The sequence below is a fragment of the Saccoglossus kowalevskii genome, chromosome 15 (genome assembly GCF_978046115.1).
Source record: "Saccoglossus kowalevskii chromosome 15, keSacKowa6.1, whole genome shotgun sequence".
In the NCBI taxonomy this organism is placed as follows: domain Eukaryota; kingdom Metazoa; phylum Hemichordata; class Enteropneusta; family Harrimaniidae; genus Saccoglossus; species Saccoglossus kowalevskii.
Genome location: NC_140655.1, coordinates 26,477,003 through 26,549,091, shown reverse-complemented (window position 1 = coordinate 26,549,091; position 72,089 = coordinate 26,477,003).

The following is a 72,089-nucleotide window of genomic DNA, read 5'->3' as shown; positions in this document are numbered from 1 at the left end:
AGCGACATCTTTACTACTATTTACCATAAACTGTGATAGGTTTGTTTTCAACAAGTATGGTACTTAGACATTGTTTACTATAGAATGGCTCCTATTCAGCGTATACGTCACAATTACAATATTTTATTCTCTACCAGTCACAGGCAGTAAAGTGGTTGTCATATCGAACTCATAATCGGCATACCCGAGTCCAAATGCTACCCGCTGGGTTGACCAAAACTGATCGAACCCCGAACCCGAGCGAGTGTGGCACAAACTCAATAGAAAGGCTAAATACACAGACCGAAGTTCACCACTGCCTGATCATTCAACTTTTGGGGAACATTGGTTTAGGTTTGCAGGTGCTTTAGTTTGACTGGTCCTGATTGACGTCAGGATAGTACATTAACTTGCCATGGCATCAATATTGGAAGAAGGTCACACAATCCTTGCCACGTATTCCCAAACATGGAATATAGTTTTGTGGCAAAATGCACTATATAATAGTATTCGCACTTGCATTTTAAACATACAAAAAACAGGGGCGTGTCAACACTCTATACGAAAAGCACATGCAAGTTCATTTAAACACATTATAATCTGGCTTTCGCACTACCAAAAAGACGATGGGATTATTTCGTGATATCGCCACCCTCCTATTAATTAATGCTCCATTAATCAGTCGTGCGCATATGCTGTATGGGGGAACTTAGAAAACACTAATCTAAATATAATCAAAATACATCTCTCCTCCAATTATACACGACTGTCATTTAGATATTTACAATTTCGCGTTAAAGGTAAAATAACAAGAGGAGTAATAATAGAAACTTGGTTATCAATCACTGTATAATGGGTATTAAGTTTGTTAGCATTCATGCGTTACAGGTTAACTACAAAATAATGATACGTAATGCTAGTCTCTGTTGGTTATCGACATTGGCGTCATGTATTGGTCATTATTGGGTGTTTGTTTTTCGAGGATTATTCTTATTAGCCAGCTTGCAACTGCTTTCTGTTCGAGTCTCGTCACAGCCATACGCTCTATTGCGAACCTAATATGCGAAATTATGTTATATTAATATAATGGGGCTATTATCTCATTGTCAATGTACCGATTATAATTAATTGAAATTTAAATAGACATCTTCCGTGCTACCTAATGTAGAAATAATTGCACAGACTGGAGTATACAGTTAGTGTAATTATGACGTTCGATTGTTACTAGAAGTAGCATGGTGATGGGGGAATCAAGCGACGCTTAATTTAAACGGGTGATTGACACGGTCGCTGTATAAAAACACGCCTCGTTAGCTGTCGTTATGTAATCGAGGAAACAGAAAATTGCATTATTGGGGTAATGGGTTGGAATATCATTTTCATTCATATGATTCCCATACCACGACTGGAGTGGTTCGCAAGACTACTGTCTTACTACGACATACTTAATAAATTATTTCTGACGACCCAATTTGTGAACAGCTGTAAAGATGTAAAGTTCGGTTAATTAAAACAATATCTTACTCCAATGTGCATTGGAAAATACATTTTTATTTCAAGGTCAGTCGTATATTTTTCTGTCTGATAAATCGATAACACTAGTTTGAGAAATCGTTCACGTAATAAATAATATGTTTGGAGGAAGCTCTACAAATTACCATGTTTTAACGTTAACTATACATGTTTAGACCCCTGAATATGAATATTATATGAACTGAAGATCAATTTAACATAAATTTAACATGAATATCTTGAGTGTCGATTGTTAAAATCTTTTTAAATCAAAGATATTCAGACAATTGGTTAATTTGACGTAAAAGGAAATGGTACTCGTTTTTGAATATCACAAATGACGGCTTTTAGTCGACTGTCGTCTGCGCAATTAGATCGAATGAGCGCCATCGTCGCTCGTATATGTGTCATGTAGTTAATGGGTCATTTGTTCACAGGTTGTATATTAATATTGTTTTGTATTTATTAATGTTTTCAGACTAAACAAAATATATAAAATCTATATGGACATGATTTCAAATAAACCATGGCATTTTTCTGTAAATTTTGAACAAAACGTGTCGTTTTTAGTTCATCGCGCACTCTAGAACGGGTTGCAGCCTGTTACTGGAAACATGTCTTCTGTAGTTGTCAACGCGCTAGCAGATACTGCCTAGGGAGCCTTCGTTCGAATGTTGTTTTTTTCATGTCAAGACCCTTCTTAGTCTCTATGTTAACTTTTTATTATCTGTCACTGGCAGACAAATGAAATAATATCCCTTATTTTTAGTAGTGGCTGTATGTATATATCGGTATATGTGGTGCATAGCCACGCGTAGTAATTGAACAACTAGGACATCCACTAGAACGCGATTACCGTCTGTCTGGCATAGACTATACTAATACCATCTAATGAACACGACTTAGTTTATTGCTAATAAGGCTGGATTAAGATGTCACTTGTGGAGCAGCATGTGTGATATTGTTTGAAAACACATGACACCCGTCTCTGGTGGTGTATTTTTGAGTTCCTCTGCTACGTTTACTGAGTCAAGCATTCATTGCATGTTTTTTCAAATTGTATTTTATTTGCTTTTCGTCGTTTCGGAGTGAATATTTCTTATCAGACACCCATAAACATGGCGACTATGAGCCGTTTACCATTGATTTGTATGGTATAAATGTTTCGTCACCCCCCCCCCCCCACCCCCACCCAAATGTCGTTCAGGTACACGTGGTTATTAAATGGGTATTTATGGTTGCCGCTAATTATCGGGAAATTCCGAGGAACTCCTATGGAGTTAATAAGTATCGAATTTTGCATGTTTTCATACTGGGAAAGACGTTCCAAAAGTCGATGTGTCGTGTCTAAATCTATAATAATGTAACATTTTTGGAAAAAACAAAAACATGATAATTAAAAATAAATTGCCCAATACAGTTTCACAAACGTCTTTTTCACTAATGGATTGCTTGTTGCTATATAAGTCATATGTGGAAAAAAATGGGGATACGGAACTATTTTTGTTTTTATAAATGTGTATTAAAGTGGAATTCGGATGTAACAAATATGACTATATAGGGAAAAGAACTATACGGAGAAATGGTAAAATACGACCCGTTCAATTTGAGAAAAAATCTTTTAATTTTAAATTTTTTAGAACACAAGGAAATGTAAAAATGTGTCTGGAACTACATTATGAAAAAAATAAAAATAAATATGGGGCGGACAACTATGTGAAGACGGGTCAATTAGAGTAATTTGCCCTATGCTGACACATGGGCATTATGACTAGCTCTCACGAGAAAACGCCTGCGCGTCTACTTCGAACCCACCACGTTCGGGAAACCGTATTGTGCAACATTAATCGGTCGAATGCCCGCAAACGACTTCAAGAAAACAAATAGAGCCGAAATCACAGGGGGAAACGGGGTTGTTTGTTTGCGCTTTCTGCCTGATCTAGAATCTTGGCAATATGCACACTGTTCAGTACATATAATCCTGCAAAGTAATTTAGGTTATAACAGAAATCGATTTTGTTAATGTGTTTGTGGTCCAATACAAACAGCTGTGTTCTACAAATGCATCGTCCGACCTCCAGATTCGAGATTGATTTCGTTTGTGCGTGTCTGCCAAGGGCGTGAGGCTCAATTCGTGTTAACAGTTGCCTATTACGATAATGTTTAATATCTTGGTCTCATTGCCCTTTGTGGAGAATGATAGATTGATTGTTTTACTGATACCAGTCAGTAAACAGCTAGTCTCTGCTTATACCTGTATATATATGATGGACATGATACGACGTGTGTATCCAGTTCCATACACTACATGAATGGATTGTACTTCCTGTAGTTACTGTAGTTTTTATTGCGTATTTCTAACGTGTTCGTTCATAAGTTTGTTTTGTTATTTTCTTTTATCAATTTTAGGCGATATGATGATGCGATATACAGACGTTCCAATCTCAATATGTTTGTCGTTTGTTTCCCGTGCATAGAACATGTCATTCCAACTGGAATGCAACACTTACGCGAATGCTTCACGCTGATGAGGTCAGATGAGGTTTTCTGCTCGCTGTTGTGCTCACACAAGTATTGTCAACTACGATTATGTTGTCATGTGGTACGATTACTAATTAAAGTAGAGTATACAATCGTTGTTCAGCGTATTTATAATAATTTGTATGTATTGGAACTTTCGATAACAACTATAAAAGAGCGTCTTCTATCAAGTACAACCAATCATAAACGAATGTCCACAGTCAATAAGATGTATAGGAGAATTGGATTTCCATAGAAATGATGGATTAATACAACCAAGAATGTTGTCTTTTAATGTATACCTGTTGTGCATCGACTATGTTAACAAACGATTGTATTATGCATATACTGCAGGTTGATATTAATTTCTGCTTGCTAGTTCTTTCGTCTTCAATGCCAACATGTTCTTATGATTGCACTAAATATCGAGGTTTACAATCAAACGTTCATTCACGAGTTGTAATTTGAAATGGTATCATGCGGATATGTACTCGTGTATTTTAAAGATAGTTTACATTTTGTAATTAAACACTTGCTACCAACGAGACGATCATGTAAACTCTGATATTGCGCTACACATGACTAAAATTTGGAAGTGAACTAAACACTACTGAATTAGTAAGTTAACACTACTAGATAATAGATAAAAATAACTGCTAAATCGGTAAAAGAAACTGAACATTGCTAAATCCTACATATAATTAAATGCTGCTGAATCAAACACTTATAAATTAGACAGATAACTAAACACTGATAAATTAGACAGATAACTAAACACTGATAAATTAGACAGATAACTAAACACTAATAAAATAGACAGATAACTAAACACTGATAAATTAGACAGATAACTAAACACTGATAAATTAGACAAATAATTATACACTGATAAATTAGACAGATAACTAAACACTTATAAATTAGACAGATAACTAAACACTAATAAATTAGACAGATAACTAAACACTAATAAATTAGACAGATAACTAAACACTGATAAATTAGACGGATAACTAAACAGGCTGATAAATTAGACAGATAACTAAACACTGATAAATTAGACAGATAACTAAACACTGGTAAATTAGACATATAACTAAACACTGATAAATTAGACGGATAACTAAACACTGATAAATTAGACAGATAACTAAACACTGATAAATTAGACAGATAACTAAACACTGATAAATTAGACAGATAACTAAACATTAGTAAATTAGACAGATAACTAAACACTGATAAATTAGACAGGTAACTAAACACTGATAAATTAGACAGAAAACTAAACACTGGTAAATTAGACATATAACTAAACACTGATAATTTAGACGGATAACCAAACACTGATAAATTAGACAGATAACTAAACACTGATAAATTAGACAGATAACTAAACACTAATAAATTCGACAGATAACTAAACACTGATAAATTAGACATATAACTAAACACTGATAAATTAGACGGATAACTAAACACTGATAAATTAGACGGATAACTAAACACTGATAAATTCGACAGATAACTAAACACTTATAAATTAGACAGATAACTAAACACTTATAAATTAGACAGATAACTAAACACTAATAAATTAGACAGATAACTAAACACTGGTAAATTAGACATATAACTAAACACTGATAAATTAGACGGATAACTAAACACTGATAAATTAGACAGATAACTAAACACTAATAAATTCGACAGATAACTAAACACTGATAAATTAGACATATAACTAAACACTGATAAATTAGACGGATAACTAAACACTGATAAATTAGACAGATAACTAAACACTGATAAATTAAACAGATAACTAAACACTGATAAATTAGACGGATAACTAAACACTGATAAATTAGACAGATAACTAAACACTGATAAATTAGACAGATAACTAAACACTGGTAAATTAGACATATAACTAAACACTGATAAATTAGACGGATAACTAAACACTGATAAATTAGACAGATAACTAAACACTGATAAATTAGACGGATAACTAAACACTGATAAATTAGACAGATAACTAAACACTGATAAATTAGACAGATAACTAAACACTGATAAATTAGACAGAAAACACTGCAAGTGTCTCTTTTACGAATGTCTCTTTTATAAGTATACAATTCCCAGTACTTTTTTTATTTGTTATCAGGCCTGTCATTTTCCAAATGATAGATGTTATCGGTCGTGCGTTTAAAATAAGTACTCTGTATGTTTGTTCCCAGACATTAAATCAATATTACTATCCTTACGCCCGGGAACAAATTACACACACAGTGGAAGATCATCCGTATTTGGAAAATTGGAAATGTTTGCAAGTTTTCATTATCGTAATTAAGTGTATAAATGACATTGCATTCGTCTCGTCGGCGCCTTGGTTAATCAGTCGAAGAGCGCAAAAAATCATAACTCAACGCCTTGCAGAGTAGCCTCGTTTAAAACCGTCTTAGAGTTTGGCGTCGATCAGCTCCCACCGGGATTACATTAATTGAGCTGTCTTTTCAATTTAGTGTCCATTTTGTTAAATTGAATATTACATCACCGCCACCACCACCAAAAGAATTATTTGCTCGACTGTGATGATGCTCGGCTGCTGTACTTTAGATATATTTGCCACGTCTGTGTGGATATATGTTAGCGCGACACACATGTTGAAAGAACGACTGTGAATTAAACGCAAGCCTGGGGCGATAGAAAAAGGAATAGAGGAATTAACGCCTCGCCCACTTCCCTTAATGGCCAGCTATCAGAGTTCCAAACATTGTTACTTTAATCGTCAGTTTTCAGAACGACGACATATTTAAGTGATTTTTTACGTCTACTTGCCTATGGAACACGTGAGTTTATTCGTTTATACATTGCTCAAAGTACTTGTTCTGGATGAGATACATTTTGTAACGTCATCGTCAATGTCAGCACTCTGTCGCTTTCATAATTGCATCAGTGTTAGTGTGACTGTATATACCCACAGTGTCCCTTAACTTGTCTGTTCAACTTTAACGTTTAATCATGCTATATGAACGAAAATATATATGTTTAATATTGCATATCGATGATCAAATTGGACTATGATTTATCGTAAATCCAAAATGCTTGTTTCACATAAAATAGTGTACTTTCCAAGACAAATATGTTAGAAAGTATTTAATACACATGCGCAGTACGTACCGAAAACATTAGTTCATATGCATATTCGAGAATTTCAGTGTTTTATCGAGCGAGTACCAAGTTTTGTGCTATAAAAAAACTACGTTAATATTAAATCATAAATGTTTTCATCACCATAAAGTATCAAACATCAATATTAAAAATGACATGTGCTCATCCATATTGCATATTTTACATTTAATTAGTTCAATGAACGCCTCCATCTGACCGTGTCCCCGTTGGTGTAATCTTATGATCTGATTAGAACAGTCGGTACTCTGCAATTCTGCAATTCTCAATAAGTAATAGCTAAGTTAATACTCCATAGACCGGATCTTCGAATTTGTCCGGTGTATTATCATCTTGTATCCAACGTTTGCAGAACTTATTACTCAATATTTGGCTGTCAATCCTCGATGCGTTTTGCCCATTGGCAATGAAATATATCCGGTTTTATCAATAATGCAGATCAGGTTACGGGGTAAAATCTGTGAAGCATATATGATTGTACATAGGTTACGAGTTTTAACTTTGAGTTTGCATAAATTAGTGATGCATCCATTAATTAAACATCATTTATAATAAATAAAACGTGCGGACCCTTTGATCTTGCAGTGAAAAATTCATCCCATATTCATCGGCTCGTCAAATATTTTTAACCGCACGGCCTGACTTACTTTCACTCAGGTGTTCTATTATTATATATTAAAACCGCACGTACAGACAGAGTTATTTTGTTTCAGGCCAATGTAAGACTTATACTGAATGTCATAAAAAGGCAATATGTTGTGTATTCATCTTCATGTGTTTCACAGCACATATGGATCGCGAAATCATGTTAATCAGCAAAATACCGAGATCAATAGTGTTAATTACAAATGACGTTAATAAACATTACGCTCTGTGATTAATTATTCATAAATACATTCGACATGGACAAACAATGCGTAGACACAAACTGGAGTTGTCTATTTGTGTCTTTATTGTGGATTTGTAAAAAAAATCCAGGACTTGTAATTGTTTCAGGCAATACGTTTTCCTAACATTCACAATACATAACCAGAAAGCTTCATCCAAGTAACGCAGTTAGAGATGAAAATGTTGTTACCGTCTTCTCATTTGATCTGCACCATGTTTTGTGATTACGTCATTCTATTTTTCGTAACATCTTCATAGTCGTAACATACGCTATACAACACGATATAATGGGGAATGTCGTAAAACAACCTCTAAATATTGTCATTGTGAAAAAGCTAAAGGTAATGATAATGACATTTGTTCATATAATAATGAAACAGTGGTACACTGTTCATATGCTCTTAGTACGAGCTGTAAATAAAGAACACGACACGATGATTACCATCTAAAAGCAATGTTTCACTACCAGTATGACTTTATAACAAAATAATACAATGTCATAGTATGTTGGCAAATCGATCTATGTTGATGAAGTATTAAAGTATAATGCGGCAATGAAAATGCGACAGTTGTCATACCAACCAAGTTGCCCGGCTGGCGATTATGGTTGTTTTGTCGCCTACCTCGAATCAAAATAGACATTGTTGAGACGTATTAATAATAGGTGAATTTAATAGTGAATCACGTTATTGGTTATTTTTAAATTTTTAAAACTTGTTCTCTTTATCGTTTTTTATAAGTGCAAACGGTTTATATATATTTATATAGGTCTCAGTGTTAGGTAATTTAAGTGTGTCTCCTTCTAATATATATATATATATAGGTTGCCCTACATAAATGGCATATGGTGTATATTTCGATTACATTCCATAAAACCAAGGTCACATCATTACCAAACACGACATTACTAAAGACTGGTTCGCACACGCACTTGAAATTAGCAACAGAAGGGAAATGAGCGACAGCAGTGACATAAATGTCTGAAAATGTCGCCTGGACCGAAAATGTTTTTAACAAATCACTGGTAGTACGAAAAGACTATGACAGTTACACAGTGAACAAACAACAACTAATTCAATTAGCTCTTTCCAAAAAATAGACTAGTCAAAAGATTACTAACAGAAATATTTTCAGTCGATATATGTTGAAGATATTGCGTGGAAAATCTCCTAAACACATTTCGAAAAAAACAACTTTAAATTCGTTGTATCCACTTACAACACTAACGTGGGTACATTACAGAAAAATACAACATAGAAAATACACTTTTCTGTCTCCTCGTTGCGGTAATCAACTATTTCTCATGATGTATACATGGGAATCGTTATGAAGGACACAACACACCTAGTTACATGTCACATGCAACGTAATATTACCGTAATTGGTATACTACAGGTGTGATGGTTCAAATACCAAAATGGAAAAAGTAACAGAAAGACTTCCCTGGCGGCGATGATAAAATACGAACACGGAAACAATAAATGAGGTTTCAACTGGTACTGGTATTATTATACTCTGCAAACATCAAGTACAATAACGCGGTAAACTCCACTACTCCAATGACTAGATACTTAAACTCCAATACAATTCAACGAGATCTCCGATCTGACCTCAGTGCTGAACAACTCCCCTATATATACTACCACTGTCTATAAATAGACCATTACATCAGCATACATAATGAGTCTGAAACTTACTACAAATTTCTAGAATGTTCCATTACCTTCTATTGCCTCCTACAGTGCTCTATTACCTATTCAACCAGTTTCTAAAAAAAATCTAGAATATTCCACCCAGCCACAGTACGGTTCTAGAACGCTCTCAGTGACACGGAAGTGGTAAATAAATCGTATGCGACATTGCATTTATAAGAAGCACTCGACATAAACATTATACTGCGGTTGCTTATCCAATGATGCCAGAGGCAACCAACCTACCTACCTACCTACATAATTAATTTCATATACATTACGAGGTATATTGCCCTATTTTGTATTGTATTTGTGTATATAGCCCTGGGTTATATGCCCTATGTGTATATTACTCCGGGGTATAAGCCCGAGACTACATGGTTGTAAGTTTCGTCGGGAAATTAAAACACGGTATTGATTTCATGCTGCTACAACACATAACATATATGCCGCGCTTTCACCGGCACGTTTTGTTTTCTGGAGATATACAGTTGAAAAATACCAGATTGTTCAATTGGCTATATACCAAGTTACAATCAAATCTGTCATCAGTGCATGAATTAGATAAGACAAACGCATTCATTTAATAATTAAGATATGTAACCTCCTTGATGCAAGAACTTTTTTTTTTGCGAATCTTCAAACTAATACTTCAGTGCCGCGGCGACGGCTAAGTGATAGTGCAGACACGGTGCCTTTTCTTTGCTTGTACCGTCGCCGATGGCACAATGAGGTTTCTGGAATGCGCTATGGATATTCGTCATGGAAATCAAAATTACAACTTCCCCCAAGCAATGGACGTAGAAAGAAACATACGTGCGAGTCTAGTGAGGGTCGTAACCCTGTACTCCAGGTTTTCCTCAGAACCAAAAAGGGCAAATTTGTAATGTGCATGTTTTAGAAGCTTTTAGCATGGGGGGCAGAGTGTTCATTCTATGACAGCCATCAATCACGATGTATAATGAACGGTGTAGACACAACCATCATGTACCTATGCTCAAAATACACATTTTCGTTTACGCGATGTGTTATTTTCGGAAATTCAATCTAGTAATTCTAGATGCAATACAGCTGTGTAACACCAATATGTCATTTTTAGAGGGTCTACTGTCCTGAGTCAAAAATCGACTTGGTTCTAGTTACGGCACTGTTTAACTCAACGTTTTTGTGTATTCGGTCATTCACATTTGGTTTGGCATTTCCCCCGTCACCGGAAATCACGTTTCCGCGTCCTCTTTGAAACGCATAGAAAGCGATAAGCTAGTATATATATCCCAGTGCGTTTGTTGAACCGTACGTCTTGTTTACCACGTAGGTACTCTTACGTGTTCAACAAGTAACTAACGTAGTATGTATGTTTTGTCGTACGTGCTTATAATTATTCATTTATGCATATGGCATAAATTTGTCTCATCACATCACGTACTTTATGTTTATGCGTATTGATTGTTTATAAAATATGAGTTTGTACGTTGGCGAAGTGTTTTATGGCGCGTTTCCGTTTACAGTCGTACTTCTATGTAGAATTGTTTGGTGAATTTAATTGCATATCACAGCATCGTACAATATTGACAAATGCCTACCTTGTCACAGAAACTCCAAGCTCCTATTCGTCGAATTTTATAATTGTATAATATCCTCCAATTCTAGCATTGAATGAGCACATCCTGTAATAAATCAAAGAATGGTTGTTTGTATTGTAATATCACATTTGGGAAAACCAGTTCGTAGTGTAAGAAGCAATAAGATCTCTACACATATCACCAAAAGCAATATCAACCAATTTCACATTCATTGGCGCTGCTGACTCGCTCGTTTGAGATAACGACACGGGGTAATGTATCAAGACCGTATTCGTTTGAGGTACACGTCTGCATTGTTTTTTTTACTTACGAAACCATCGCCAAATTAATGCTGTCATGGATTGAAAACTGCGTCACCATGACTTACCGATCTCACACACAATGATATACAGACAGTTCTGGACTAGCATCGATCCTTTGCAATGCGTCGGTCGATACACATACTGTGCCGGTTTCATACATATATCGCTTTAGTGGCATTCAAACTAACTGTACATGGATGCGGAAATCCAGATGATACCGATAGGCATACTAATGGAATGTGTGAATATTATCGATTGCCATTATCTGTGTTGATGTGCAGTGTTTTATGATCGCAAAATACTTAACCTTGGCATGTAGTGACGTCATTAAACAGTTTCAGCATGCTGAGCATGAGAAGTGAGTTTTATATAAACGTCACAAAAAAAAGCAAATTTAAATTTTATTGTAAAAAGATAAACGATGAATTGTAAATCCTTTTTCCCAACATATTCAAGCTTTTCAATTTTCTAACTGATTTTTTGTTCAATTAGCACCGCCAAAGTGTACGCGACGCTTAGTGTCTTAGCTAATAATTTTGAAAATCTACACAAATTCATCGAAGTCAAATCCCCCCTAACGTTACGTAAGTCTACATCGTCAACACGTGTTGTAATACAGAACGTATTGCGCATGCTCAATGGCGTCAATTTCTTCAATTCTACTGCATATGATATGTCACACATTTAAATTAAAGAAAAAGATTTGTTTATTTCAGTCACCATTTGACCTGTATGTGCCTCATATTATAGTCAATTACCGGAGCAATTTAGATGTAATATTTATGTTTAATTTGTTTCTGTCAAGTGCTATCACATCACTGTAAGAACATGTGATGTGAATATCGTAGTAGGGAAGTAACTGAGAAGTAACTCATACATGATTTCCCCGGATTGCACAAGCTGATCTTCGATTATTAAATATGACACGACTGGTAGAATTAGGCTTCATATACACTATAATTAAAATTCAGTGGAATTAGTCACAGGAATCCGTTACTACCACGCATCTTTACTATAAATCGGCCTCAAGCGTCGAAGCGCTTCTCTCACTTGGGAGCGCCCACCCACAGCGTTCACATTGTTTTGATCCGTGGTTCTACGTTAATAAAAAGTCCTATAATAATAAATTCTAAATGATAAACAACTTCACAACCACACCAACCAATTCTACGTCAGTTTAGAGTTTAGTCGCCAGTGAACGCGAGTTATATGAAACGTATGTCGTCCCACAAAACTTAAACGTTATTGTATTTCAGTCGTTCGATGCAACATACAGTTTGTGTATTTCTATGGTACATTCCACGAAGCGATGTCACGCACACATGTTGCCACTAGTTCTTTATTCGCTGTTTCCCGTGCGCGTACTATTTGATGATCTCGATAGCTTATTTATTATCACTCCCATGTAATAAAGACATCGCAAACGTGAGTGTGACGCAGCCCACATAGAGGAGCATAGTTTATCGCCGATACATAAACTTTCGAAAGGTTCATTTTGATATTAACCAAGCCTTTATCGCCATTAGCCCGGGGGCTTGCGTCTGTATCCAGCCGCGACGGCCCGGGAGCCATCAAACTGCCTGTGTTTTAACAAATGAGTCATCAGCTTGGTAAAACATGATATGGTAACGCTTGTTTCCTATCATTAGATTATTATTGAATTTTATCATATCTTCCTTTGTTTATTACAAAGAAAGGTATTACTACTGATATTTCAGTCATTGCTACGTATGGGTTTTCAGATACAGACAGCAGAATGCACTCTGTAATGGAACAAGTTAATAGACTTTTTACCATAAATAAAAATTTACGGCATCTCGTGATTGCATCGCAATAATATGTCCACATAAATTTAAATACTATTTCATAGTATGATACCAAGTACATAAATCATTCAACACAAACGTTTTCCCATACGGCATTCCTATAAGTTGAACCCCTCTATAAACGACGTGCTTTCGTCGCGTCAAAATGACATAGACTAAGTAAGCATTGTAGTAAAAATATACAAATTTGTTCGACTGTGTTGCAAATCGTCATATAGAAAACAGCGATTCTTTCAGCGCAGAGCAGAGCACTATCCACGATGTGAATACGAGATACGGCTCACAGATATAGGTGTAATCCACTATGCGTTTGTAACGTATTGACGCAATGGGATATCGTATTGCGGTCGAAGTCTCGCCCTTAGCTATGACGGCACTGTGACTTGATACAGATCTTGAATAAAACTAGTTTGCCAACTACATGGCAATAAAAACCTTCTCATGAAAGAAAGCACGTAGAATGTATTTAAAAGTCAATAAGAAATTTTTTGGGGAACGGAACATCGCTACCAAAATAGCAATATTTGCATAACATTTAGTTTAAGATTGTTCACTGTTAATTGATACAGCTGTTATGAACCAACGTCAACATAATATCAATTTTCTCAGTGGGCTTTGACATTTTCTTGTGGTTTTAATGGTGTTGGAAAAGCAGGCCCTGTCACGCGCTGCTTCTTCGTGTGAGAAGGGTGTATGTTGTACGAGGATGACAAGTGAATTATCTAATACATAAACACTAACCAACAAGAATCGCCGCATGTATTCGCTGTCATTCAACGCTACAAGAGTTGTACACTAGTATATTTTGTATAATGCACACGAAAATATACACATTTAGAACGAGAAGGAGGTGGAGAAGGTCGTTGTTTATCTATTCGTTGATAGCGTGATGAGTTGTCTCCTTGAAGACGGATGCGCTCAAGGGTGTATTGTCTATAAGGTTATTATTTATCAACATCCATCCACCGACTTACCGACCTTCTATTGATGTGCACAACTGACGATGTACTCATTAGTCGAGGGGTACCAGCTGAATTGATAGACAAAGTCAATTTCTTTCAAATTATCATGCGATGGTGCGGGAAAAATAGCGTATTCGTTACCGTTATCGTTTCAGTATATCGCTAAACACTGAGTGCTTTATGTAGTCTAACCTCGCGTGATTCATATGTCGTAATTCTTTTGTTAACGCAGACTAACAGAGTGAGCAAATGCTGCCCCTGTAGATGTACGTGTGGTCGCTTAGTGACATTGTGAACTCTTCATATTGAAATATAATTGCTGGGCAGACGTTGAGGAGATTAAATGAACCGCGTTCATTTGTACGTTGCTTACATTCTTTGAACCACGACACTGTGCCTGTCAAATGTACACATTGTTAAGTTAAACGATCAACATTCTTATCAAAGTGACATCAAATATAATAATTAGAACACAACTTCAGCGTTTTTACCTGTTTTGAATATAACATGAAGTTGTATTATCGGATATGTTGTGTTAGTAGCATTTGACGTGTGAAGTGGCGAGTCCAAGCGTTAAGGGTTACGGTATTCGTAAGATATCTGGATCATACAATGTTAGCAAACGGCGAACATAGCCGAGCATTCATGTATATCCGACTATAAACGAGTTTTCAGCATAATATGGCGTCATCAAGTCCATCGAATCGATGAGAAGCAAGTCAAGGGTTTTGTTTGATTAATACTCGCTTCTTGTGTTCTGTTCTTTTCAGCTTTATATGTGTTATATAAAACGAGTAACATATCTGGCAACTACGTCCAAGCGAACTTTGAACATGGAACATTTCATACTTTCCAGGCTAGTCCGAAATCCGAACTGTTCAATATGCGCTGCTTATCATGGCCAGACAAGGCAAATTTGCATACGACTCATTTGAATATTCGAATAAGTTCGAACTTTAAGTTCTTGTCTGTTAACACAGTTATGTTTCAAATCATCTGGTTAATTTAATCAGTTTGATAACACGTGTTCACGACATAAATCTGATTTAAATATACGGTTAATTAGATTAAAATATGCATGATGTGCGTTAGAAAAGTGCTATATCATACGTTTCTACAAATAGGTTGGTTTTTGCAAATATTTTGTTTTACCCTCCGTATTTCGTTTTCGGGTAACACTCTGTTGAAAAATTTACCTTGCGTAGACACGATTTGAATATTGCATGAGAGCAGACTGAATGTTGCGTAAAGCGCAAAGACGCATAGGAAGATGCTCGAGGCTCGTTATGTTCCGAAGCAGAACTGGGTTTTCTCCATTGCTCATTTTGCTACCTGTGATAAAGACCTCGAATAAGTTTAACAGATAATACAAATTCAACAGTTTTAGAATTTAAAAAGCAAATTTTTGTAAAAAAAAAAACGAAAGCGTAGTGATGTCAATCATATTTCCGTTGTTCAATTCTGTATCATATGCATGCAACCAATACACCCCCCCCCATTCCGTTATGTTTATTCTGAAACACAGTCAATAATACGACAACATTCTGGGTATTTACGTGTCACGATAGTGCTTCTGCAATATGCGGTTCAGTCACATCTACTGCGTACGTGACTATGATCAAGTTGCAGGTAGTCACGTGACGCATAAAAGTTGTAGACAGACACGTGACACGAACTAACTCCAGGCCAGTTCAAGCAAAATCGCGTAATCAATGTGCAAGAACTGCGCAGAATGTAGAATATATAGTACTACCACGCCCGTAGTGCCAGTCGTACTTTAAGTGTATGAATGTTGTACATGTGACATTTGAGACAAAGAGCAATTACGCGCAATTTGTGACGACTAACATTATTAGTGTCCTACATATCGATTACATACCTGTATCCATGCATACAGTCTGTTCATTACGATACCTGTCCCCTAAGACATAGCGTCCTTGGGAAACACGTGGCCGTGCATGTTAAATCAGAGGACCTGGTCATAATTATCTGCTATCTACCACATTTATGTATCAGCTAATTCATTTGTAGCTAAGTACATATATATAAAACAATCTTTGCTCACTTTTAACAGTTTTTAAAACGCATATTTCTTTTGTCTGTACTATTATCACTTTGGGGCGGGAATATAACGGCAAATATACATCTTTCAACAAATACGTTCACTTGTATTCCCCCGTAATACTACATTCACGTTTCCACAGAAAATCCGTGTGTACATAGTACGAGCGTGAAAAACCAAACATAATTATGGTTAGCCTTCACAGAAGTCACCAAATAAACACAAAGAAAAAGGTATGATAGATAGCATTAAACATCCGCTTTTCACTTATGTCACCTTATCGTTTCAATCATTATGATCACCAATTCACGTGCTGTTGGTCGCAGACAATATACATACCCAGATGTGACCAGACAACTGTACATTAGAAAATTGCATGTAGTATAATAGCATACACTAATTATGCACGGCCCATTATACGCATAACCTACCAGTAACATCATTAACCTTGCTGCCACGTACTTTATTTTAAACCTATATCAAATAACAACGCACAAAAGCAGTAATGGTAGTGCAATCAACTCATCGTGTTGATTTGATCGCCAAGCCTCTATTTTTTTCCCCAGTTCTAAAGATACACACGTTAACTGCTTCGTGGCAATCGCCGCCTGCTATTATAGAATCGAGTGTCGTTGTGAGTCTAAATTGTACAATTTACTGTTCTCAGCTTGACTTCTGTCAAAAACAAAAGATCAAATGTTGGCGGGGATTCATTATACTGATCCGAGGGGGATTATGGCATCTTATGGTGCTGTCACCTGAACATCAAACCGCCCGATGTGACAAAAACACTTGTCTAGCATAACCATTTATCAAATACTAGTTGTGGTTGTCTGGCATGGCAACATTTACAGATTAGCTACTCTGAGTGGAGTGAATAACTACGATTGAGGGTACTGACCTAATAGTCACGTGATTCTTCTTAGCCTACTTTCACTGTCAAATACACATATGCTAATTTGTTTGTTTAACTTTCGTTTGTCTTTTAAAATACGTATATTTCACCACACACCCTCAAAACACATTAATTATAATAGTTTACATCAGTATAATGGAAATCGATAAGTTATACATTATATGACGAATTCTTATTTCCAACATTCCAATTATGTATCAACATTTACGTACTCACATTATTGTACAGCGATTTAACAAGATATGAGTTTCTTATATACTTAGCACATTGGAAATGAAACACGGTCATTGTATTTTCAACGCAATGAATTCATTTGCGCAGTAAGTAAAGGTGAAACGCTGTCTCCAGTTTCTCGCATAATTAACTTATATAGTATATTAGACGTGAAACGTATTCATTAGTTTTTAATATATCAAGTTCACTTGATATGGCTAGTAGAATTACTTGTGGGGAACTCAATTGCCCGATGATAAAACCAAAGTGTTTATTCAATTCAACGTGTTGTTTTACAGTAAAGTGAAGCGCTGTTTTTATGGGTTCAATTTTACAGTGGTTTGAACAGAGACACGCAACTAACTTATTTTATTCTAGTAGCGTTTCGTTTTATCTCTGTCTTGTTGTGATTTGAGTTTACTCAAATAGATACTCGGATGACATTTTTCTTTAATTGTGTTAATTGGCCACACTTATTGCTAGTCTTACATGACATCCAATATATCCGCACTAATCATTGTTGTACAGATGATAGCTCGTAATTTACTAGAAATGGGGTGTGTTTACTTAAACAAAACTAGTACAATTTTTATTTTTTACTGTAAACATACCAAAACGAAGATCTTTTTTTTAATGTATAGAGATTTTTTAAAACACAAAACAAACGACTGGCAGCAGTTGACTAAGCAATTCACAAGAACAAAACATAACACTGACAAGTACTCTTCATCACATAGTCATATCACTTAATTAATTGCGGGATTTCAGTTATCTGCCTTCAAATTTTATTCGAGTGTTTACATTATTCAGATAACTTGTTGAGAACAATGCGTTCACCTCGTTTGACCGCAAGTATCTATGATATTAATGCGCGGTCAAGGTCACAGAGTTAATTTTGTTAACATTAATTGATTTCGACAATTGAATATGTTTTTATCCACCAACAAGCAAGCATTACATACATACATACATACACATACATGAATGACTATATAACACGCTTCCTATGCAACGAATCACATGCATATAAAAGTAAACATTGTCACAATAAGAACTATCCAATTCATCGGTTCAAGTGTTAATGATATTTTTCCTAAATGTAGCAGCAACTTACGTCATCATTGCTTTTATCTCATTACCAGAAAGAGACGAAAATGTAACTCGCAGCTCGTTTATTTGTAGAATCATTATTCATCAGTCACAAGGTTATACAATGGTCACATACGTAGGTCTTGTTAAACGTTTTCGGTTATGACACTGACGGATGATGTGTATTGATTGCACGTATCATCAAAAATTCCCATACCTGTCTTTATCGGGAAGTCGTCTACTATCACATGCTATACAATTCCATTAGTTGGTGCAAGAAAAACAATACAATGCTTATTTTTGGCAACAAACTAATCAAATATTTTCTAATCAAATGAAAATTACTTATTCATTAGGGGGTTATCTGTGATGGTATATACATACTACCTATCGGAACTACCGCTGATTTCGCACGGTCCAATTAATGACCGTATACTCACATGTTTATATTACCACGATTGCACTCAGGAACTTCGAACAAAATGTACGTTTCAAAGGCAAGTGCAAAACATGGCACGAATCTGCTTTAACAGAGATTCGGGTATCGGCTTTACATTGTCACGTGAATATACCAGTGAGTTGGTTAAGACTAATTATAAAGGGGAGAGGCTATATGTTTAACCATACTGTTACTTTAATAGCTACGGTATACTTTCACTAACATACCGTGCTTAGAGCCTATGCAAGAACACTAGTACTGAGAAGACGACGATACACCGCTAACACCAACGTTAAAAGTCGTACGATTGAGTTTGAACAACTACTAATGGAACACATACAATTATTTAAGACTGCGTAAAAATCAGTATTGACAGAAAATGTTACTCCGCACGCTACGACTATTCGTACAATACACTTCAGTAAATGCATCCACCGATCAAACATAACAAAAATTAACTCACGTTCCTGAGAACTGCAAATATTACCGACATCAGTTCGTGTATACGGCGCTCTGTTCAGGCCGTGTCGTGGAATAAATCAAACTCAACTGCTATTTGCTTGTAGCATTTCCAATATAATACGGGCACCAATTTGTGATACTTGAAAGGGAACTGTCGATTCTGCAATATCCATAAAGCCCACCCAAGTGTAGTGCAAAACGTAGTATGGCCGCGCGCTTTTAAAGGATGCGCGTGGGAGGAACATTCAAAAAGAACGGATATAATTAAGTAATATATAACTGTATATAATTATTTGCTTGTTATCCGTCACAAACACGGTAAAAATTTAAATATGACTGTGAACACGTACATGTATACTACCCATTCAGGTTGAAATCAGGAAATAAATATATGGTACTCTTTAAAATGCTTCCCACATTGATCAAGATCTCAATCGATCAGAACTAGAGCGCACTGAGGTTTCATCTCTAAATGTTTGAACGATACGGTTTTACACGTTTTCAATTCACATGCTTTATACTCTTATTATGTATAAGATCGAATTCAAACGAACAATTGAAGCCCAATTTATATGCTTTGCCACTTAACTGACGTATGACAATGCTTTCTCTTTAAAATTTTTTTTTCTTCACGATTTGAAATCCAGCCTTTTATCTCGCATAGTCGATGGCAGTATTCAAAAGATCAATACGTAGGTACTTGTTTGTGCATTATTGTACGTCAAATGATGCAATCAAAACCGTTCCCTAAGGCGTGGACGATTGCATGCACCAATTAATTCGGCTACGATGCAAGCAGTGTCCTTCAACGTCCCTGTTAAAAATATCAGTATGTGACACTATTACAGAAGTATGGCTGATTTAATATTTCATCTTTATTTTGTGCGTCTAATCGCATCACCCGTGAAGTTTGTTGCGTTGTTGAGGTAGAAAGAAATACATAGTGTCTGCATTGTTAAATTAGACAAGGGTATCATATAAATGTTTTGCGTTGACGAATGCACAATTGTATACAAAATAAAATACTTTGCTGAATGAACAATACCCTGATTATGATATTGCGGCAGATTTGACGAACTTATGTCTATTATAAATCAGCAGATCTGTAAACATAAATGTAACTCTGTGCGAATCAGAAAATCAGTTTCATTTGTTGAATATCAAAATACATATAGAAAATTAGTCAATTTATTTCTCCACGCACGGTACTTTTGCCGACGGTTCTGATGATTGCCCCCATAGACAATAAATTGCATCGTGCTACGAACAAATAACTGATTCACATAATGAATTGAAATTGGGAGGTCTTCTTTATAAAATATATATTTTAAATAATACATTACAGAGAAGTCTGGCATCAATTTGCAAGCACGACTTTTGTCCCCAAAACAGCCTAAAGGAGAATTGTGACTTTAAAATATTGTCATACAATATATCGTAGTGATGCTGATTATCAGTCCTGTACTAAGCCTTATTCTGGATAAGAAACTAGTTATCATTATATGCGTGTTGCGTGAACACGGTTCATCACGACTTTATTGTCCTCGGGGGGTGTTACGTTATCGCACAGGCTTTATAATCCATGAGTCGAGATGCACGATAGTCGCTACAATGATACCAACGTAACTACCACACACCAATTTTGCACATATAACGATGTTTTTTTTCATTCACACAAGAAGGGTACGGATGCAATATAAATAATATTATGTCAGTGTATGAGTTTCGTGAATACATCATTCTGATAAAATTCAGGTCTAAGTAATAAATATCTGACTGAACAAACTGTCAACCTGGTTTTCAAAATTAGGCCCTGGAATATGAATATCAAATATTAATACTGATTGTTGCTGGACAGAATGACAGATGGGCAGTTGTTACAAAAGGGAAATACTTATTTTCCAAAGGCATGACTTGTACCAATACTAATGTCATAAAAACAAACTTTCATTAACATCTTCTAATGAGAGCCAGTGTCTTGGTTACAAAACATGTGATTGGTCAGCAAGTAGTGGTGCCATACATTCATAACGCAATGCATCCGATTGGTTAGGAATTGTCTGCACTGATTCGCTTGAGCGACCATCAAATTGGACATGCTTGTATGATGTAGTAGGAAAGGCGGTGTTTCTTCAGCAACTGATATTTTTCGGTTTATTACGGTAGAATAAAATCTATCGATGTGAAAATGTTAAATTTGAAACTCGTTTTTGAGCAATCCACTTTTCATATGCAACCGCCTACGACTCGTTCATAATATGTCGTGAATATTGCATTATCTCGTGGTATAATCGCGGGAGAATTGTTAAGGATATTTCGTCGATAAATGTAGAATGTTATCAAATAAAAACGGTTTGAAATATTAATCACACTCATGGCTGGAACGATATACACTATAGGTGAACTGACTGCAATATCAGTGGCGGCGGAACAACGGGGGCAAAGGGGCGGTCGCCCCCTGGAAAATAATGTTGGGGGCGTTGTCCCTCTAAAATCGATGTAAAACCCTTTGTGTCACCAAGCAACGATCTTTTCTACGGGAAACCGACAAACACACAGCATAAATTGCACACTCTACTGCTGTCAGTGTAAAAGTATAGTTGCACAATCACAGACTATTCTATTCAGTGCATTGTCGTGACAACGAATGTATTGATCATACCTCTGTATAGAGATCCCAACCAAATCCCTCATAGAGTAGAAGTGTACTGACTACCTATACGAAAGTAGAACACAGATTGGAAAATTGTTTCAATAGTTGAAAAAAAACTCACCCTTCTCAATAATTCCTCACCTGGGCTCCTAACCAATATTCAGAAATATGTGCAATTAAAATCTGTGCGAATTGTCATTCTACGTATACACGAACCGAAACTGTGGTTATTGCTAATATGATTATGAATTAAGTCTCGGCGATTACTACATGTGAAAACAACTGTGACTGATTACACATAATACATATGAGACAAATAATCAAGTGTAGAGTGACAGAAATGAACACACGATAAGTACAATTGGCCACCGGAGCATGAGTAGTGTAAACGTATGCAAGTACACCGTGTATTACACAGAGTGTTTATACGGTATATAAGTCGTATTACAGTGTATTTGAATTGAAATATGCAAAAGCCTAGAAAGCAGATTAAAATTTCAAGCAAAAGTCAATAAATCTATACTGCAACAGTACATGTTTATTCGCACGTAGAGTCATTGTGAAGATAATTACTATATTCAGTGTATCTATTGGTATGCTTTGCATGTACAACCTGATATTCCAATCATTTGTATTACACATAATTTAGTTACATAATACTGGAATACTTCCTGGTATTCTACGCGTAATTCATGTAGATTACTGTTGTTAGGTATTATAATACTGTGCGATGACCGTTATTAAAATCCCGCATCATCATTGGTCGATCGGTACCAAGTCCAGCCCTTTATTAGACTTTTACTAACTGTCAATGTACGAACATACAAAAATAATTGTGTGTGTCATTCATCAACATTTAATGTTTCTCCACATTTGTATGGATCGTCCACACAAACAAACCCACTATTAATATTTCAGGTTAAACAATTCTGTCATTGCTTATGCAAGCGTCGCCGACGCGCTGGTCAAACTGTAAATTTGCTACTTCTAAAGCTACCACTGCAAGTATATTCATCTTTTTCGACGTATCACGTCTTATAATTGAAATAAAGGTCTCCACACAGCGAGTAATATCGGCGCTCGGGCGGACAATTGTCATGACTGCGTTTCATTAATTGTTGCGTACATCTCCATTCAGACCCGTTACCATGGATTTTTGAAAACGCATCGTTCGTTTTTTTCCAAGTAACAATTTCAATAAATACAACTAATCCGTAGATCGTCCATTGAACGTAAAGAGCATGATATTTCTAAATGTTTTTCCTTTTTGCTGTTTTCATCAATTTAACTACTAATTGCGCTGAAGTCAAATTAATGAATAAATAATTACGGTGAATGGCGCCTCTACTCCCTGTAGCAGAGGTTATACAAAGTTTACTGCATACTTATTGAGAATATAAATTCAGTTATTGATCGTGGAAGCATAAAAAATAGATAATTTCCAACGGAACCAAACATGAGATTAATAGCAACTGACACGTTATCAATAATTTGTTATGAGGGATTGAGTTATGCTTAATGACTCTACCATTTTGAGTATTTCATGTTTTTTCGACTTTAAAATCTGGACAAGTTGTAGCTACGTGAATATACTCACAATCCGTTGTGGCAGTCATGTTGTCATGATAATCATAACTTTCCAGGCTGCATTAACAATGGTACGTCTAACAGGTTTGTGTTTAAATATTTTGGGATTGACTAAACTTTCTGCCAGTTCATATTTTGTATATGATAAGGCATGTACAATGTTTAAAATGCGATGGTGGGTATAATCGGTCATTGCATAGAATGAATTTTCGGTTTGGCCGACACCATCTGATTTTAGGTGAAATGTCCGTTTAATTGAGTCGAGGTGTGAAAAATACACTACTGACTTCACGACAGTTTAATTAGGCTAAGTAAACGGGAGTCGTCTGGCGAAATGACACAGTTGAATCGAAACATTTAGACATGATTTGATTTGATGAACGAAACCTGTCAACAAAAAACTGCTTTTTGATTGGCTTGTCTTGTTAGGTGTTTGGGTTGTGTGGCCAATCAGGCACAATCATTTCGACTCGCAAGATGAATTAGTAATTTTCAACCAATTGTTCGAGCTGTTTTATATGGAAATGAGATTTATATGTGTGCCCATCTTGTTCCTAGACCACAGTAAATAATACACGGAACGAAGAGTGCGCTAGCTTTGATCAGATCATATGTCATGAGCAGAAGTCGGCATGTTTTAATCAGCGAGTCAAAAATGTGGTGTTACCAAGAATTCGGTGATAGGACCACTATTGTTTATTGTTTATTGTGGTACTACACAGCATCAACGACTATCATACTGCATCTATGATGATATCAAGTGTATATATTTTACTTCAGCCAATTGAAACTCAGCAGATGATTCAGGTGGCTCAGCAATGACTAATCTTAAAGATTACGTCAATGAATACAAAAATTTGATGCACAGCAATAAACTAAATCCAACCCCTTAAGTAGTATTTAGAAGTCTTCGACAAATTAATAAATTGAATTTGATTTCCCTCGAAGCTGATAATACTTTAATTTCTGTCGGATGTAATGTTCAGTAAATATTTAAATATTGCAAGACAGGTCACAAAATCATCATTTCATCATTAATATAAGATTTCCCAAATCGGAAAATGTAATGTGTTTTAAGAACAATCACCGAGATCATCGTTTATGCTCTTGAGGGATTACAGTTAGATTATTGCAATAGTTAATTGTATGACAAAACGAATGTTCAATTATCGTAATTGAAAAGGGTACATAAGGGTGTTATTGAAGAAAAAATATTACCATATTTCACCTGCTGTATTATGATTACTCTTTTTTGGCTTTTAGTAAAGAATCTAATTATATATTAAATATTATTGTTAGTATATAAAGCCCTTACCATACCGAAATGGTTCATGCACATACACACACTTTCATTTTTGTTCACCCTAGCGTCATTTTCAGGCTTTTTACTCGTAGTTACGATGTCACGTTTACAAACGTACGGTGATAGGCCATTTGGTACACGCGGACCATATATGTAAAAATGAAACCATATTAACGATTCCAAAGTTTATTTGAAAACTTTTAGTTTGAGAAAGTCTGTAATCTGTAACTATTATCTCTTTGTTAGAGTTCTACAAGTAATACAAGTAAGGTAATCATTTTTTTTAGTATTATCATTACCTCTGACGTCACCATGCATTTCATTTTCTTCCTGAAATTATTTTGGTTTTTGAAGCTATTAATTATTCGCCTTCAACATTTGATATACGTCACCGACCATTATATGAATCAAAAATAGTTACAATAAACCTTGCTGTGAATACATACCTTACAAATTACTTTACAAACTATTGCATTGTTTCAGTGATCTTACTGACATAGCGGGAAATCATGAAATGATTCTCATCTGAAATTCAGCATTAATGACTTAAATGGCACACAGATATTCCCTTGTCACTAAAGATTTGAATAACTATCAACAGCATTTCACATTAAGACACATAATCTCTAAGTTATGCCCGCTTTATCTACACTTTATGTTATTTTTTTTTCAGTCCAATGCCCTCTGGGGACTCGTTACAGTGAATGCCTTTAATCTTTCAACTCATCAGTAGCAAGTTTTAATTATTAATCGAAAGTGAAACAGATCTTAACTGGTGTTTCCGGAAAACTTACAAGAAGCTTTCGCAAGATGGTGATTTAGACAACTGTAATGACTTGTTCTGATCTTATCAACTAACCTTCTACAAGTTTGTGTATTACCAATCACATATAGTTGTTTAATGATAGTGACCATTTCAATATGTATGTGTTTCTTATCACACCGTGTCTACGTGTTATAGTGGCGAAACATGTAACGTATACAATCCGTTGGTCTGAATCAATTCATCGCTCGTCTGTACTTAAGGGAGACTTGAGTGGAGATGAAACTAAGCTGGCCTAAAGGAAACAACCTTTGATATACAGCAATACGAGGATTGCAGAATGGTTATACAAATCTAGGTTAAAATAACACCAAGCTGTCGAAGGCTTAATTCGGATTTATACTGACGTTTACGCCACATGAATTTACTGTCTCGCAGTGCAATTCCAGAGTTCAAAAGAAAACTAATTGTCAAATAAGTGTCGACTATTTGAAAGTCTACAAGCTATTTCAAATTATATCCAAAATTGAACTGTTATTCTTTGGTATGTTTTAATCTCGCGGATTTAATGCGGAACACACATTCACGTACTACGTGATCACATGACTAGGCTGGAATGTCGTATTAGGGAGATCTAAATGAATGAATAGCCTCATTATGGATTGAAAGCGCAGCTCTTAAATACATTATTGATAGAACATTTAATCTTTAATATTTGTATAAGAAGTCAAATTAATGTTTGTCTATTTGCATGTATGATCTCATTATAGCATGTCACATTAGTCACAAATGTAATGTAATTATTACCATTAAATAATTAATATCGTTTCAATAATGAGTATAATTAAGCCCAACTTATCGGAGTCCCATCAGATTATTTTTTTATAATAGCTTCCACTGGATGTTTAAACAACAGCAATGACTTAGATATAAGGGAGTAGATGGGAAGAAAACTTGACTTGCAATCTTTGAGAGTAAAAATTATGACTGATTATCGATTTTATTTTCGTGGATTGAATAAACTTATACAACGCGAGAAACTCTGTGATAAAATCAACAATTTCTTTAAAGAACGCAATTCGGAATTCAGAGTATTGATTGAATATTATTCCCGGGCGATGATTAAGCAATTACTTTAACTAATTTATTATGATTTTCCATAGACCCTTGAGAATGTTCTATTTAAATATGGATTTGTTTTAAGCTGTTTCAGCTTCATAAATAATATATTATTGTGTGACGTAATCCTCTTTAAATATATTAAAACACACAAGCTGGATTTATGTATACAACACGGACTGCACGTGTACTCTCAAATGGTATTTCTGAATATTAGAAGAATCTCTGTGTAATGTTTGTCAGACTACTTGAATAGTAATGTCGTGTATTAATTAAATTAAAACATCATTTACCCTTCTGATACACACCACGACGAGACATCAAAAGTACACCTTCGGTGGTTTATACCTATCCAGGCCCCATTTCCTATATTACGGTTTTATGAATTAGATAAACGGATTAGGAATTAGCCAAGGTTTACAATGCCAATGGCGTTACCTTGTGAAACGAGGTTTGCTATACAACAAGACAAATATATCCGTGAGGTTATTATAGGTATTCAGACTTGCTAACAGTGTCTTTAATGGAATACAAATCCCTACATAAGCATATGAATACTCAGAAGCATTATTTCGGATGAAAGGAAAGGTCATCAACAATCGATCTTAAAAAGTAAGAACTATCGCCGCTAGTGTATTAGTCGATTTTACAAGGACGTAGAATGTATACAATTTATTAGGCTGTGGCCGAGTGATCGTATGGCAAGGATGTTCGCTCCAATTAAGAAAAGCATATTTCGAATCCTGTATTCCAAGTTTATATGCTTGTATTGCGTCTGTATTTCCAATAGACCATACTCCGTTCACTGCGAGATCCCGCGTGTAAAATCGAACTTAAAAACAGAACGAAATGTCATTACGTGGGAAACGAAACGAAAATATTTGTTGCGTTTGTTCCGCTTTATAATGTACTTTGAACGTTTGATGATGGTCGGTTCTTATGAAGTAAAGATATCTCAAAGTCATATACCAATAGGCTTTAATTGAGTGCAGAAATATATCATGCAAGTTCATTTTATGATTCTAAATGCGCATGCTCATCTAGTATTTGTAAGTACGCATTTATTTTTTCAGGTCAGTGCGGCTAGGTGGAGCGAAGAGCGCGTCTGCTATATGCATTCGCTTAGTTGCGAGTTCGAATTTTGGGTTTTATGTTTATATATTCGTATATGATTTTGTAATTTTGATTTATCTAAGTAATATATTAAACTGTGTATTAGATTTCTAATTCTGGTAATTTGGGAATAACATATAAATACGTACAATTATGTGCAGTTCGCGGATTCAACGAGTGCAGTCAACGGATGGATACTATTTTGCTCATATTGAAATGTTTAAGTTTATTAGGTTTGTCGTTTTTATGCGACCTGCTTGTCGCGAACATTATACATACATCTATTGCTTAGTTATTGTATAATTTGTTTGGATGATAAAATACCGCAAATTAAGAAAATGTCAGCGACACAATAATAAATGACCCACTTGAACTTCAAAAAGGTTTACAATGATGCATATTAGAAACATGTTTAGGACAAAGGGACAATTTCACCAGAGTATTCAAACAAGGATAACTTTAAAACACGTACATAGGTGTTACTTATACTTAATGCCACAGCCTAAACGCAGCAACCGTTCTGATGTTTTACGCGAGTTGTATACTTCGTATGATATATGTATCGAACACATCGACTGTGGCGTTTTAACGATCGAATAATTAGTGATTCTCGGGAGAAATGACCGTGAAATAAAGTTATTTTAAATACAGACATTCAGACAAAGGCGTTTGGATAACATCAGTAACTAGTTCATTATTAGGAATTGATTTTTAATGAGTTTCTATAAAAGGTTAAATCAAACTTTTCCGGAGTGTATCAGCAGTGCACGCATCAGTCGTTCCATTATTGTCGACTCTTCCTGGTCTAATGATGTCACGAGTCACAATATATCTCACGGCGACAGTCCTTATGTAGGTCAACTATGAAATGTCAAAGGGCAAAATAACTGCTATGATTGATCTGGCAACTTAGATCGTTTTGAGCATTGGACCATGATATTCCCTGTGGAATTCGGGACGCATGTTCAATTAAAGTCACGGCATTTCATCAACCACTATTGCAAAAGTTGAATTAATTTTGTGACACGACTTCAGGTCGTTGCATTTCAGAATGGCTTTGTGCAGTCTACGACCAATGTGTCAATTTCGTGTCGTCTAACCTGGGCTTGGTACAGTGCGCGTGGTTAACGTACTCGCATCACAACATGTGCAGATATACCACTCTATAACACTAGACTTTCACATTGATTGTTTTTACCATGTTTGTGCATCTACACAGAATCGCAATTGTGGTAATTTGTGCTATGTTTAGATCCGGTGCGTTAATGGACCATTGCAGTATCAAGTAAACGCGAACATCGAATTACAGGAAGGCTGTGTCTAGAGCATTGTTAATAGAAACTAACATATTCTGGTAAAATCTGTCTGATTAATATTGTGGAATGTTAGAGCTCTATTAAAAGTGAGAAGAATGCACAGCAGTTGACTTATTTGCATATATTTTGCAAACAAATAATTGCAATACAAAATCCAGTACAGCACTCACTAGGAAAATAGTACGAAGCAATGCTCATTGTTGCGCGATAACAGGGAAAAACGAGTATGTGCGCAACAATTAACATGACGCAGTCAAACTCATTATTTAAGCGAACTTCCCATGAGAACCCTGATATCGCGCAATAACAAGCAGTGCAGAATCACAATTATATTACCCTAAAATATAAAAAAAATGAAAATATGAGCAGCAGTACGTCGAGCAGAAAAAAAATCGACGGTGTGTGTCAGAGGTTACCGATGCTCACGAGCAAATTACACGCGATAACACGCTTATTAGTGACGTTGCATATGCAAATGATCTGAAACTAATAACATGCACAGTTTATAATTAGTTTCTTATTTAAACAAGTATTAAAAATTAAACACTGTACACGACCGTGACATTGGAGTAAACTGAAGTAAAAGAAGAGTCGATCTTTGTGTCGATTTATGGTTTTTTTGTGCGTATGATATATTTTACGCTCACTTCAAGCAAAGTTGAGATATTGTCTACGATTCATGTGTAACAAAATCTAGGGAGTACGAATGACATACAAGTTGTGACGTTTAGTCAGTGGTGTACTCCTAGATGTTGTTAATTTGCATAAAATGCGTTCATTCATTTGATCTCGTGGATTTGAGCATTGTTATAGGGAATATTGTTAGAAAAACTTAAATCTTAGGGCTGCACTATTAGTTATCTTTGCTACTGCAAAATCATCACAAATCAGTCAGTGAACATGTTCCAAAGAAAACTTCCTTGAAAAAAGTTTGGTTTTATTCCTTTGTTTACTCTGCCTGATCAATGCGGTCGTTAAATTGTTGTGTCATTTAACAGATTGGGTGAATTATCTGTGTGTGGTACAACTTAGAGCTGGGTTTAAATAGGTTACTGATGGCGATGATCATTAATAATGCATTGCGTTAACATCTCCGGATTTGCCATCCTGAACTCAGAACTCAGTAAAATCAAAATATACACACGGATTTAGCAAAAAAATATACGCGAGGGCATCTACACCTATGAAATTAGTCTCTGTATTTTTATCTATAACGAGTCTCAGCGGATTAAACATCGCACGTATAATTTAGAGTTCTACGATATGAATTAAAAGCGGCTATTATAAATCGCACTCATAAAACGAGTGGGGTTGTTTAAACTATGTTGATGTTCTAAAAGGGTATCAAATACTAGTAATGGACACTCTGTAGCAAAACACATACTGACTATAGCCTTATTTCAAATACTCAGCTGCCTGAAAAGTGTCGATATCCATGGTAGTGGATTGAATAATCGATACGTAAGGGGGATTGTATAGTAAGATCGCTGCGCTGTATTGCCACTATTGTAAAATAAAAATGCCATTATAATGCTTTTGTAAATATATAAATGTCAAGCCTTGTTTAATGGATGTTTTGGTAATAGCACCGCATTTCCAAGACAGCCCAAAGGCGTGTAAATAACTTTGCTACCGTAAAAAACAAAGATCACAGTCCAAGACGGGTACAAACATTTAACCAACAGAGATTGCGGCGGTATGTCGAGTTTCAGTGAGCGCGCGCGTTTGCATATGCAGACAGATCAACTTTCTGTTATTGTGTAATTGTATTCACAGTACGTGCATTTGATGTTTATTTAATATCCTGTTATTTACATATTCTGCGGATTCTCATAAAGAATCTCAGGATGTGTACTGAATAGTTTATATCCCGCAGTCCGGTAACGACAGAGAAGACACTGTTCAGTGTGGTGCATTAGAATACGTTATGGTATACCTAGGGGACATCTCAGAACAATCATGAATTACTGTTTAATTAAATTAGCCCCATATGTTACACAGCATGCACACATGGCAATACATATATTTCCCGGAAGGCACAATACAGATAAAAGACACATATTTTGGTAGTCGTTGATTGCTTACGGTATGATGCGACGGAGAATTGTATATGCAATTGTGGAACACATGTCATTTCACTGCACGTCAACCTGACATGGTCGGTACAAGAACTGCAAAATAAAAACGGGAGTGTAAACTGCCACAGCTTTCACTTGGAAAATAAGAGTCTGTTAATTCGTTATAATGTGAAACAGCTAAGGTACAAACAGTAGATCTATGCACAAAAACATTCGTGATATAATCCGTTAAGCAAACATTGCAACAAAACGTGCCCGTATGTGGTCGTTATATGGAAGGTGTATACTTGTACGAGCGTTTTGTGATATCTGTGGTCCCTTTCATCCCACACCGGGACATAAGGCTGCAATCAGGTTCTTCCATTCCTGTGTATCCTTGGCCACTATCTCTACTCTACTCCAGGTCAGGTGCGCTTGAGCAAGTTCTTTGGTAATGGTTCTTCTCCATGCGGTTTTTGGCCTTCTTCTGTTTCTTTGACACTGTGGCGTCCAGCGAAGTGCTGTTTTAAAGACTGAGTTTTGTGGCATTACCGAGACATTGTGTCTCATATAATAGTTGCAAATATCGGGTAATATCATCATAACTTCATTTAAGATTACAACAATACGGGTGGATGGCGTGACTTTTCTTCCCCTCCCAATTTTGATCAAAGTATATCTGAATTATATTCACAGATGATCTATATAGGTGTCCATATTATACTACATTCATACTTGCTGTAGAAGCTACAAAAAACAACACATTAGAGTGTAGCAGGTGCGAAATAACCCGATACACGTCGTGTGACGCATCAAGTGCGTGTTACGGGAATAGTTGAACTCCAATTACACGTGGTGACATATGGTTTCTATTACTTTTTTGTTCAAATAAACACCCGAGGTCAACATACAACTCGTACATAATTGACATCCAATACTCTTTTATTCGCTTTGCATCGATTTCAACGGAATATTTCCGAGGCCGGTACAATTGATGGCAACCCATCAATGTATCGAGTCACAGTCAGTTGTGCTAAACCTCTGGGCGTTTGTCTAGACATCCCTGCGTTGAATCTGCCGAGACAACAATATGCCTCTCAGTATTAATGATTAGATTCGTTTTACACCCAAGTAGCAAGCTATATCTAAATACTTACGTACGCAACTTTGATTGTTGATGAATTTCAACTAGAAGACTAGCCTAGAAAAGTGTGACACGTGTCCGAGCTTATAGATATAATCATTCTATAATTTTTTGGGTTTATTTTTTTAACATAAGAAAATCAGGCCACACATAATATTCAGCAAAAAATAGTCCATATGATTATATATACTTTCAATAAATATACAACCAAAAAAAAACTGTTGCTGAGAAACTTAGGCAAAATATATAATATTTGAGTAGTTGTTGTAGTGATTAAAGTTCCTGTTAAAGATACGGTTACATTTTATCATTTGTCAAGAGGATCTTAGGTTCAATCGAAATCTGTAGCCAGGAGCATAACCAACAGTAGATGTGTTTTCGAAATGCTAGTTGACATGCCAACACCGTGCATCAACTCGATTTCGCACTTAATATTTTAAAGATCGATTTGGCAGTAAATAACACTGAGAAGAGATACAACATGATTGATGGAACCTGTTCCCATCTATACCATGATGTAATAAAAAGACGTCTCCCACAGCCAAGACCGAGTAAATTTCGTCTCATAATCGTCAGGTTATGACGCACCTTCTTTTCAAATTCATACGCCAGTGACGTAGGTGACACATTTCAAAATTGTTAATTTCCGGTAGTAAATGTGTTACAGACAACTGCATTGTATATTCGAAGTAGCCAAGTCTCAACATGATATATGAAACATTTCATGCAAATGTTCTTAACTTCAATCATTAATCATCTGTACAATGGATGTTTCTGATGGTGCAGTTTAGTCATATTTAGTACTTATTTATCCTCAGTTCCACAAAAATAAATTTGACGTGATATTAGAAGAATAATTAATCACACAGTGACCCGCAGTCGGAGCAATATATTTAAATGCATTTGCCTTTCAGTCGCTGTAAACCAACAAGTAAAGCTGCTTTAAATTGCTTATAATAGGCATAAACTTTATTTAATAGCCATACTGAGCATACTTAACTTGGACATCGTTCACGTAATGGCTGTTACCGTTCGTCGGAAATTACATCGACGGAATTAATTATTTAAAAACTCGTTCGATAAAATTCGATAGAATTGAACAGACACAGAATTGAATAGCAACAGGCACATGTATAACCAGCGTAAAAAGTGATGGCGCAAGAATTTTGTGCTGACATACCCCCCTCCTCAAAAAACCGAAGTAACACAGCTGGGATTTAGACCTTTATCGTATGTCCATTTTGTCTGCTTTTATATAATTACGTCAGTTCCGGCACCTACTATTACATTTACTACTATGTGTACATAGTTTTAATTACATATTTTCAAGATTTTGATGATGCTAAGTCGAAAAATCGTTGAAAAATTTTGAGATATAATTTGTATAATATCATTTTTTGCCATTAGACATGTGAACTTGTCGTCAGGCATAAGGCCAGTGTTGTCGTGGTTACATGTCACCCAACATTGCGCAGGGTTAAGTGACTTAAAGCTGGTCTCAAGTACACACAATATTGTTGTATCTATCGCTATCTGATGGAAACGGTCGACGCTTATGGCTTTGATGCTACAATTAATCAACTAGTGTTTAACAAAAAACTACGTGTATACCTCAAAAGTTCATTGTCATTGTGAATAGGTAAAGGCAATTACAATTTATTTATTCAAAATGTTTAAATTTTCTGTACAAATCAAAATGTTCCAAATAACGTAGTAATTTTATAATTCATCTATCGACCTCGTAAGCACCGTGTAACTACAGCATCTGAACCAGTTTAAAATGTGAATGTACACTACGACCCATACTAGCTACACTATTAAGACATGCTTCATCGTATAATGTCGTGTGACCTCAGATAACCTTTAATCTGTTTTCGAAAGGAAAAGTGTTCATCGGGGAGATGTGTATGTCTGTTATGATAATTACTAAGGAAACTACGTGATTGACTGCCATTGTAATGTGAATAGGGATTCACAAATTCCCAGATATATCGCAAACTACATGAGTCACACATATCTGTTTAAGGGTTGATGCTCCTTTTTTGCACACTCTTGGACACGTTACACGTTAGGATGCACACGAATCTGTGACTGTTGAGCTGCCTCCGTTTTAATTTTAGTGTTTATAATACAAAATCAATGTTGTTTATTTCAAAAGTGCTCCAACACATAGTGCACTGATCAAATATTAAAGTACATTTATTTACATATTTCTTCGATTGATGAACAGAGAGCTGGCAAGCAAATGGAGAACCTCGTCCCGCGGCGGAAATATGCTGCTCCTTTAAGCGTGCAAGGTGTATTAACAAGGACTGAGCACAGAAACGAATTACACACGGGGCAATCGATCAGATGGGATGATAGTCCCCGAAATGTAATATCTCGTGATTGTTGAGTAGGGTAGATTGTCGCCAAGTGTATACTGCAAAAAATCAGCTATGGAAATCGAATGAACAAAGCCCCTGATAGGAGGCAAACACGAAAACCCCTGTGCCATACCCAGATACCGCTATGTACATGGTAATCACAGCCATATCGGAAATACATGTGACATGGTGCATTTTTCCAAGTTTAGCATATATTTTAATTTGCATGCACTTTTAACCAATCGTTCACATGGAGTAGCGTTTGCTGAATATCTTAACGGACTGGCCGGGGAAGAAAGGGTCGCTAACATCGACACCTGGGTGTTCAGATTTGGTGTTATAATAAGAAACCCAAATATACACATAATTACCATGACTGAATGACAAAGTGCATATAGCACTAGGATCATCTCCCGCCCGACTGGACACATTATTGATGCTTTTGACATGGTGAAAATTAGTTAGCCTCCAACGATCCTTTTAACATCGTGGCTTGATATAAGTAAACCAACGTGGCTACCTTTGTGCGTCATGTTACGAACTGTAACCATAGCGATCACTGAGATACCAATTACGGCAATTGTTATTTTCACAGGCTCGCTGAACACAAATCACACCACCTTCAGCAAAATTAAAAACTGTTAAAAATACCAGAATACACATGAGTGGTGTGCAGTGAATAGCCTGTCAATATATCACTTATGCTCAATTGCAGTCACTGTATTCTTATTTCACGAACATAAACACAAAGTGACATTTTACCTGACCTTTTCAGAGCATTTAATATTTATAATAGACATATACGATTCATCTATTGTTAACGATATTTTCAATTTCCGTTAAGCTGTTAAGAGATTGAAATAATTTATTGCCTTTGCCCCTGATGATAAACACGCTACAAAAGGTTTGGTTAATTAGTCAGTCCCCGAACAAAGATACATCGTATAGTCTTGTGGTGTTGTTATACACGTGCGTGATAGACTTAAACAAATCTAAAATCGTCCCCGCACGAAATAAAGTTCGTATTCGGCATTAGTTCTACTACCCAGTGTTAAGCCTAAGAGCAGATACCCAAGGCGACATAGACAATATGGTGCCGCGTGATAGACGATTATTTAAGAGTTGATTAGAACTACAGGTTCGTAATGATCAAATGCATTCAATCTAAGTATATTAGTATATTAGTCGAATAACGTTTATTAAAAGCATTACAGTGACTTTGGGTGTAACACTGTTGTAAATACTGGCGTTATATAAATATGTTTGATTAATTGATCGATTGATCGATTTCTCTCTGCAGAGTAATTAAGAACAACGTTATGTTTAATAGATAATGGCATCAGTAATACAGCAAGCCAGAGCATGGCTGCCAATAGCCCCCCTACTAAATTGTACAAGAAATTGTTAACTTTCGTTATTTCTTGCAATGCGTGTTTCTTAACTGAATGTTAGCAGATGATATGCCATATGGTATACATCTTCTGCGAATATAGCCCTCAATATTATGTGAGAAGCGTTGGCTCTTGATCACTACAATGGCGACACGGACACACTCTAAATCGCCAAGCTGTCAGATTGGTAAGCACTAGAGTGGTTCATTGCAAACAGGGAGGCAGCCGTTAGGACATAACACTAGACAACTAATCATCGTACTTAGTATTATAGCAGTAGATACTCATCGATATTTTCTTTGTGTGAGACCTGCTAGATTTAGAGAATCGGAAAATTATATTATAAATGACAAAGAATACATGACATACAAGTAATTTCTTATTACCTACTGCAATACTAATTACAATCCTTTAGTGTCCAAAGACAATCCATACAATATAAACCTATAATCAACAATTGATGGTATAAAAAGATAACCAATCATATATCAGTCTTTTTCATGTAACCCATGTAATTTGTCACATTATTTGAAAGAAAAAAATTGAATATGAGGTGTATTTTCAATTGTTGAGAACAAGTGTTCATTGCATGATATTTTTAAAATCGAAGAACATTCTCCAATTGCTATTGTGCAAACGTATGAAGGAGAGTAAAATAACGTGTAGAACATCTTAACCATGCAAATGGCATGATTATATTTTCAAGTCAGTTCGTTCTGTTTATGGCGTTCGTCCAGATGAATTTATGTTATCTGACTTCACTTTCCAAGATACACAACTACTGACTAACCTATTACAAATAATTTATATACATCTACAATATTGCCGTTAAAATGAGAATGTTTTGTCTTTTATTTATGTCCGTATATTATTTACTCTTTCCCTGGAGCCTGGAAGTATGCAATTTATATACTACGCACGAGTGATCTTAAAAACAATATCTTTCTCGCCATTTGTCGTGGTATTGTGAATTACGTATGCTTACGATGCGTAATAATTAATTATTTAATTGTGATATGTATGACATTGATATTATTTGGCGGAATTTGAAAAAATATGCGTGTTTATGTTGTTTCTGCGAAAGTGTTGTTGTTCAAACGCCGACGTTCTGAACTGTTCGCTTCCTTGCAGTCGGAAACAACAATGTGTATCGTATCATCGTTTCACAGTAACCCCAAACGACATTGTATAGTATGTATGTGTGTATGCTGGTGCATTTATAAGCTTAAATCCGTAATATGAGACGTTGTTAGGCTTCTCAAGTTTGTTTCACACTCACTCAGAGTTAGAGTCGACACATTTTTGAGGAGTTTCCAACTCACGTTTGGATTTGAATTTGGGGCATACGGATCACAATACCGGTGCAACAACCATCAACACCTTAATATCGAATTGAATTTATTTTGCGATCCCAATGATGAACACAATATACTATGATTTGTATGTACACATTCTATATGTTAATTATTGTTACTTTTAATACGACACACACTAGAGTATGTATGCAAAGAATGATTCAGTGGCGTCATCCTCTGTTTTGTTTAGGATTACAGAACATTTTTATAGCACGCTGTGGTGACATATATCATGGTTCTTGTAAATGTATATTCGACTTCGTGATCAATGGTTATCTCAGTGGAGATCTACGACTTAAAATAAATCTTGACGCGTTCAATAAAAACTGACACTTGATTGGAGATAATAAATCTGATAGTTGAAATACTGATTTACTGTGACAAGTCTAATGACATGTCACTGATTTTCAAGATACCTCTCTCTCTATCTCAAAGCAAAATGTTAATATGTACTCATACTTCGGTATATGAACCCAGTGCGAATACGAATGCGCATGTCCTAACGTATATAACTATGTCTATTTATGAATTTCATTTGAATACAATGCTACGTTACAATATTTGCTTAAATACGATGGTTGTATATCGGCCCATAGACAAAGTCTTTCGGTTTTATAATTGTATCCCTATACAATACGAATACAAATAAATTTCGAGCTCTGCACAGAAAAAAATACATGACATAGTCTAACTGAAAAAAGCTCAAAACTTATCTAGACAGTCAGCTGGAATGTTGATAAACTACACATAATTTACTTTGCTTCTGACAAAAACTGGGAGTAATTTTTTTATCAGAAGTATTGTGTTATCTGTATAGCACGCATTTTTATGTTTTATCACATGCAGTACTTGAGTATATACTTACTCGGGAAAGCCCTGATTGTAAGGCGAAGCGTCCTGGCGTAGACCTTGTTAGATAAACAACCCGAAGCAGTCGTGTGTTCTTGTATGTAATATTTCTTTTTTTATCTCACGCTACAATATACTCTCTGGGGAATATTCGATTCGTCTGTTCATTATATTATTATTTTATCACTGTTGTATTTAACAATTTACGATTTTTTTATCATATCAAAATATGACTGTAATGAACTGTGTCATCCCACTGTAATCCTTACGTTTAGATGCAAGGATTTTAAATATTCATGAAACTTGTCTGTCGAATTACAATATTTAGAATAAAAGCTTATAGACACGAAAGGTCGGACTACTTTGGTATAAAACAAAATACAATGATTTTGATAATCCTCTGACTAGAATTACAAAATTATAGTGAATGTTGAGAAAAAGGATGTAACAAAAAACAGTTCTGCTTACTCAAAAAAAACATATATAAAGAAGAAGGGTCGTCACCTGCGCACGCGCGGGAATTGAGTCCCGAGCGACGATAACAACACACGCTAATAACGCAAAGGTTCATGGGTAGACGCTTGTTTGTAAACAATGACACGCTATGCCCATCTGACGTACGCATGCGCAGGTGACGACACCCCCGCTTTAACCGTCATAGAACCTTTGTTATGGAGACGCTGACGTATTTTGTGATTCGTGATTTGTTTCATAACGATGTATTACTTGGTTGTTGTTACAATATCTCGGTATCGATTATAAATAAATGAACCATCATCTGGTAGCATACGTATCATGTACAAACTGAATTGGATATTTAATTGTAATGTCTAAAGGCGTCATTCTGGCAGGGCACTGATTATGCACAGAGCTTTAGGTGTTCTACAAACCTGAACGTTAGGCTAAACGTTTGTTAAATAACGCAATCTATATGCAACGGGTCACGTAGAACTAATAATGGGGTTTGTCGCGCTGGTCTATTCCTGATGAACCCAGGATGCATATTACATGTGCGTTGGTAACCAGTGATCCACACGAGAGTTGGGTTTAGAAGAACTCGTGGAAATTACGATCTCGCTTTATAGCTCAAATCATTTCTAGTGATTAATATGTATGGGCGATTTACACAAGGCATCGTACTATCAAACGAAACAATGTATCTCATGTGTTCAGTTCAGGAAGTTTGCATAATATGCAGTTTTTATAACTAGGTAAGTAACATTGTTATCGCAATAGCAGTAGTTAGTTGTAAACGAATTAGAAATATACATACATATAAATACATACATACAAATCACACGGACCCCCCAGCTAGAGTCTAATCTGTAGTAACCCTGCAGCTTAGTAACTATTTACCAATGTAAAGAACCCTTGCATTATTATATATCTATAGGTCAATGAGGAGGCTTAAGGATTAATTTAAAATGTCTGATATAATTGTGAGGTAATATCCGAATGCCTTAAAGTGATTATGGGAATTTCACTAATGACGCATTGATACATTTCCAATGATATACATTGTCAAATGCTTGTTTGTATAGAAAAATCTCCAGTATAAGGTGGAGATATATATGTACAATTTGTGTATATTATAGTTTACCTATTGTAACGAGATAATATTTTCTCCGATTAGATGTGATGCTGGACTTCAGGCCCATGTTTACTGCGAAATAAATGAATTGTGTTGATTTCGGAATTTGGAATTACTATACTCATAAAATGTGTAAACCTAAATTGTGGCAGGTGCACCCTATACTAGTGTGGTAATTGTATTGGATTTGGGATTCATGCGCGCCACAAAGTGCAACCCATATTATTTTCATTCTCAATGTATTTTTAATAGATATTTAGAACAACGCATAACAAAGTCCTCAGGGAAACATTGCTGCTGACATTCATGGATACATAATTCTTGGTCATACTTGTGTGACAATTTATTTTTTTGCATGTTTAGTGATTTCAAAATTTGAAATATATTTCTTGAGCAATTGGAACATTTTATAACATTCGTGAATTTGTTTGGTCATACAACACATATTAAGTCCTATAAATAATTCTAAAGTTTAAATGTATTTCCTGAACATAGAAAATCCTTTTCCTTCAAGGAAATGCATTATTTTACCATAACAAACCTTTGCGTGAACCTGATACTTTGTTTCAAGCTAAATATTATACTTTGAGATAACTTACTCGTAGACATATACACTGATAACAAAAGTTTGAATAATGTATTGTCTGATAACTGATCACAGAGACCGTTTGACTACTAGTATAATGTTAATGCATAACATGATATTTGTATAATTATTATATCTCTATTTGTTAAAAAATATTGATGTTATATACATATGTGAATGAATTCGATATGGCACCCATTCATGAACACCATGCGGGAACCTAATCAATAATATACGGTTCATTAATACACATGCTACAGACTACTGTCTTGATACAGCTGGAAATGGCACGCACATTGGTGCTCTTCAATACACAAAGGGAAAAAAATGAGATCTACCTTGTTACAGAAGCACTTCTCAAAAGCATAAGAAGTCTGTCTTACAGGATCGTCCGATGTCTGTCAGCAAGGCCTTTAGAGTAACGTGTGTGTATATAGTTACTAGAGTGAGGTTTAAGCCAGACACGTTAAGATCCTCGTCATTTCTGTTCTTAGTGGTAAACTATAAAACTGTGGGTCTTGGTAGCTTTAGATGTTGAAAGTAATGTAATGGCTAAACACTCTTGTATCTACTTTCTGTTTGGTCAAATGTAACACTGGCTCTGTCCTCAGCAGAAAGAAACATTTTGCAGTCAGAAAGGACGAGTGAATCCAAGTGTTCGTACTGGGGTTGTATATTTATGTTTGTTATCCATGACCTATAGAGAACGTTGTCGACCACAATGCAGGAGTGATCAACAACGCACATGCTACACCTGGAGAAAGTGGTAAGCCGAAGAAAAGACACATTAGACAAATAGGTAGGTACTAGCGATTACAGTGTTTATCTGCAGCAACCCAGAACAAAGACATCAAAGTTTACCGCCACATAAAGATAAGTTGATCTACCTTCCAATGATGGATGTGGTGGTGGTTTATTTGACATCTTAGCTGAAGTTGTGTAAATGTTTATTCCCATAGCGTGAGCTATACATTGTTCACTTTTTTTAGATATGTGTATTAACTGATCATAACATTACTGTCAGAATATTTACTTAATGTCTGTCTTTTCTTTCCTAACACGTTATCACTATAGATATTATAACATCAGGTGACATAACATTTCTATATATATGACCTATGTTTCTGAAGTGACATTTACAGTAATCTCGCATCCACATAGTGTCCTGAAGTATTGTTTGACTGGTTAAGTAAACTTCCTGCGTGTAGCTGATTGTTCCAAGTATACCGCCAACATTCTCTAATTAAAATGTAAATAAATATACTTTTATCACAAGAGAAATGTTTTACATTGAAATAGGATTAATAAGCTAATTCCCTGCGGTTAGGTATTTGCCAATAACATTCACTAGTCACTAAACAGTCACACACTTGTCTCCAAAGCATACACTTGATCTTAAAAACCGAAAATTGGGCATATATCTAATACGCATTTTCAGGAAGCTAACCCAGTCAAATGTGGTTTATGTGAATTAAAGAAGTAAAATGTAAAATGCTATATTTAAAATGTTTCCCATGCTCACGGAAATGTTTAACTCTGAAATCACATAAGTATCTTGCTATTAAACCTCTGTTATATGACCTAAAATATATATTTAAAGTACAAAAAGGTGCATTTTTAATATGTTGTTCCAGAGATTTTGCCGTAATGCAATTTGTAGTAGGATGGCACTAATATTGACTAGAGTATGCGCACAACCTGCATATATATCAACTTTTGAATATTCACGATATACCCAAAATCATCAAATAGCCTAAAAACCAATGACCTACATTGTTTTTTGAACCCAAATGTAATTATTCTTTCCTTTGTCGGTGTCGCGTAACCAATATATGAGTTCTACGATGATGAATTGAGCCAAAGGCATATGAAAGACCTAAAACAACACAAATGGAAGTAGCAGAACTACATATTAAAACACACTGCAAACACACTGGCACATTAAAAACATTGAGATGGGCACTAAAGTATCAAAGTTATTTTAGTCTGGGTGAACTTTAATATTTTTTTCTCACTCGCTTGATATCGATGCATGTAAAAATCATCATATGAGTATTTTAAGCGTAGCTATCGTGTGAATATATAATTAGGGCCTTATTAAATGTGATTTTATTCAGCTGTGTGCATTATATTTGGAATATTCAATAACAAGTCGGATACCGAATGCAGAGTATTAATGCACATTCCCAAGTAACTTGAAAATACGACCGTTACACGTGGAGATGACGTGTTTGAGCAGTCTAATGGCTCTAATTGAACAGATGCAATTATATAACAAGTAATTAGCATATTATGTGATGTGGTTGATAAATATGTGTCACATAATGTTACGAAATTAACAAATAGTGTGTATGCCCTATAACCTCTTTGTAGAGATGTCTCCTACCCATGGTAACACTAGTTTTGTGTTGGTTCTTTTGTAGCTTGGGAGTTCGCGCATCCACTTGTTCCTATGACGATACTTAGGAACGGATATTTCAGATGTGGATACATGGTTCATCGCATATCAACGTATATATTTTCTAATTACGATGAACCATTACATTGAATTCTTGTTAAATAATAAAGCTGCAATTGAATAGATGTTACATATACTGTTATTTGTAGTAGATTAACACATACACTCTCAGTCTGTCGTACATGTGTATCATTTTATCCGTTGCTGTGAATTGAAATTTGTTGACTTAATAAACTTTTAATCTTAATAAATTTTGAATTGCCACTAAACTATATAACCACCATTCGAAGTACATGTACGCAGAATACACTCAACTAAGAGTGATTGGTAACCGACTCGAGCTTTCTCAAAATCAAACAAGCTTCTGTAGTTCTTCACGACTTGGGGCAAGATGATTCAAGCAGCTGTTAAAAAAAATCCTGAATTTACTCAATCTACAAATTAGGGAATGAAACAAATAATCATCTCAGCTCAAGTCTTAACACTCTGGTATACATAACTGGAATACAACTGAAAATCATTGTTAAGATGTTGCAGCCACGAATTGTGAGTTGAACATTCACTTGAAACTCAGACAGTATATGATTGCTCGAGTCTTAAACGAGCGTCTAATTACATGGTTACAAACGTACGGTTGCTTTTGATGTCGAGTGATATTCAATTACCGTTTACATCCACGGCACTCCCAGGGGGTTTACAGTATCCCCTCTCCAGCACGTTTACTGTACCCAGAGGATGATGGATATTTACTTATTATCTCCATCGAACTAGGAACCTGGTATAAACACGCGCAGCTGGGTATTATTGATTAGATCGATGACTGTTATTTATAGCTGATTGTATATGTAGGGCATTGTGTCACAGGAAACATATTCCATGTTTGAAACTATGTGACGTGACTGTGCAACCATCTTTTTAGCATATTGGCATTATCGAAATTTAAACACTAAACTTTAATAAACAAACACCGACAACAATTGAATGGGTGAATTAGTGAATGAATGCGCACGTTGTTTATTCCCTCGTGGTTGCACATAAATATTTCCCAGTCAGGTCCGGTCTTTTGAGTCATACGACACGTGATGGCCCTTAAGACAGAACTTGACTTTCCTACGTGCGAGCCGCGTACGAGCCACTAGAACCACCCGAGATTCGTACTTGGCCTGAATGAGACACTTGATCAAACTCTCCGGGCTTGACCTTTTGGGCGACGCTCAGAGAAAAGCTGTGTTTTCTACGATATGTATTGCCATCATCTGAAAGAAGTTTTAAAATAAATATATGTATGTACAACCAATGTCAAATCGTATCCAAGAAAATCTATTATACAAAATGACAAAAAGTTAACTGTTTTGCCACGGTTAACCTCTTTGGTAATTATTTTAAACAATTATATTAATACAAGTTATGTAATAATGAATAAATTTTTGTTCACAAAACGGAGTCATTTAGAATTTGTTCCATATACGCATGCGCAAAATAACAGTATACGTGGATAACTGACATTCACATTTTGTTTTTATGAAGGGTTTATATTCAAGGCAAAAATTAATTGTGTTCATCTCACTGCTGTGTCACGCTAAGGAAAACAGTCCCGATATTCTACACAAGCTCCACGCGCAGCTAGCAATTGTTCAATATTTATTTATTTAGTGTGTCAACATAAGCAGAACAAGGGTGTGGTGTGCAATAAAACACACATTGACTTGCATAGTGGTAAAGGTAGCACTTTGACGTCGTTGTCAGTCAATTGTTACATGCCGCATTGCGCAGTGGGGTGATATCGCAAATATCTTGTGGTACAGACTAGTAGAATTAGAGGCTTTTGATGGCAACCACCGTCAACGCTGGTTTGCCTTATGAACCACGCCATCTACAGGTCAAACGCCGCAAACTTGATGGGCGTCGACATACGTTTTTTACATAACATTGATAGTTTTATTCTCGAAATCATCATATATTGATAGTTGTAGACAATCCGTTGGATAAGTGTCATTATTCAGTTCATCCAGTTACCGAACTAAAATATTACCATAAACATTAATTACATTTGTAGTTTGCACAGATTAATTTACTGACGATTTTTAACCTATGATGTTGACCGTGTATTATAATAATATGTGCGCGTTTACATGTTGCTGCCAGTGGTATTCAGTCTAACATCGGTTAATATAGCATACTGTGACATTTTGTTTTTAAAATACCCAACGATTTGTCTCTAATCCCATTATAGGCGTTGTCGTAGTTTAGAATAATTTTGAAAATATTGATTGAAATTATTATGTGAATGACAAGAAAACGAATGCGAATGATATGGGTCATGGTACGTATTCTAAAACGTTTTATTTTATATGAATGCCATTTATTTTTGCAAAGTCAGCAAATTAATAGTGAGTTATTTATAAAGGTGGTTTTAAAATGTGAATTATCCTTTGACGTATTATGATATAGTAATACCCTCTTGATACGTGAACTCTGACCTCTCATGAGGGCGTGGTCTTTAGAGTAGCTGCCATCTTTAATACTGTGATGTGATCGTCATACTACACACAGCACATTTTCAGTCGTAATTCCCTCAAACACTGCAGAGTTAAATCGATCTGTCTACTCGCTGAAACCGCAATGAATCTCTAATGTCACTCCGGCAATATATTGAAATTTGATGACTACTTTTTAGCGTCATTCATTAGATTTGAACGTTTATTTCCCACACATTCTTTCATGGCGATTACAGGTACGCAGCGGGTCATTGTGTGCACTGGGAGTCTCCCGTTGGATGGGTCTCCGGCTCGTTATATCCTGATCTAATTCTGGTAATTTCGCAGGAATATTCGACACTGAACATATATCACTATATATCGAGATGTATAAGTTTAATCTTTCCTAGATTGCGCTCCAAAATGCAAATGAATTTATAATCTCGAATTTAGAGGATTGTTCCATACTTTATTCAGAACAGGCTTTGTCGTCATGATATAATACATTGAAATAACAGCTTAAATGCAAGATGCCCGGGTACCGCGATGTATACCTTAACGACGAAGCAATTGAGTTTTCCACCGATATGTGTTCACGATCTCGCGTTTACAATGCTACAAACGTAAAAATGCTTTAGTAATCTGAAGTTACTTACGTAATAAATGAAAATAATCGGACCTCTCGGTGATTTGTATGGAGTTTTATTATTGTGCGTGATATATCTTGAAACATTAATACTTCTGAACCCAAACATTTGCCGCAGGTCCGGGAATACATTAAAGAAAAAATAACTGGCGGTATTACGCATCTAGTAAGATTTAAATCAGTATTACAGTTGGTTCCAGTAGCCGCACTGCTCAGAAATGAACAAGTATCCTTGTATCTGGGTGTCCTAGACCTACGGCCAAAATAATCTCTACCAGGCGTTCGTATGCCCACGGCCCAGGCCAATACTGAAGCTGCTCTGTATAGTGGTAGGCTTGCGATCCAGTCCCAATGCGAGCTTCAATTACTAGACCCCGGGAGCTTAAAATCTGATGATACTAGACTATATTCTCATTGGCACCCAGCGTGAAATAACTTCATGGCCCAGATGAGGGACGGGGTATGCAACAGAACAGTGAAACTAATATAATGCTACACACAATACACACATTATGGTAATCACCGCGTTTCATCGCGTTCGTATCATCAACAGTATAACCACATAGCTAAATACAGGGGGGTAAAGTAGATAATGCATTTGCTGTAATCTACATGTCACGCATTCCATGACAAAGAAAAGTAATAAATTACAATTATATATAAGCTGACTGGATTTTATTCATCACCAAGCATAGCCTATAAATGTGTAAATACTTCTTGTATTAAGTATTATATTTTGACATGAGCTCGCATGCGTACTTCGCCCAGTGCTGTTGCAAATAAATAAGTATATTGCACTTAATAAATATGCTTTGTTTGTACTGATAAAACAATAACGTAAACACGTCGCCTCTCTCTATATATATTTTGTTGGGTTCAGGTTGCCCTATTTGGCATTACACCAGATAGTGACATTCATGTTAATTTCCGGTAAACATATATGTACCGTTTTGATACAAAAGCTTCATACTAAAGATATGCTGAGATATGCTTTCTACATAATATCCTAAACGGCAACGAAACTACGTACACTATACATTTTGGCCTACCGGGGTATTTAGCTTGTACACATACGTAAGGTGTGTTCGTTCGACCACGCCCAATTAATATTTAATTCCCGAACACGTTTTTAGTTGCATTTCTTATTGTAATGCCACGGGGATACATGAGATATCCTGACAGAACTTTCTAATGCAACAGTTCTTTCCGTAATCGTAATCGGCAAACTGTTACAGGGTGGTCACATGTCGAGCATTACGAATCAGACGTTTTGTAAACTGGAACATGTTTGGATACTTTATAATGTACAACTTGGATGAAAACGGGAGCTTAACCGGCTCTTAGATCCGTATTATAACCACCTTAGAGCGAACGTTTGCAAGCAAATCACCATTTGTACGTGCAGTGAACAACACTGACACCTCGTCCAGCGGGCGGGAACAGATATCGCGAGATTAGATAAGATTGTAATTGAAATAACTCACCCAATATTTATGCTTTAAATGTCAGGTAATACTAATCACAGCGACAAACACACTATGGCGCACTTGTCTTCTGAACTGTAAACCACGAGTTGTGATTCAATCAAATGCCGAGTCTTCTCTGCCTTTATCATATGCTGGTCGTCGGCTCCAAACAACGCGGTACAACTACGCATGCGCAATTGTGACCCGGTTGCCCACACAAACGAGTGAGTGAAATTGAAACACGGTCAGATATTACTCACAGTCTGTTACTGTTCTTTACTCTAAGACAGATAGAAAATACGAACACTCAGTTACATATACAGTAATTACAGAAAGTAATTTCAAGCAATGGCGCATATCCATTTGCTATACTGTTCTGGTTAAATATCTATTTCATAATACGTGCTGCAAGTGTATCGTTATCAATGGAATATTAATTGGCAACTAACTTGTAATGAGTGGCCGGTAATCCATAATTAATTGTGTATGTTTTCATAATCTCAATATGGTTTCGAGATCATAAACTACACTAGCGGAATTTCAATTTGTTATAATATTATACTGATATTCTATTCTGTATCCGATCTATAATTGTGTTCGTTCGATCATGAATTACGCTTGGCGTAGAATAGAGTATTGGCAATACGACCAGCGGTATTTTTAATATTAAATATAACAGAATGCTGGTAGTCGAACTCGTCAGCGATGGGTAATCTACACGTCACAATCCATCAACATATCTGGTTGAGCTATGACCCCCATCTGACAGAGCGATCCAATAGAAAATTGGAAGATTTGGTGTAGTGTTTTCTTCAAATTTCTGCTTGCGACTGGTAGCTGAACGTTGATCGAGACGATGACAGAAGTAGAGACGAGTTTAAAAGTGTCAACGACTGTAATATGATATTATATCAAAAACTAAAACCTTAGTGACGCATAAACACAATTTTTGCAAAAAACATAAAGCATGTACCCCCATCCCAACTACCCCCACCCAAATAAGGTTGTATAGTAATTCATGCATGCAATTTGATGGTAAAAACGTGTTCAATGCAAATATAGTATGACATGATATCATTTATAATGCAAAGCAGCGACAAGGAAGTCAAGTGCGCCACGAACGTCGACAGTAGAACCATTCATGATTCAGTCACTATCGGCCGTGGACATCCAGAAATAATCACCAAACAAACAAACAAACATTTGTTGATGCCATTACATATGATGAAATAATAGCCCCATAATACGTTGTTTTCAAAATACTAATAAAATATTAATATAATAACAAAAATTAATATTTCCGCGATCAATAGGTCACAAATTACTCATTATTTAGTTTATTTTGCGTCTCATTTGCATACCAAAATGGTTGAAATTATCAAAATCATGATATATTAACTTTAGCTTTGTTTTTAGTACAACTTTTTGTTTTTCAATTTGCGGAGTACACTTATTATTCACTCATTATCGAATGTCACCTTCTTCATTATTTGCATAATTGCATCAATTGGTTGATTGCGGAATCTCAAAAAAAATATTAAACTGACGTAATCATAGAACGTTATTCAGCGCGTGAAACAGACTAAATGTTGTAAACGTGCGCAGACGACAACTACAATTTATCACACTAGGTAATGCTTTATGACGTCAAATGAAATATACTATTTTGAATAATGGTATTATTGTGAACTCCGTTGTAACGCAATTGTAACACAATGACCTGTAACATACAAATATTCTAACTAATCCACGAGTGACCTCATTTATTCCGACACATTACCCAGGCTAAAGCGTTGCGTATCGCAAATAGACATACTGAATACAGAGTAAAACTAGCCACTTTTATTATAATAATAATATTATTATTACGATATTCCCTAATATCTTGCATTACAACATGCAAGTAATATAGTGCATCTAATTGAATAAACACATATCAGCTACTGGCATAAAGATAAAGATAATTCACAACTTATATTATGACTGAAGTTACATATAGAAATATTTCTATATTAAATTTTCAGAATTACGCATTATATTGTTTTACATATTAATGCGAGCTTCATGTAGTAAACAACTTAATATATATAAAAATAGAATTATCATCAACATCTTTACTTTGGAAGTATGCTGCCGCCGTAGCGTACGCTCAAAACATACTCCTAAATTTTAAAATGCAGTGTAATTTATTAATGTTCGAAAATGGTCGACCGCATATTCTAATCGAAAGCAGCCTGAGAGTAAAAACGTGCCTGCGTAAAATAGGTATTATCTGATTAACCAAATAATGCACACGTAATCTGCGTGTTCGATAGTCATCAAATACTACCCAATTGGGACATTAAGACGCACACATTGTGATCGGAATGCGGCAACAAAAACACGTTTGAAACGCTCCATTAATCACACTCATTCATTTTACATGGTACTGTTTTTTTATTATTTCATAAACATGTTACACCGTACTAACTATTCGCAATATAATCTCCTTTGACACGATTTTGCATTATCCTTTCGTCAAAACGAGTCAACGATTATCAAAGTGTTATTTTCTTTTGTTGCCTTCAATAATTAATCGTCTATCACTCTTCTCTAACCAGTCACATGTTTTGCACTCAATTGATCTTTTAAAGTACTTTTTAAATTTATAAACTCGGAAAAAAAATTATAATGTTTCATTGGAAGATTGTTACTTATATTTACAATTGAATACAGTGTAAAGAATCAGGGCAGCATAGTGTGGTCACGTGACATCTTGATTGCTTTAAATGCGCTCATGCTATCTATGCTAATTTAAATTTTCCATTGACGTCACTTTGTACACCTTATACATGATGTAAACTGGTCGCTTTACTACATTAGTAAATATATCACACCGCCACGTTTTTTTTGATATGCGCATATCTCGGCAACGCTGTTAGTAAGTCAAACACATATTCGAAGGATTCACATACGGCGGTAAAGTATGCATTTAACATTACGCACTGTTATGCGGTTGGTGTTACACTCTAATGTTCTCGCGAGACCTTTAAATCATTGTGATCAGTGGTTTGTGAAATTGCAGTTCATTGCCCAACTAAAGTTTTTAAACACTTTTTATGACCACAGACTCATCAATGTCACGTGAACGTGATGTTTTATTAAAGTTAACATGGCAGACGCTGCATAGATGCTAGGCGAATGCAATTTACAAGCATTTGCTATTAGGTGTACCCAGGTACAGGATGTACCGTCTATTCTAACGAGAGATTAGTGGAGTAATATGTGTCCACTTACGATCTGCACTCATCCATATAGACCCTTATCGGGCTTAACTGCGAAGCTTAACAAACTCATTAGAGGTGCTTAGATGACTTATTTGGGGCTTTCATGAGACTTGCGTAACGACACATAAGGTAATTGTTCTCATAACAATATGTCATCGAACCTTTTTTGTCGCCGTTATTTTTACTGGGTGAAAACACAATAACAACCTCTCACAACAAAATATCTTGTTTTGGATTTACTGAATTTTCTAATGGGTCACTTTAGTGTTATTGGAAATAACACTCGATTTGAACTTAGATCATCGTACTTTGTATGTGAGTTCGACATTTTGCAAAATATCAAGTTTAAATTAGAGATAGCTTCATCAGAATGTTCATTTTAGGTAGAAATAGGAAGTAATGTGCCAACTCACCTTCCACGCATACCATTTAGGAAAACCATTTTTTAAACATTATATTATTCATCGTTACGAAATACTGTAGAATACATTATTTTCGCTTGGAATTTATTTTCGCTGAAGGGATGATTCCGTGAAAATAAAATCCAGCGAATATACTTTTTTCCTATATTTCACATTACATTCATCAAAAATCAGTGAAAAATAAGTTACTAGTAATACGGCATAATAAACATAACATTAAGTCAACTAATAAAATTTCGATTTTGATGGTTTTGAGGACAAATCATTGATTTGCTGTTATTCAGTCGAGAATATATATGCACATCCGCACCCGACATAAACAATGAAAGGAATTTCGAAAGACATAAATTCATGGGTTGATGTTTGATTGAAGCAAGTCTCAGTGACAAAACAAAATATAAACAAAATAATAGATTGTCTGCTATGCAATCAGATATCTTGACAGTACCTAGCAATAAAGTAGTGTGATAATTTTCTATATTTCAATATTATGTAATAAAAATCTCTCGCAATCTGATGGAACTTTTGACCTCATGGCTGACCCTAACAAAATACTCCATTACTGCAATATGTAGGTGGTTTTACATACTTGATTTGTTTTTAGGTAATGTATTAGTTCAGATATTTATAGTAGTCCCAGGTGTTAGCTAAAACGTGTGTATGTGCTGTGATATAAAGCCGCCTATATTTGTGATGTCATCTCAAATTCTCGCAACCTCAGCTGTATTCAGCTTTATCAACGAGTGGTGAAGCCGTTCGTATATGTGTGCTGTATCTCTGAACTGTTAAATAATAAGTGTTTATAAAACACGTCAAACGTATTATAAATGTGTAGCCGAGAAGCAAGAATACAGTGTGTATAATTAATAATATGTTCTGCTCAAGACAAGTTATGAAGAAGTTCATGTGATGATTGAATTGAAGTTTTTTGGACAGATTTCTACCAATTAGGCTCTGTTACGCCGGAAGGTGCTCATATACATTTTATATCTATGGTGTTAAAAGTGGCGAACGCTCACATTTCATAGAGCAAGGTAATTCAAATAATCATTTCCAGGAAGAGATATCGAATCAACGACAAATGACACACCAGAAAAAGCAAGCGGACTATGATTGTGATATGATTGTAGTTTTTGATCAACTTGACTTTTATGTTCTTTTCTATAATCTGAAATCAATATTTAATATCTGTCGAAGTAATTTGATACAAATCTAAATACTAAGATCCAATAGTTGAATGCTATATTTTCCCTGTAATATGTTGGTACAAATACAGTAAAGATTAGTGCCTATTGGTATTGATTAAAACGTTTGATAATAATCTCGAAAATATCACAAAACCAGACTGTCGAGCTCGATTCAGGGAACCAGTCACACTTAAACAGATCACAACGTTTAAATTCAGCTGTGACATATATTAAACCAGCTAATTGTATATTTAATTTCTCTTAAATTTCTATGGGAATTAATAATTAAAATTGAATGCAATTTATAAAGCATTTCCTGTATGCTATTTCCAACTGTTCTCGGCATTTATGATTTTGCTTAGCAATGCTGCCAGCGAGTTACAATTTGAGCTATTCCATCAAGTGTACCATCGAATCAGACACTTGTATCTCCCTTCAGTTAACAATTAAAACAGCGTCCAAGATAATCATATTACATTATTCATTAGCATAACTGAATATTCAAATGTACTTGACTGAGTATTCGCATACAAGTATGTTAGTTCCTGTTTCTCGTGCAAGCAAGCAAGTGGGTGTGATCTTCGATCGTCCAATGTTATCAATTTCAGTTTGTTTATTTCCCTTAGAGAAATTCTACAACACATCCATTCACTCTCGACGTCAAATTGCGTTCTTTTAATGCATAACCAATCATATTTTTATAAGACATTATGTAAAGTCATGTTGTTGTATACTATATATACAGGATGATGGTGATTTTCGAAATGATTCAGCAATTTTGAACATATACAAAGCCTTGAATTGAATGGTGCAATTATTGCACAATAACAACCTAATCGTAAATGAGAGCAATTCCGAAATCTGACTATATTATGTGCATATTTTATAATTCCATTTTAAATTAGTGTGCACAACAATAATGCAATTGTGATGGCGCGCGTATAGTCTGGGGCACATCATGCACTATTCATTGTCGGAAATAAATCCTGAATTTTCTGAAATGATAATGGTCTTCCGAGTCACAGAAACAGATTTCCTAATAAGCTGCCCGATGGCTAGTCATATTATTTAATCCGTATATCTGGATTAAATAAAAAAAAACGTTAGTATTTGCACATAACCATCTTAATGGCACACTGTACCAGGGTTGAAATCTTCCATTTTTGTAGGTACAACGCTAACGCTGCAGACTGCAATACTATTTTTAGATTATCGGAAACCTATTACCTAAGTGTATATTAAAGTTGGATTCATGACGCCATGACGAGACGCCCACATTAACTGACTAAATTGCGAGCAGCGAGATATGCTTTACTTTATTTATTTATACGCACTATTTCATTTCTTCATCCTTTCTCGCTCAAATCGAGATGTTTTAGTGATATATCTCATATTACGTCACTTTTATAGCCTAGACAGGTTGAAGCTACTAATTAGCTTAGCTGCACCCAATCACGTACGTAGGTGACAGTTTTCACTGCATTCCCTAACGTAAAACGACGCATGTGGTATTAGGACCTGCGCGACACAGACTAACCTAAATCAATATTGCGCACTACAAGTCCGCCGTTCGCACAAGTGATGCATGTATCTTATTACTTTTACGACTCGTTTATAGATAAATACAAATAATTGCCAACGACTGGAATGAGATTGAGTGGAGTTAGTTTCTCGCGTAAATAACGGGTGTTATGTTAAATCAGAGTTAACATTTACCGTGTGCGTGACCCAAACACGTGTAGCACCAAATCGTCTAGGTATTGCCCCTTGTCCAACGGGCATCTCAGTCAAAAAAGAGTGCTCAATAACCGAGCATGACACGTAATGACCATACCATTTACGCCGGTGTAAATAACACAGTGTAGCCAAATATTGGGGAGAAGGGAGTCCGATCTGCTTCTACAAATAATGATGTTATTTACTTCCATCACGTATGGCAGCAGCTATAATAAGTTTACGTTATTTTCTTCTGATTGACTCTTGTACCTTAGAAGATATTTCGATGACAGAAACCAATAAAAAAATTCATCGATACAATTCATTTCAATTGCACATACATGTGAAAATAACCGCCTACGACGTGTCTGCATGTAGACCGGTGAATAATTTGTCAAACGTACGGACTATTGCACGCGACGGTTTGGGTGGCTGTGTCAATATATTTTTTCTCATTCAAGAGAAAATCGTACATGCATTGATTGCAAACGAACACTCCAGTTAACAATACATCATGGACGTTAATTCTATGGCGACTCAAAGGAGTTAGCTCTTTCAAAGTTTGTGTTAAAATTAATCAATAATTTCTTACAAACATCTTTTTTCAGTTCATTATTTAAGAACATTAAACGTATCAATTAACAGAATCGACAATACTATTGCGATATCAAAATACAATAAATATTATAACTATAAAATTACTAACAATACATCAGCATAACTAAATATGGCAACCTTATCTCCATTGCTACTCATGTTATAGTATTGACTTAAAATTTATATTGACAAGATTACCTGCGATGTAGTGATTGCAGCTCTGTCTGTTCCCAATTAATAACGCCAGCAAAAACATACACGCGACTCCAGCAAGTAATTAGTCATAATATGTTACTCGCCGTGGTATTCAGCGCCAGCAATGCAATCATGATAGAGAAATGCCAAACACATATTTTCTGCGCATGAGCAAGACAATATATCTGGGCATGCGTAATTAACCATTAATTTGGGGCTTGTGCGAGAAAAGGGCTGTATCTATAGTGGGTGTTTCTTTTTTTAAATCGTTCTTTTTCTCTAACATCATACAAACAAGGGAAGAAATCAAAAGGAAATAATGAAGTAATATCGGATATGTCGCCATTATATGTGTGTTGAAACATTGCCTACAACACAGGTAAAACACAGTGAATTACATTCATATGGTTTCATATTATGACATTCATTTTTCTTTGCCGTCCAAATTCCAAATCATAAAATGTGTGATTGATTGACGTTATTACCCACTGTCACAGGCCTACTTATTGTAATTGAGAGGGTTACCTACAGAACTCACACTGGACAGAGCGTTAACGTTCTTTCACTGCTAGAATGGGGTAGACAAGCAATAGTACTGGAAATTAAATACACATACACCAAAATATCGAGTTAAAGCTCATGGCTTTAATATATTTCAAAATAATTACAAGAAACAAAGCACAGAGAAATACAATGAATAAAGTTACCAAAACAGGGGATTGCCTAGGAAAGTGTACATTGGTGTTATTTAATGTTAATGTATTAATTACGTATACGCAGTGTATTGCGCACTGTATATATGTATAAATATATGATAAAACTGTCTAATCTATTGCAAATAAAGCAAGATTTGAATCAGCGTAGCTCCAGTTACTCTCCAACATTTTTATGACTCTAGTCTAGACTGCATTGCGAACGGCCGAGTTACACTCCTTTCGATTGCATCATTAGAAAATGTCGCCCCTGAAATTCGACCTTCGAGCAGTAATTAGCAGTTAATTAAGTGTCGTTTGATGTCCCATAAATTACCCCTCTTTTATCATATCTGTCTGCGAGGGCAAGTAGGAAAACGTCATTGCAAGCGCATAACTACTTAGTTACTTCCTGGTACCAATTTACAAACAATATTGTTAATTATACTGAAGCATGTACACTCAGTTACTAAATGTAAGTACGATCACTTGAACACTGTATTATGTCACGTGGGGCTAGATTGCATCACAAAAAACATTAAAGAAAAACAACGTTAGGAAGGTCGCGCACGTACGCATTTGCATTTTCATATTTTGTACACCTTAACAGTGTCAGGCAAAAAACAAATAGAACATTAGGGCATATTGCTGGGATGATTATGCTTTCCATCTGTTGAGATATGTATGTTTTTATTGATCTAATCTACGTATATATATATAGAGTTGTTTTATAGATTGATGTGCAATGAAGCAGCAACTGGAATGTCGCCTTCAAGGTGGTCAATGCACTAGAATATTTTCTTTCTGGTTTGCGATGCACTTAAAACGATGGAAGTTTCTTGTATTTTCTTATCTACTGTTCGCAATTACCTTGTCTGCATAATGCCTCGGCTATGGTTTTAAAGTGTGGCCGTTATAAAATCAGTTTGATTAAGACATTCGACGCTAAGCTCTCACTTTATAATTCTCTAAGGAATCCCCTGAAGAATTTATGTAAACCATTAAACGTGGGGGAAACGATGATTGTGTTTGATTCTACAAACTCATCCACGGTGGCTGCGCTTTTGAATATGCACGGTAAGGCGTTTTGTCAACTAAAGTTATACGCTTAAGCATTCATTCGGTGAACATTACGTGTGACACTAAACCTTCCCCGCTTACTACATCTCCAATTTACTTCATTCACGCTGTCTAACTCATTTAATTACTTTAATACATTGATCCGTTGTCACATATTCAATTCAATAGATGTAAACGATTACACATAGATATCTTGTTAGGTAATATATTAAACGTGTTCAGGATAAATAGTCTTCGTGACAGTAATCGCATTGCATTTTTTTTTTCAATCGCTACTTTCAATTTATAGAATGCACACTTGTATACGGGCACTCAAGTTTTTCTTGTGTGTAGCAAACGGCGATGTCATAAGAATGGCGAGACGAGCTGAAATAGTTAATTTACCAGAATAGAATCATTTGCAGCTAATAGAGGGATAGTACCAGCAGAATTTAGTCTTGATGTGAATCTCCTATGTGACCCACATTTACCGTGTCATATAGGGTTCTCTCAGAATTCTTACATTAGCGGATTGCGATTAAAATAGTTGTTCAATGTCATTGTAAGGTGAAAGGAAACATGTTTCACGTAGCTCGCATTTTACACGACGCTGGACGATTATTTGAAAGCCCGAAGCTTGAAATCTCGCATATTACGTAATTATAATTACAAGTACAAGTTGTCTTGTAAAGATTCGCTCTATAGCTCATACTATAGGTACGATGTAATATTCTTGGATGTCTCCATGCTCTGTAATATCAATCGCGGTAAACCGATTGGTTCATGCAAATTATATTAAACTTTGACATTATAACTAACAATTTCAAAATACACAAATATCTTAATATGCAGATTTTACACTATACTTTATAACATTTCGAATAATTCTCGTACCTTCGGGATTGCCGATGAGTCTATGTGTTCTATTGGTTGTTTCACGCAAAATGTGATGATCCACGGATAGAATTCACTCCATCATATTTGAGCTAGATCAACCGCCCTACATATCGACACTAAGTGAACAGGTGACATTTAGCACCGTTATAAAAGTATGTGTTCTGGCGCATGAAATAAAGTAATCCCAAAAAACGTCATAGATGCACAGATATCACTTTTTGCCGTACAAAGCATTTTCTCAATCAATCATGCACCCTGAGCTAATTATTATGATCTAGATCGCCGAGTCTGAGTGACATCTAAGCTAATTGAAATAATTGAGGACACCCTAACCGCTTCAAATATTTTACCACCCACAAAATATTAGAGTTGAAATTGACCATACAATACAATACTGGCGAAATTGACACGTATCTTTATGTCAGTCAAATAATGTTCGTGAACTTGATACTAACTTTACGACGGCGCTTAGAAAAGATCTCTTATTTCAGCTTCACTGTACAACCAAAATTATTTGAGGTGCTTGACTCACAGCAGCAGCGATTACAACTTTCCGTGTTCATATTTTTAAATTCAACATTGTTTCAAAACATGGCACCATGAAACGTGACTACCAGTACTACTAGAGATTCAGACACAGTCAACTGTGCATTCAGAGTAATCCGCGGTTTCGCGACCCGTATTCATTAAAAGGAGCAACAACTGTGGGATTTCACGCTTGACACCTGACCAGTCGTTGCGTTGTATGCGCATTCATCACAATCACTCACGTTTTGGATTAATTATAATGTAATTATATGATTTTTTTCTTCTATAACTCGGGCGTGTTTTGATGTAGCACTGGGTAGTACAATATTAGGGATTGGTCAGTTACTTCGGCCTAGGGGGGTCGGCAGATTCCATTTTGCCAGCTGTAAATCTCAGTTGACCCACCCCTTATCAAATAAAAAAGTGGGTGACCCCCCAACATTATATTTTAAAACATGCTGGACCCCCCCTCCCACAAAAAAAAAACATTAACAGTTTTGGCTCTGACATGATTACAAAATATATTATATGTGCATTAAAAATATCATGGTTTGCCATAATTTTGACATAATTTTTAATGTTTGCATTTAATAGTCCATATGAGGGGAGGGGAAGCATAAAGCCAAAAAACGACTACAAAAAAAGCTGCAGGAAGGAGGGAAATCTATCGCACATAGCTAACCATCTCAATGTGGTTAGTATGACTGTTGAATACCGTTACTCCACCACCACCACCACCACACCCCCACTGATCGATGACACCCTTCCATGTCTTCTCGTCACACAAGTGGTTGTAATACGCCATAGATTTACATGAATTATTGGATTAACTGCATTAATTTATACTCGTCTTGTGGACCCACTTTCAAAAAGATGGATTGTTGGGAAACAGACAGTTGTCAGGGTATTTCAAATACGATGGTTTAGTGTCATTTTTTTGCCATAAAATAATAAAAATAATTTGTTGAGTAATCTTTTTAAAATTTTAATGGTATGGTTTTAATAATAATTCTAACTTATTAGCATTAGAAGAAATATTCAAATGCAGGTCAACACATTGGATATATATATGTATGTTTAGGTAAACTACAAACGTGGTAGTATATATATTCCACAGCTTTATGCAAGTTGAAATACTAAAGGCGGAAACATCAATCAAACCCAACAATAACTCGACGAAAATAGAGTTTGATGATGTCCGTTTTTCACAGTGGGAAATGGGATCGTTAAAAAACTCAAATTATAAACTAAGCTGCCCGGGTGACTATTATTTTCTAATGATTACATTTTAACAATAAGCAATGGAATATTTTGTATTGGATGAATACGATTTCACGTGGAGCATATTTAATGATGTCAAGTGATGCATTTGAAGTACAGATCATGTGAAAACGCGTATGTTCTATTGAAAAGCATTGTTGAAAAACAATTATATAGCGAAATCGACATGATTTAATGATCTTTGTAAATTTCAGCAAACAATTGACCTCGCGTAAGTAATTTGGCAATAAGTGACGGCACCGCTACAGCGTTTGAACTTGTATTGGTTGTGATTATTAGTTGCAAATATGACTGGCGGTACCTCCGTGCATTAATCGATTGCGGTGTAATGTCGGTACCTTTAAAACTCTGTTTTCTTTTCATTTTGCAAATATGTTTCAGCTTAGGATTGATGTGCGCGCCATATGTAATTTGCTCAAAAACAGTGATTTGGTAAGTTTAAGCACCACTTGATATTTAATAGGGATTATAACAGTAATACACGATTGGATAGTAAATATGTATAGCCGCTGAGTGATTAATATCTTTGAGTACTGCATGTCTTTCGGGTGGCGTGTGAAGTTGTGATATGAGTTGTCACTTTGCTGTGAATCATGTGGTCGTTGTGATATGTTGTATTATCACTTATAACTGAATGTACGATACTGATCTATTTTTTTGTATTTTTTTATGATATGTCTAATATAACTTAAAATTAAAAGAACCCCGAATGCCTTCAAGGAATCTGCCAATGACAGCCAGCATCCAACACTGACACGTGGCTTAGATTGGTAATCAACACATTACGCATCAAATGCAACACTAACCTACAGTAATACCCTTAAACATGTTGCCATTCTCAGTAGATACGTGTCAATATCAGACAACTTACTTCAATCGATAACGGTACCGCCTCACATAGGGGATTTACACGAAAAAAATATAAACCGACTTGTTCAACAAAATGAATAAAATCTTGCGAGAAATTGAATGGAAAAGTAAATTTAGTTATACACTATAGTAAACATACGAGAAACAATGCTACAATTTTTACAAAGACGAACGCATATTGCATTTTTTTTGTAATAAATCTATTCAACACAGTAATGTATTGCACGAGTATTAGTGCCGTATTAGTGCCATTGCGTTTTAGTGTGTATACATGATCTAAGTTGGTTTCATATTGTAGCTCTTGTAAAGAGAAGTTATAATCATTGTTAACAGCCAAAGTAATACTACACATATTCCTACCTTACAGTTTGCCATTTCTCGGTACAGCAGTGACCATATGTAGTACCATCAAACACCGACACTTCATACTAGCCGGTGCATATACGAGTTCTCTATTTTATACATTCACTGGTTTCTGCCTCGCTTAGCTAATAATTTCATATTTTGTTGGGCTAAATCGGTTTAAACGCCCTGAAATGTAATTTTCATTAGCGCCAAAGTGAAAATTACAAGTTTCATCTGCGATACGAAAATCTCAATCAGTGTCGCTAGCATTCCGCCTAGTTTCCTTATATAATGGTACGACATTATGGGATGTATTATAATGCGTTACCAAGGCAACACAATCAATATTTGAAAAGTGTCTGTGTATATGAAATATAAGTTCACCTATCTACTTCTCAGCACAAAACATGGTAAAATATAGAAGAAAATGTTGATCTTTCAGCCGTTTGCTATCAGTTTCAACTGTATAAAGATATTTTGTAAAATGGGGTTTTAACATGTGTTCATAGGATCGTTGTATGCCGTTTGTCAACAATTTTTCTTTAAAAATATATTTCTTCTTGCGTAAACTAACTTTTCAAAGCATCTTTTCGCGACATGAGCCTGATTTTAAGACTGTTGTATAATGTTTATTTAATTAACAAAGCTTAAACATGATAAATCCGGTGATATAAACATACATACTGTTCTGTTTTGCGTATTAATTATATATCAGGGTCAAATTATAATGTATTTCAATGTTGAGTTAGCTTTTACTAATTGCCCAATTCTGAAGTTTCGTATACCAAGTCTACAGCGTGGATTAATTCAATTCGAAGCACGAAGGACTCGTAATGAACATTGACATTTTACAAGTGCTGAACAGAACTGTGAGTATGTCTTTGTAATTGTAATTGTACTTCCAGGAAGACTGCAAATAATTACAGGCAAGCGAACGTGCGCATAATGAGATTCGAACCCACGCATGTGGCGTAGCGCCTCACCACTGTAGGGCTAACCACTCAATTACGCAAGCCAAATGTCGGACAATACAAACAACGTATAGTATTTTAACAATACACACAGAAAATGTAAATGATTTCTTAAATAGACCATTTTCCGTACACTGCGAGAATCACGCGTTATGCGTGAAATCGAACGTAAAAACAGGACAAACAAAGGTCATAGCGTCGTAGTCGCGTCAAACATCGCGTGGGATTCGACAAACGCGAAAGTATTTCGGGGACATTTCCATGCTTAATAATGTGCTGTCCACATTTGATGATAGGCAATTTCGATTAAGTGAGGGTATCCGGGAGCAATATTCCTCTGTCGAAGATCGGCCGGTCAATGTAAGCTGCGAAATAAAGAAATTCTAGTTCAAAATCAAATCGTTCGATTTTTGCGGCAGACGTTCGACGCGCGTCTTTCATGCATCTCGCGAGATCTCGCAATTGTTCGGAAAATCACCTATTGCTGCTATGTGATTTTGTACATTTTCAAATGAAGTGTTCAATCTCAGCTTTTTTTTACACACTACACTCATCGTAATTCGGTAACGCGCAGTGTCGGATGACAACCTCATATAGTTTGATTTTATATTTTGTGGAACTTTTCAAAGGTGGCATGTTGGAAAATGTATTATATCCCTGGGAGAGAGTCATTCGCCTTCCATGTGACCTCATATACATTGTTCGCCAGTTTTATCGAATTAATTACGTGGCTTAGAATGAATAAAATACATATTGCAATGACAAGAAACGAACAACCTTTGACTTGAAGATCACCCATTTCATTGCGTCCGAGAAGTCATTCAGTCTGATTAATTAGAATGAAGGTATTCAATCATTCCTTATGAATTATTGAGAACTAGAATTATTTCAGATTTTATTATTATATTTCATTACTTTTGTAATATTTAGCTATGATAATATTACTTAAATGTATGCGTCTTATATTCCTGAGTCGACTATTTTGATTACGTGGCAAATTGAAATAAGCCCGAGCGCAAGGTGTGATGAATCCCCGCAGAGCAAAGCGCTTAGTGTTCCATAAAACTGCATACAAATATAGTATATTCACAAAAGGTTGTATCATATCAGACGGTTTAAATCACGTATCCATTCGTGGCAACTGAATTCAATTTAATATCATACTGACACAAAACATCATTACATTGTAATATTCGCGACAGTTTTCAATCAGGTTATTTGGACATTCCCTGATACGCGCAGCGTCAAATGAGCGAGGCATAACTGATTGATTAATTGATCAATTGATTCAAGTCAAGTTACTCATACGTGATTTTGTAAATTGTGAAAAAACTAAATGCAAAAATTGTGCAACGCAAGCCAGAATAGAACCCACAACTAACTTCGACTTAGATAAGGGGCGATGGGCGTCACTCCGCGTCCAGTTCGATGTGAAACTTATATCGGCGTATACAATGCGTGTAAATACATTGTTTGTTTCACAGGAAATTCGAACACACGATGCGCGACGACCACCGCCCTTTACACTAAACTATGTTTAATATATATATATATATATATATCATTTATGTCATTTATATCAATCAATCATTTATATAAAGACAAACCCCATGCGTGTTGTGTGTGACATTATTACAACAGCGAATCAAATAATGACAGTGACGAGTCTATATGGTAAAAACGACACATATGTAATTGCGCTGATTTGCAGCTCAGAATGAATAAACAAATCATAATGACTGACCTGAAGATCAGTTATTACACCGTGTCCATGAACATATTCATTCGGATTAATTAGAATGAAAGTATTCAATCAACTTCTATGAATAACTTTTAACGTTTCAAATTTTATTATTGTATTCATTACTTTTGGCGAGTGTAACATTTTACTGTGACAATGTTACTCAAATGAATTCGTTTAGTAAAAGTGATATAACTTTATATATATGTTTCTGGGTACACTCTTTTAATTAGGTAGAATCCACGTGTATACGTGTCCAATTATAGTGATAGTGACCATCATACTATATATATCCCTGACTTCAATCGAATAAATAATTAGAAAAACAGTTTTAATAGGAATACGTTGGTTGTATGATCTGTGTAGGACGTAAGGAGACATTGTCAGAAATGTTCATTGATTTTATTTGTGTTTTTAATATATTATATCATAACGTGTGCATGTATGCGTGTTTGTGTCCTGTGGGGAGGAGGGGTTTTCATGTATATATGTGCTCCTAATACATTTATATTGGAGAAAACAAATTATACTTGTTTGAGCAGTGTGCAGTGAGTGATTGTAGATCTGTACTAACTATATATTTACACTTTAAACTTCTTTTAAAGATTTTAATCTTTTATTGCTATTTATATGTTATTTTACCTATGCAAAATATTAATTAAATTAAAGACAACTTCGGATTACCTATTGATCGTGGCTAAAACATATGTATAAAGGCTATTAATTCATCCCATCAGTTTAGTAGGTGTTGGCGATCATTCCAGTAACTTGTAATATCCTATTCATCTCACGTAATGTTCGCGCTAAATACATCACAATATTCGCTATATTAGTTATTCTGTTCGTGATGTTACCATAAATCTTTCTTTTTTTCGTCCAAATAACTATTTGTCTCACATGGTCCGGTGATGCTGCTGGCGTAGCACAACATGTGTAAATAATCTAATTAGAACAAGTGGCGTCATGCAAGTGGCTTGACATTTTTCTTAAATTTAATTTGATAAAGAAAATCCGAATAGGAGCTAGTCTACTTCAAACGGTACATGTACACTTTATTTACTATTCAAATCTTAATTTCCACATAGGCGGCTGCCGAGAAAGTCTGACAGTGAAACAGGATAATAATTATTTATGTTCGGATTTAGGTAACTGATGCATATCAAACGCATTAGCATATGCGAAAATATCGTATAAATACAGATATTACTCTTTAAAACTTATTCCACCAGCGTTTGTTCTTTTTTCAACAATATAATTTTGTTATGATACTGTAAATTAATTAATACAAGCACAGCGGTATGTATATTTCAATTGGTGTAGGCATTTTGAAATTAATATATACATTTCAACGATAGATTTGCTGTGGTACATGTAGATGTATTACATGACTGTTAATGGTACTCTGACATTCGTCGAAATTGTTCATCGCAACGATTGGATTCAATAATGTCATATCGCCACTGCACAGAGCGAAATAATGACATGAGTAATTTTCACATAGCCCGTGCCTGATTAAATGCAATCATTCCTTGCGAAGTTTGCTGGTGCACTCCAATGGGTTTAATTTCAATATAATTTTAAGAGCGTTGCCGTTATTTTTTGAAGAGACTCACGCCATTTTCTCTGGTTGCCTTGATTGCCGTTTGATCCTTTGCAGTATATATCACAGCGTGCACCACAAGACAAAACATGCCGACATTTCGACGAGTTTACGACATCGACAACAAAAATAAATATTTTCTATTTGACACATGTAAACTGAATATGAAAGTATGGTAACGAAACCAATCTACTTACATTCATTTTAATCAGTTGGAAATATTTTCTGTTTAATAAAATTAAATACTGCCTGAATTACAGATTCAGATGACGGTGGTTCTAATTATATGACACGCAACTATATTTGTCAGTTGAACCAAATTCTCGTGATAGTCAGAATAATAATCTAGTTGAATGCATTGATGTCATTGAATCTTAGATGTATGACAACAAACTTATATTGAATACTACTAAACTGACGTAACTTTGATAGGTAAGGCTCAACAGCTGCGTAAACTTAGTTCACTTAGTGTTCACAAATAAATGTATCTGTCTTAGTGATGTTTGCGACATTGACATGAATTTGACAGGTCACGTCATATATTAGTGATGTGTTGAATTAGTATATCCATAATAAATCATATCTTATTCAGAATGCTACTAATCGTGCCCAGGGCAAACTTGTGGAGTTCGTGCGTTTTTTTGTTGCGGCACCTCGATTATGAAATTATTTACCGCACAGCCGCACACACTACTCTGATTTCAACAAAACTAAGATTATGCTCAAAACATATCCATTAAAAAAAGTATATATAATGTAATAATGTCTATAATTTGTTGTTATTATTATTTTTGTTATTATTGTCAGAAATGTTATGTAATTCTCATCTTTTTTTGGTATAATATAATGTGCAATTAATCAGTTAAAAATCGCAGTATAAGTAAATAAATTAGCGGAGGTCGAAGCGCGGCGTACTGTCTGAGTGTATACTTTGAGGTATTCTCGCAATTACCTTATTAATATACATCTTGTCCTTCCAATGATACATTATAAGAATGCCGAAATCGAAAAAGTTTAGAACAGAATCAGCGAACTGATGGCAGCCATGTTTGTGTTTATTATTAGAGGACGCTTAAGCGCGTAATCATTCATATTTGGAATTCGTATTTCCACTCTTGATATGTTTATGATTTATTAAACAACCAAAATATTTCTCTGTTGGTTTCAATGACAAAGGGTTAAAATGTTTTCATCGTGGTTTATAATTACTGTGTTCGCTATAGAAATAAACATCCAGCAATATTTGAAACTGGTAGCTACGTATACATTACTGTTAATACGTAATGATAATATTTAAGAGACGTTAGCCCCGCTCCCTGTACCATATACGTTGGTGCCTCACATCTACTGAAGAAGAATAAATGTTCCTTTCAGTATTAACTAGGTGGAACAAACATTTATTAGCATTGCATATTCGATTGTGGGCAGCTGCTTTGATATGGCACGTTACAATTGTAGGTAGAACATGAATTTACATCACCATCGGCTTAATATAGAATATCTAAAGATTTTTAAGCCTACTGCAATCGAAGTGATATCCTTACTTCTACGTACAAGATGGCGTTCACCATCCCAAAGCATATTTTATATATGCTGCCGCGATTTAAATTACGCATAAATATTTTTCATGGAAATATGAAAGCATTCAAATAGTAGATTTACGTGAGATTAAGTCTGAAAATCCAAGTAGTTTAATCGGTCCCATTTATTCTGTTTGTTTCAAATTTGTTTTTTTTACATCACATCAATGCAAAATTAGGTCAAAATAGCAATTAATGTGGTAGGGTGGAGTCACCGGAACCGGAAGGGGTTTAATGGAATATAACATGTCAGTATCATGGTTAAAAGTATATAAACAATGTATATCGCTACAGCATTATAATTGGCAGTTACTTTAAAATATTGGCAGATTTTGTTTTATGGCAGCCACTGTAAATAGTAATTTGCCTGCAGTTTTCAACAGTTGTTCTTCAATTACAAATAGGAAATGGATTCATTCTTTTTTCATTATTAACTAATACGAGAATCCCCAAAGCTTCCACTGAAGCCATGTTTAACTAATAGTTATATCGTATTAGAGTGTGGAGCAGAGGAACCATGCAATAAGTACTGTACTGGGAAATCTGTGGTTAATTGCATAACCTTTAGGGGCTAATAACGAGTAACTGCAATTCATTTTTGGGAGGTAATAACAGTTACTACAGAGCTGATTACTATAATGTCGTAGTTATGGTTCAGTAATTATTAATATAAAAATTACACCATGGAGTCCTATCGGATGCTGATGAGGCGATTATAATTATGTGAGCGATGAGTACATTGTTGAGTGTTGAATCGTCTTCGAACTAAATAGGGGCTCATTTTTTGTGATAGCAAGGTGTGTATTACTATCAAAGAGTACGAGGTGTAAATTCATGCTGTGGCCACGTATTGTCAGTTGACTTTACGACCGATAACACCAGCGTGATTCACACATTGAATAGAAGGTTATCGTCATTAATGCTTGTCGCGCTATGCCTACACATTCATAGAAAGACACGTGGAACACATTGAGACTTTGTGATAATAATATCAAAATTGAACCTATTTGCGCCGTGCTTTGTTATATTGAATACTTGTTCCATGGCGAATTTAAAGTCTCGACGTTATTTACGGTTACAAGCAAATGCATGCTGTCTGATTATCCACATTAGTAAAACATTTGGTAAAACTAACGAGTTCACACATACATTTCTTATCATCGTTGTGACGACACGCATTGGCTTAACTTTTAATATAGTAACGTTATGATTGGTTTAAAAGGAGACTCTACATAGGGTTGCGTTATAATTGGAGTTTAATTAAACTCAATTACAATGCAAACCAACATACAATTGCGTTTTAATTCAAGTTTAATTAAATAAAAGTTGAATATCCTGTGCTTAACATAGACATGTTTGCGAAGGTCAGGTTTAGTAAAAGGGGTAGGTATTGCACAATTATATGAATATTAATATCAATTTTACCATACCTTTCTTCTTCACTAACCTTAAATTCGATTAAATATTAATATTAATGGTGATGGTCGTGACTTGGTAGGTGTAAAATTGAATAAAAATCATCACAACGTTGACGCCAAAAACGTACTCAGTCAGACAAACATTTAAACATTTGTTGTATCTATGGAAAAATAGATGGTTTAGGTTAGATTAAAATTATTATTATTATTATTATTATTATTATTATTATTATTATTATTATTATTATTATTATTATTATTATTGCCATCAAAAAATACAAAATGTTGCTGTAAAAAAAAGCCCTACAGACTACGGAAATTACCTCGACATGCACTCAAATATATGTGCCAAGATATTCACGCCCTGACTGACTGACTGACTGACTGACTGACTGACTGACTGACTGACTGACTGACTGACTGACTGACTGACTGACTGACTGACTGACTGACTGACTGACTGACTGACTGACTGACTGACTGACTGTCTGTCTGACCAATGTTTGTTATAAAGGTGTTTTTTTAATACTCAAAATATTATCAATATTGTGTGTAGTATTTGCAATAACAAAACTCGATGAGAATATTTTACAATTCATTTGTAACGAATTCAGAAGTGGGAAACCTCCCCAGAGCCTTCATTAGTTTTGAAATTTTCTTACGTGCATTATGGACATACATAGAAAGTTATATTATTGTCATAAAACAACCAACACGAAAACAGTTTCAATATGATGCAGTATTTCCACTGTAATCGTAGTTTATACGTTTTAGTTATTACATACACTGGTCGAATCAGAGTAGATGGCGTTTCAGTAACTCGTCATCATTAATGGTTTTGTAGAACAACACTTTAACTGTATCCAATCCAAAAGTTATAAAATGTTATGGCGCTAGCTTCTTTTATTTTCAATGGGTGCATATTACGCAACACATGCATCACGAACCATTAAATCAAATCGATAAAGTGAGTTAATGACTCGTAGAAGCGTTTCCAGTGGCCTAATCAGTGATGATGTTATTTCAACTATGTCTTAGCATCGATGCGTCAATCTGTGGAAATATAGCATGTGTTAACTCGAAAAGCTTATGGCGCCAGACTCAGTGAAACATACATCATAAAGTCATTAAACCCAAGAGGTTTAATGATTCAGAAAGAAGTGTTCAATGATCACACCAGTGGAGATGGCGTGCTAGTAGCTCCTCGCTGTCAATTATTCTGTACAACGATAGTTTCAATTTATCAAATACAAAAGTCATAAAATAGTGTGGCGCCAGTAGTTGCTTTGTACTTGTTACCTATTACGTAAATCATATATCCAAAAGGTATAACGAAATGTACAAGTAATATGGATTTGGGTGACCTAGACGTATTATTGAACATTTGTACATGTTTTGAATTGATCCTCAGTTAATAAGTAAACCACATGCAAAAGCAAAAGTTTTTTCAGTCACCGTTCTTCTCCACAATGTTCTAATTCACATAGAAGTTACATAAGCTGCGCGACTTTTTTGATATGGCCATCAAGATTAGGACAAGTATTTTTAAGACAAAACTGGAAATCAATAATTACATAAACTGACTGGCAGGATAGAAAGATGACGTCATGCGATGTTATTGTTTATCGAATGGTGTTTATGTAAATGTGTTCACCTGTCACAGTTACTCTATAGGCTGAAGCAGCAATTGATTCTTTTTGACTGAAAAAAAGCAGAATCGAAATCAGGGTGTCGCATACGACTTATTTACCACTTCCGTGTCACTGAGAATGTTCTAGAACCGTACTGTGTCTGGGTGGAATATTCTAGATTTTTTTTAGAAACTGGTTGAATAGGAAATAGAACACTGTAGGAGGCAATAGAAGGTAATGGAACATTCTAGAAATTTGTAGTAAGTGCCAGACTCATTATGTATGCTGATTTAATGGTCTATTTATAGACAGTGTGGGTATATATATATGGGAGTTGTTCAGCACTGAGTTCAGATCGGAGATCTCGTTGAATTGTATTGGAGTTTAAGTATCTAGTTATTGGAGTAGTGGAGTTTTACCGCGTTATTGTTCTTGATGTTTGCAGAGTATAATAATATCAGTACCAGTTGAAACCTCATCTGTTGGCTCCGTGTTCGTGTTTTATCATCGCCGCCAGGGAAGACTTTCTGTAACTGTTGCCATTTTGGTATTTGAACCATCACACCTGTACTATACCAATTACGGTAATATTACGTTGCGTGTGACACAGGGAAATATATAAAAGACAATGATACGATGTCCGTGCCTAACAAATTCAACATTTATGGAAGCAATTTGTAAAGTTTTAATATATGGGTTTTCTTGTAGGTAGAAAATTAAAACGCAAAGAAAAACACCTAACATGATTGCGTCGACTGAATATGTAAATAAGTTCAACTGTCCTATCAAATCAACTGCAAGCTGTATTGGACAAATTTGCATACAAGATTATTTATCGCAAGCGGCAAATGATCAGACGCTCATACTTAAACTGTGTTGTTATCACACATACATGTGTGTGTTATTGTATGACCCGCGCTGTGTAATGCTGAGTGCGTTATCAAATGATTGTTAGCAGTGACTCACAGCGACTAATACCGTATAATGAGATAACAACCCCATCAGTATTACAGAAACCCAACGTCGCCCTTACGCTCTGACTCCGAGTAAAGAGGATTAAATGATTATATGCCCATTGCTCAGAGTAATAAGAACGTATTTATCAAAGTTTAAAGGTAGTAGATTTAGTTGTCTAGTTAGCCAAGTACTCGTCGGTACATAGGCGTTTTATTGGTGTTGAACTAAATTGTTTTTTCCAACTTGGCATGGCATTATTATGTGATAATTTTACATCTCTATACCACGTGATGTAAAATGTAAAACAGTGACATGTTTCACGAAAAATATATGGCACTGACAGTAGTATCATTAGTCAGAATAAGTACAATGTACCTGTCAATACTAATATTAATTAGCACTACGGAGTGAAAGTTTCATCAGTCAGTACTATATTAACAATAGTAATGATTAGCACTGAATTTAATAGTTTGCACTTAATGTAAATATAAAAATGTCATAGTCATGTAGTCAACACTGCTGTGGCTTTATATATGTAAATACGCTTCGTATAGTTGTTCCATTGCCAATGTTCAATCAGCTGTAGTATACGTGGTCACAGTATGTTACCTCTCGTTAAACTAAACAAATATTTCACATAGCATTCCCGAACGCAAGCTTATAACTGTCGCTAGCCGATGATAAAGCGTAGATTTGGTCACATATTAGTACCAAGTGCTAATCTCTAGATAATTCCCATAGTAAATAGAAATGTGTATTGGGATACCGATGCCATAATAATGGGAAAAGTACAGCAAATGTTCTTTTTACTAATGCTTCATTTACGACAGATGAAAATAAAATCACAATGCCCTCTGAAAATAGTTCCTGTGTGACTTTCTCAATTCCCATTTACATAACTGACTTACCTAATATTGCAATTAATTTATTTCATGTACTATTTCCTTTTTTAAATGCTGTTTGAACACAACAGTATTTATGAATACGCAACAACAAGCAGTAAACATCGCATGCGCAATTCATTCCAAATCATTTGAATATAGATTGACTGTCATTTTCATTTACAGTTTTCATGTCAATTGCAGTTCAAAGTGTCGTTGTCCAGGCGCATACAACCGTCTGCCAGACATCAGAACATTGTAGATTTCATTTGAGATATAACTCCAAACTACTACTTTCAAACAAAGTAACGACATTGGTCAATAACAGGATCCAACATATTTGCGGTGATTAGTACCATCTTGAGAAAGTGTTTCA